At 42.0% G+C, this 72089-nt stretch overlaps 2 protein-coding genes across 3 annotated transcripts in view; both read right to left on the reverse strand.

The window, feature by feature from the left end:
* Nucleotides 1-28517: 28517 nt before the first annotated feature.
* LOC132110035 (nuclear GTPase SLIP-GC-like) lies at nt 28518-49200 on the reverse strand. Of its 2 annotated transcripts, XM_059516621.1 has the most exons (19): nt 49119-49199; nt 46479-46508; nt 46298-46378; nt 45076-45166; nt 44727-44964; nt 44385-44600; nt 44060-44248; nt 43759-43937; nt 43498-43534; nt 38338-38421; nt 38168-38249; nt 37895-38028; nt 37618-37785; nt 37324-37487; nt 36969-37092; nt 36098-36206; nt 30242-30375; nt 29890-29968; nt 28518-29210 (listed from the first exon to the last, which is right to left on the reverse strand). In XM_059516621.1, the coding sequence occupies exons 2-19, from the start codon at nt 46489-46491 to the stop codon at nt 29155-29157; spliced, it is 2178 nt and encodes a 725-aa protein (XP_059372604.1). In that variant the 5' UTR covers nt 46492-46508; nt 49119-49199; the 3' UTR covers nt 28518-29154. The 2 variants fall into 2 exon arrangements, with proteins under 2 accessions (XP_059372604.1, XP_059372605.1); XM_059516622.1 differs by lacking the exon at nt 30242-30375 and having other exon boundaries at nt 49119-49200.
* Nucleotides 49201-67899: 18699 nt separating this feature from the next.
* The window catches only part of fam199x (family with sequence similarity 199, X-linked), an 8084-nt gene continuing 3894 nt past the window's right edge, over nt 67900-72089 (reverse strand). The window contains exons 3-7 of the mRNA XM_059516835.1: nt 72045-72089; nt 71309-71461; nt 70998-71159; nt 68403-68609; nt 67900-68134 (exon numbers count right to left, since the gene is read on the reverse strand). The exon at nt 72045-72089 is cut by the window's right edge and continues 175 nt beyond it. Of these exons, the coding sequence (XP_059372818.1) occupies nt 67952-68134; nt 68403-68609; nt 70998-71159; nt 71309-71461; nt 72045-72089 (750 nt within the window). The 3' untranslated portion in view covers nt 67900-67951. The remainder of the gene's footprint in view (nt 68135-68402; nt 68610-70997; nt 71160-71308; nt 71462-72044) is intronic.

Below are 72089 nucleotides of genomic sequence, written 5' to 3' on the forward strand. Positions count from 1 at the left end.
GCTCAGTTGCACCAAGCTTTGCGGAGGTCAGGTAGCTGAGGGGGTTATTAGCTTTAAAAACCACACACTTATTACCCAACAAGTACTCGCGGAATTTCTCTGTCATGGCCCACTTGAGCGCAACAAACTCCAGCTTCATAGAGCTATAATTGGACATGTTACGCTCAGTGGGCCGTAGAGTATGACTGGCATATGCCACTGGTCTTACATCACCTTCATATTCCTGGGAGAGAACTGCCCCCAACCCTTGGAAGCTGGCATCCACCTCCAAGATGAAGGGCTTCGCAAAATCCGCATACGCAAGGACTGGAGTGGTAGTAAACTTCTCTTTCAACCCCTCAAAGCTGGCCTGACATCTTTCACTCCAAGCGTTCTCAAAGTTTCTTCCTGTCTGTTTACCCTTTAAACCGGCAAACTCCCCCACCAGCTTATGCAGAGGGGCAGCCAACTTGGCAAACCCCTCTACAAACCGCCGGTAATAGCTGGAGAAACCCAGGAACAACCGTAATTCTGTGACACTAGAGGGACGGGGCCACTAGGCCACAGCCTCTATCTTGCTGGGATCAGTTGCTACACCCCTGGACGAAATAACATGGCCCAGATATCTCACCTCCTGCTGGAGAAAAGCACACTTCTCTAGCCTAGCCCTTAAACCTTCCCGCTCCAGCCGGTTTAAAACTACCTCCAACCTCTCCAAATGCTGAGCAATGGAGGTGGAAACACTACGATATCGTCCAGATATAAAAGTAACGACTGGCACTGTTGGTCCCCGAATATCCTCTCCATAAGTCACTGGAAGGTAGAGGGGGCATTGCACAAACCAAATGGCATACGGTTCCATTCGAACAAGCCAAATGGTGTGCAAAAAGCGGTCTTAGGCTTGTCCCCCTCTGTGACCGGGACCTGGTTGTACCCACTAGCGAGATCCATGGTAGAGAACCAACAGGCCCCGGTCAACACATCCAGCGACTCCTGAATACGGGGTAAGGGAAATGCGTCTCGTCTAGTCTTGGCATTTAACTGACGGTAGTCCACGCACAGGCGAAGAGTACCGTCCTTCTTTTTAACCAACACAATTGGGGAGGCATACGGACTACAAGTCTCCCTGATTACAAGTCTCCCTGGGCCCTAACAACCTCGTACTCAGAGGGAGGTACACGGCAATGTCGCTGCCGTACAGGGACGTTGTCTAGCACTGGAATATCGTGCGAGATGAGACTGGTACAACCCAAATCACCATCATGTTCAGAAAACACCATCTGATACTTACTAAGTAAGGTCCTGACCTTGTCCTGTTCTGACTCATGCAGATAAGTTCAGTGCTGCAACCTGTTCTGGAACAGTAGAACTGGCTAATTGAGTACCTTGGGAATAGGCACTAACTGTGATGGGTCTAACTTCCGTAATACCCGTAGGTAAACTAACAACATGCACTCTAACAAGGGTAGCCAGTACACGGCGGTGGAAAAGCAGGACATCAGAAGTGCCTATATTAACCACTGGCACATAAACTGAGCCTCCAATCACTCGCACCAAAGCAGGGGAGGCTATCAACCCTTCAGGTAACCCTGACTCAGAGGGTTCAAACAGCACTGTACTACCTGCCAGCTGTTCCGCACAAGTTGCCGCAACAAACTTAATGGTACCGCCTGTGACGCGACATGCCCAAGGACCGCGCACCCTTACCCTAGTCATATCAACGGATAATTGCTCGCTACCTTGGTGGCAGTGTTGCAAGGCTTGGAAAACCGAAAGTGGCGCACAAGAAACTGGGGGGAAATTAAACAAAGCAGGGCCATGGTGCCCAAAGAGCTCCCAATAGCATCGCCCGAGCATGTTCATCCCCAACACACCAGGGACTCGAGAGCACAGGCCACCAGGAGGATCCCTGACCACCAGCACCCCACATCGGGTCACTATCCTACCACAGAGCTCGACGTCCAACTCCATATAACCAATATATGGGATGGAAAGACCATTGGCGGCTCTCAGCTGCAATCATGAACATGACCTCAATTGCTCTTGACCCCGTGACTCAAAATGCTGAACGAAACAACTTTCCGTAATGGTTCATACCATTGAACCCGTATCGATTAGACAAGGGACTAACACACCCCCAATTGAGACATCCAAATGTGGACAGGGGGACATTAAATTTGGACTAGAGTTATACTTCTTACTGTCGGAGCCAGCCTTTTCCCCAACCGAGCTGTGTCTCTTCAGCACAGCGGGAATTAGTTTTCCGACACATTATTAGCTCATGGCTGCCTACCTTCCCCAACTGGCGGATCAGCACGAGGACGCCAAGGTGATCGAGACATGACCCTTTCCCCCTCACATTCCTGTGCGAAGTGACCTGGTTTTTGACACCGCCTACAGATAACGGGCCCACCACGAAAAGGTTGAGCGCGAGAATGGGGACCCTGCAACCGGGCAAAACTCTGGGTGAGTTGATTCAACTGCTCCTGTTGTAACTTTAACATTTCTCTCATCTCTCTCATTTCAGAATTTTTAGGCGAGCTACCACCTCCCTGCACTTCGTACTGAAACCCGTGTGCCGCTGGGACGGAAAGACTTCGACCCCTTGCTCCACCCGGCATTCCCTCCCGCTCCCATCGGATTGCTTCACTCCGTACCTCTAAGAGCGTGGAATAGGGCTGGCAGCGAACTAACTGTATCAGTTCACGGCGAAGGGAAACATCACACACATATTCCACAAATTGATCCCTCAATAAAATTTCTGCATTTGACATGGCAGTAGTGGACTTCTGCTTGACTCTCTCTAGTAGACCCATCAGGGCCAGGGAAAATTCTAACAAAGTTTCCCCATCACGCTGTCTCCTAGAGAAAAATGCCTCCTGTAGGGCAACATAAGACTGGGAGCAACCGTACAGCTTTCGCCTCCTCTATCCAATCATTTATGCCGATACCAGATCTACCATCAAATGTTGGGCATTTTCGATCCCTTGGGATAAACACAAGCCGCTCAGTTAATGTGGCACTACCACTTACTGACTGATCAGCAGACTGAAGATTCCCTAGAGGGGCCAGCTATTGGACTCTAAGGAGCAGCTCGGCTCTGATCTTGACGCAATTTCTCATTATCTGCTCTCAGCTGAGCAACCAGATCCCTCAATTCCCGCATTTCCTCCTCCATTTTTATGATTTTTTATTTTTTTTTAACTTACCAGAGTAACCTAAGTAGGTGGCACAGATACGGAAAACAGCCTTCGAAATGCTCCAAATCCCCTGAAATGACGCTGCTGCTTTGCCTCCAACACTAGTCTTGAAAAGCAAAAGAGAAGAAAAAAAACCGGAAAGAAACCAGAAACACTAATGCATTTATACAATATAAACATTCACAGTTACCCAGAAAATAATAAGCATCCACGTCTTCAGCCCAATAGAGAAATTGATCCTGCCGACTACGCCAGAATGTAGCGGGGCCCTCTTTTCGTCACGAGGAGCCACTATATGCACACTACCTCTAGCTTAAATATGACTACGCCACCCTGTTGACCAGGGAAATATTATGGATCTAAGATTTTACACAAGACACACAGGAACGTGACTGTCAAAAAGGGCTAGGGACGTGGATACAAATAATACCAAAGCTTTATTTAAATACACAATCATTAAAACGATGTCAGAGCTGGGTCATCCACATTCACAATACAAAAAAAGAGACCACGAGATAAAAGGAGACCGAGGCTTGACGGCAGATGCACGAACTCAGTAAGCACAAGGCTTCTATATCACTCCCAGCACTCCGTGTACAAGCATCAGCACACTCACTGCAATAAAGTCAAGAAATTAACCACACAGCACTCTGTGACGAGCCCTCCACCACCGCTTAAGGGCCTACTAGTGGCCTGCCAGGAAGCCTCGGCTCCTGTAACGAGAGTCAAAGATAACTACAGGTTTCAATATACAATGACACTCACTCCAACCATGCACACAATATAAACATTTAAATTAGTAAACCAGAAAACAATACTACAAAAAAATGAATATAGGAAGGTCAAGGTTTTAGTGTCAACACTGGGTATTACCCTCACGGACCTTCTACCAACACCCTTGAAGCAAATCACAAATCAAAACCAATACAACACTACAAAACACTCAAATAAATCAAAATAATCAGTAGCACAACCAATGATGAATGAATATACTAAAAAATAAGAAAACAAATACCATAAAAAACAGAGCAAATACAAAACGATTTAGAAATACAGTGTGGAAGCCACCCAATGATCATGGTGACACTGGAGAACGAGCGGCGTCACAATACACCCACGTGTGTTGGGAAGAGAGTTTGTTATCAAAATAAACTTAATGTATGGAGCAGCAGCGTCAAATCAGCATTGCCCACCAGGCGTCGCAGAACATCTATTCCTCCTAAAAATACAAGCATAAACATACTTGCAATATATTTAAAAGAATGAGCGCTGTACAAAAAGTGGACGTTTCACATACCTTTAATTCATAAATCCGTAGCCCATCCACGCCACGCATACACTGGACACGGGACACAACATCCCCCGCCGCACGGGAATGCAAAAGGGGAATGCGAGGTGGAACCAGCCACCGCTCAACGCTCACACGGCGAGCTATCCCCGCAGCTATAAATCACCAGTCATTACGACAAATCGCAAACTAAGCACTAAGCAGCCAACGCACACACATGAGGTTATCCCCAGCATATGAGACACCGGACTGCAAGAGAGGCATGTAACGTGTGAGCCAGAGCTGCCAACAGTCGCGAACTATCCCGAAGCTCAAAGCGGAAACGCTACAAGAACAAGGGGCGGTCCCACGGGCAAGGACGCAACACTCAACCGGCAAGCACACGCAAGTAGTGACTACACATTATTTTTATACTGTTCACCCTGTTCGTAATTGGACCCGCGCTACCCCAAACACATTAGTTTAATTACAGGGCCACATTAACGGAGCCTCCATGCGTCCCATTACACTCGGAAAACACACAACAGTTAAATTAGGAGTGCTGAGGATTGGAGCTAACGTTGCAGTGGTGAATTATGTGAAGTCCATGATACAACAGAAATACCCCAAATTGTTCTGTGGAGTGGGCAATATTAAACACATAACAAATTAGCCTACACATAGACAGTACAGTGGCACCAGTTGCACAGCCCCTTAGACATGTTCCATTTCACCTTAGAGATGCTGTTAAGGAAAAAATAAACGAGATGCTCTACATGGACATTATTGAGAAAGTCAATGGAGTGACTCCTTGGGTAAACCCAGTTGTCACTGGACCCAAAGTGAATGGGGAAATGGACATGAGACAAGCAAACACCGCAATTATTCGTGGGCGGTTCCCGATCAGCTGGAATTGACCCTGGAATCAAGAGACATTACCACATTTGCTATTCATAATGGTATGTATAGGTTCAAAAGACTGGTATTTGGAGTGTCATCAGCAAGTGAGCATTACCAGCATAAAATAGCCACTGTTCTAGCGGGTATCGAAGGAGTAGATAGCATATCAGATGATATCATCATCCATGCACCTGAAAAAGAGATTAATGAGAAAAGAATGCATCCAGTACTAAAGAGACTGGAAAGTTGCGGCTCGACTCTGAATGTAGAGAAGTGCCAGTTTAACATGGACAAATTGGTGCTTATGGGCATGCTGCTGTCCGTGAAAGGCATACGCCCGATGGAAGAGAGGATGAGAGGAGTTGTGGAGGCAAAAGAGCCTGAAAACATTTCAGAGGTGAGAAGTTTACTTGGTTTAGCTGGCTATAGTAGCCATTTCATACCTCAGTTTACGAGCATCTCAGAACTGCTATGCAGGCTGACAAAGAAAGACACCAAATTTCATTTTGGAATGGATCAAAAGAAAGCCTTCAAAATTCTCAAACATAAGTCAGCTGAGGCAACAACTCTGGCTTATTTCGACAATGATGCACCAACAAAAGTCATCGCTGATGCTGGACCAAAAGGGCTTGAAGCCGTGCTGGTTCAGGAACAATGGGAAGGAATGGTTCCTGTCTGCTATGTGAGCAGAAGCTTGACAGAGTGCGAACAAAGGTATTCCCAAACTGAGCGCAAAGCACTTGCTCTGGTATGGGTTTGTGAATGTTTGCACCCTTATGTCTATGGACAGAAGTTTGATCTCGTCACAGCCCACAAAGCATTGAAAGCAATTTATAGCCCTCGCTCAAAGCCATGCGCTCGAATTGAAAGGTGGGTCTTGAGACAGCCTTATGACTTTCAGGTGATTAATATACCTGGAACACATAACATTGCAGATCCCCTGTCACATCTGCTGGGACCATCAGCCAAAGGCGGAATATATACACATAAAGCAGAGGAATATGTGCAGTTCATAGCAGTCTGTGCGACACCCTGCGCCCTCACTACCAAGGAAGTTGAGCAGACTTCAGCTAATGATGTGGAATTACAGAGACTGAGAACTGCTATTCAAACAGGTTGCTTCGATGAGTGCCCTGCATACAGACATACTGCGGTGAGTTATGTGTCATTGGCCAATTAATGCTCAGAGGAACAAAAATTGTTTTGCCAGAGTCGCTGAGAGGAAGAGCACTACAGTAGGCACATGAAGGTCATCTTGGGCTGGTAGGAACAATACAACACCTGAGAACAAAGGTTTGGTGGCCGGGAATGGACAAGGCTGTGGAGAGATTAGTGAGGACATGTCATGGTTGTCAGCTGGTAGCGAAACCAGATGTTGCTGAACTGCTTTCACCCACAGTGATGCCAGAAGGGCCATGGCAAAACTTAGCCACAGATTAATTTGGTCCTTTACCGGATGGACATTCGATTCTGGTTGTTGTCGACTATTATAGCAGGTATTATGAATATGCAATCCTCAAGTCAACAACGGCGGAAAAATAATAATCGATCGTTAGGAAGACAATTGAGCATCGCGTTAGTTCAGTCAGGCCACGTTAGTCACGCTTGCATCAGCTGACAGTCAGCTGTTCCTGACGTGTACCAATCCAGTTTTGACACCTATCACCTGTGGTCTATTTAAATTCCCATTCTTCAGCGTCTCTTCCATTGCATCGCTGCTTGCAATTAACTGATCGCATCGCTGCTTGCAAATCAAACTGTTGCAGTTTGTTTCAGAACATCTGAAATCTGCATCTAAGATAAGTGAATGCTTTTTAATCCATATCGCTGTGTATGTTGCCTGTGGGTTAACATCCTTTTGCATCGGTTACAGGAACGAATATTAAGCATATTTGCAGCAGCATTTATACATCTGTGTTCATATACCTGGAGCAATACGCAGCTAGAGCATGTAATCGCTTTAAGGACACACCGATAAGGCCATGAGAACAGGGTTAAATGATACCAGCATTCTCATGTAAGCGTTTCAACTGGGGTTTGCTGTATTTAGCGGCGAAATCTCAATGTCACTGGTGTTTATTTCTAAGGTTGATGTCACATTAGCTGTGTGAGTGTTTCAGATGCATGCAGCTTCAAAAGCACGCCCACCTTTTGACACGGCCATTGCTCCAGGCTGCAGTTACCCCTACTTGGTTTTTGAAGTGCCCTTCTGTGTCATCATCACCTGCCCACACGGAGGCGCCATCATCATGCAAGGAATCAACAAATGCAAAAAAAAAAAAAATAGTGTCCATCTGTTTTTCCCTTCGAAATCTTTCATTCTGAAGGGCACTCTGAAGTGGCCAGTTTTGAGCATTTCGATTTGAAACAACCCTCATTACTCTTTTTCACCTCTGTGGTATTTAACATTTAGTGTCACATTATGTTAATAAATACATCATCATGATGCATTTTTTTTGGCTACTCAGAAGGTGTAAATTGTAGGATCATGCTAAATTTCTGACAATGCCATAAAATAATCGCAGGCTGTCTTTTATCGCAAGACTGTGACAATGTCTTTATATTTCTCACTGTATGATGTTGGACCAATGTTTATGTGCCTTGACCACGATTGTTTTACGATGACCATCTTTTGTCTGGGACAGCCCAAAATTGCACAATGTGAATATTTGATTTATATTTATGTATTTATATACATACACACATCTTTTTTAAGCAAAAGTTATCAACATTAGACACACTTAAAACATAAAACAAAACCTGGGAGTCTACAGTATATGCAAGGGAAACTAAACAGGACACAGGAGTGGCTAATCAAAAACAAAGGAGAACTTAGTAACTAGAAACTAATGAGAGAGGTACTACCCTAACCCTAAGTTAAACAGGGAGCACAAGAAACTCGAACACAACACAAGGAAATGGCATATACCTGACAACAGTTTCATTTGTTAACATTAGGTAACAACATTAGTTAGTTACTAGAACTAGAAATTATTCTAGTAAACCGTTATTCTACAGCATTTATTAATCTTATTTAATGTTGTCAACATTTGCTAATACATTTTTATAATCAAAAGTTGTATCTGTTAAGATTAATGCACCTTGAAATAACTAACATGAAGGAACAATGAATAGCTGTACTTTTATAAACTAACATTATGATAACTAACATTTACATATGTATTAAGTGATGTTAATGAACATAGAAATTACTTTGATAAAACAAAATTAGTCTGATTGTCTATAAATTGTAAGTGATCTCTTACTTTCATAATAGGGAACCATTGCAGCCTTAATCTTAGTTTTGATAGATAAGGAGATTTCCTTCTTTCTTTTAATAACTTCTCTTTTGAGCTTCCTCTTTGATTTCCTTTTCAGAGAATTGAAAAATAAACGCAAAGTAACACAGCATTTAAATCGCAATTATGACGTGCACTGTGTTAAAGGTTTTTGTATTTATCAGCTAAGTAATGTTACAATGTAAACATACTTTTAAAGGGGTCATATGAAGTTGCTAAAAATAACATTATTTGATGTATTTGGTGTAATGAAATGTGTTTCAATCAGGACCACTTCCGTCAAGTATATTTATGACAAGTATAATTGCATACAGTTAGTGTTGGCGGTATGGTTATGTTCTGGGCAACACTCCACACGCCTGTCCATGCCGCCATGCTTGGACATAGCGGGGAGAGCAGCAAGACAAACCCCCCTGGGGTACAGAACAGAACCATTATAAGCATAATTACAATTCTCAATTACATGAGTTGTAAACAAAATGTGATAGACTGCTTCCAATGAAGAGACTGTAAAGAAAGAACAAAGTTAGATCGGATTACAGGTTCAGTTGGTGGAGTTGGGGTTGGAGGAGGGAGTTAATTGCAAGCAGCGATGCGATGGAAGAGACACTGAAGAATGGGAATTTAAATAGACCGCAGGTGATAGGTGTCAAGACTGGATCGGTACACGTCAGGAACAGCTGACTGTCAGCTGATGCAAGCGTGACTAACGTGGCCTGACTGAACTAACGCAATGCTTGATTTATGCGGTTTAAGAAAAAATATATAAATTTTCCACATAATGTACATTATTGTTTCTCCTTTATGCCCTGCCTTCTGAAACACGAGATTTTTTACAGAGTTCATTGCTCTGAAAAGCAAGGTGTGCTCTGATTGGCCAGCTATCCAGTGTGTTGTGATTGGCTGAATGCCTCAAGCATGTGACGGAAATGTTACGTCCCTCACCGTACTGTAATGTGTGTTCCGGCCAGATCACCGGTGAGAACAGACAACAACTAATAAAACCATTACAAACCAGCCATTTGTTGCATCTAGTGGGAAACATAATTACTGATTATAATGATTTATCCATAAAATGTGCTGCACACATCTGAATATTTGGGTTTAACTGTTCTGGAACAGTGTTGTAAATACAACTTAACCACGGATTTCTGTCAGGGTTCGGGGCTAATCACCTCCCTTTTGGGGTTGTGAGTGTGTGTTTGGATGGTTTGACAGCTCACTACGTCTACCGGTTTGATTTGAGTTTTCCCCGCCCTCCTTGTTTCTCCGTTGTTAACCTTAATTGTTCGCCACCTGTTCTCAATGCTCTTCTAATTTTTTCCCTTTATAATTCCCTGTGTTTCTCTGTTCGTTGCAAGACTGTTGTAACTCTTACCAATAGCTCGAGCTGGTCTGTGTACTCACCTTGTCTTGTCTTCAGGCTCAAGTGTCTTTTGCTGTTTTGCTCTCCCTCTTGTTCTCACGAATGCTGTATTCCAAGAAGATTCCAGCTCTCATTTCTCTGGGTCTCGGCTGTCGAACGAGTTAAACTGTGGAACGATCTGCCTTGTTTCATTTGCTTTCAATAAAGCTCAGTGTAAACCCGCAACTGAATCCAGCCCGTTTCTCCTGACAGATTTCTACTTGTGTCCTCTTTTGGAAGACCAAACAAAGTAGTTTTGCTTTCAGAATGAAACAGCGTCTCCACGACATGGCAACCGCGAGAATAATTCATCTTTGCAACCGCGAGCAAAAATCATCTTTGCATGAACATTTGGGCGGCGTTATGCAAATCTTCCCACACAGTGATGTAGACATGTGTGGGTGTATTAGAACGATCCGTTTTACATGTCACCCTGGCATCTTATGGATAAAGCCAAATTACGGAAAAAATTGATCAAACTCCTCCTTAATGTTTTTGTGCATGTGTTGGGCCAACTCCATGTTTAGATCTATTTAAACCATGCATTTTACCAATGGTAGCCACCATTTTTACACAAAGCCTTGAGGATTTTATGGAATCCTCCTTTGCCGTGAGATTAATTCTAAACATCAATTCTAATCATGCATAAAATAGCATGGCAGTTAATAGTAAAAAAAAAAAAAAATTCAATATATTCAATATCAACATTTCAATACAACAGAATCATAAATATCAATAGATGCCAATAGATATGAAATGGATATATCATACCCATTGTCAGGTTTCTGAGCGCATAAATAACTTGTACCACATTGCCTGTCTCCAACTGCACACTTTTAATCAAGGATAAAATTCCCTTTGCTTCACTGAAATAATCTCTGGCCAGGACTTTGTTGATGCTGTTGTTAAGATTCTTCACGACATCCTGAAGCTTTGGGATTTCTACAGATTGTTCAAATAAATGTGTTTTAATTAATACATTTGAGTAATCATTTATATTAATATTTCCTTTTAGCTTTACTAAACTTTTTAAATAATTAATTAAAAAAGTTAAAAAAAAAACCCAGAGGTGATACTTTACCTGTGACACTGTGTTCCAGGTAGAGCTGTAGTCAAGTCCAGCTTTGTCGAGTCCAAGTCAAGTCCAAGTCCAGGACTAGTCGAGACCGAGTCAAGACAGAGTCCAAATGAGAGAAAAATAAATGATCCTCTTCAAGACCACATAGTTAACTATTGATAATGTATGTGATACGAGAGACAGCATATCTCCTAGTCTAAGAAAATCATTTTACATTATTATTTGTAATGATCAAAAAGCATGTGCAAAGTGACAACTCAGTAGGACAGGGGTCTCCAAACTAGATCCTGGAGGGCCAATGCTGCAGAGTTTAGCTCCAGCTGGTCTTAACACTACCTGGATGTATCTAGTGTGTTTAGTAAGGTTCAAGCTTGATTAACTGATTCAAGTGTGTTTAATAAGTGTTGGCGCCAAGCCCTCTATGACCGAGTTTGGCAACACAGGTGTCACTAAAAAGATTTACAAAACATTTTAACTCCAAAATGACTGCAATGAACATGTTCCCATTTTTTTTTTACTTATTACTTACAATAAACCAAAGGAGCATTTTCATCAAAAACTAAACATAAACTAAGTAATAAATCTGAACATATTTAGCTGTGTGTGTGTGTGTGTGTGTGTGTGTGCTTGCCTTAGGCCATAGAATATATAACATATTCAGTAGTACCAGTCAAATCAAAATCCCCCAGGGGATTACCAACACAGTTTTAGTGCAGAATTGGATGCAAGTATGGGATAGCAGGAGCCTGACCTGAACTGGCTCTGCATATAATCCTCATACTGTACATTCTCAGTATTATTTTCTGTTTTACAGAAGTCCATTGTTGCACTTAAGAAATATAAGACATGAGAGCATTTTTGATCCTAGGCTTGCTCGAAGGGGCCTCATAAGAAGTCCTTCAGCACTAAACACTCTTTCAACTGGTGCTGAAGATGCAGGGACAGACAGCACTTTAAGAGCAAGAGCATGAAACAAATGTGGATATTTGTCCTTGTTGTGAGCCCAGAATATAAGGGGGTCCTCCTCTATCGGAGAGCTCTGGATGTGTTCAAAGTATTTTGTTACCTGAGTGACAATGCTTGCTTCAGTGGGAGTGCTATGTTTCATTTTATGAGTTTTATACTTTGCCAGGAGTCGTGGAATCGTGGAAATTGATGGAGAATGAGGTGGATCTGCTCTAGGTCCCTTTTGCATGGATATTTTCCAGGCCAGCCTTTTCTGCTTCAGCTATCAAGCAGCTTAGAAGAAATAAAACAAAAATGCATACCTTATTAATCAACCTGAAAATATAATGTAATGTGAATTCAAGTCTTAGGGCCAATCTCATTTCTCTGTCTTACCCCTTCCCCTTCCCCTTACCACTTTGTCTGCGTCTTCCCCTTGCTTCTCGATACCGAGTGAAGGGGGGTAGGGGTAGAGCGTTCCACTAAGAAATGAGACGCCACTCGATTGCCGTTTGCGTCATCTTCCCTTGCCACTATCTGGCTGCTACGTCAACAGAGGCGACAAGCATTGACATAAACAAACGAAGATGCCGTCGTCTCAGGTTGCGATGTCGATTTCCTGGGCTCTCTTTATCTTTGCACGCTTGTGTGCCATCAATCAAAGACACCGTAGAAGAAGATTGTGTCCACCGGTCAAATCAATCAAGGAATAACGAGTAATGTCACGAAAATTCACTTCACACTAATTTCACCTAAAAAACATAATATGAAGTGTCATGTCAAGGATACAGATAAAAATTAACGTTAGCTTAGCTCGACAAATATAGCTGCTAGCTAGCGGTTAACTAGCGATTCAAAACAAAAACATTACAATTAAAATCGCTTAAACATTGTATTAAAGTATCCTAAAACACGAGTGTCATAATTATAATGTCAATTAAACTGATAAAAATACTTACATTTGTGCGACTCCTTCACAGTACGACGCTCAGCCATAAAAAAGCTTGATGTTGGCACTTCTTGAAAAAATTATACGTTGTTACCCCTCTCTTTCAAGTGTGGTCCTCCGCAAACTTCGTTTCAAGGGCTATGTAGCCCTTCGCCTTGGCCCTAGCCCTTGATCAGAATGAGAATTGAGACGCCACTTCCCCTCACATGAATGCGCAAAACCGAGGGGGAGGGGTAAGGGTAAGGGCTAAGACAGAGAAATGAGACGCAGCCTTAGTATCAGCACTAGTAGTACCAGCATATGTGGTATTAATAGTAGTAGTTGGAGTAGCAGTTAAAGTAGCTGTATAACTATAAACACTTAAAAACAAAATTGTATAAATTCTTTTAATTTGTTTTTATGCTTTTATTCATGATTTTTTTTTTTATTGTACTCATTGTCTTATCTTTTTTAATTAATTTTTCTTAAATTGCATTTAAGTTGTGTCTGTGAAGCACTTCTTTTTGAAAAGGACACACAAACCTGTCAGCGACCTCCGCACCTCCTCCCTTAGTCTCTTTACAGCAACAGTGGTGCTCACATCCATGTCGACCCAGCTCATTCCAAACTGAGGATCCAACATTGCAGCTTGTGCATAGATTTCATGACTAAATGGTGCATCAAAGCTATGGTCCTCTGGCTCTGCTATATGAAGTCCAATGAAGATGCCTGAGAACCTTTCCTGGAGTGACTCCCGGAGTGCTCTGATCAATGGCCTGCAGAGGCTCTTTGGCGAATCCATCTGAATTAGATGAGTGTTCATGTCAAGCACTTTTGGAACAACCATGCTGATTGTTATGATCTTTTCTCCCTCTGTATAATTCAGTCGCTTCAGCAAAAGGTCCAAGAATCAAACTAAATTCTCTCAACTGGGCCCACTCTCTTGTTGTGATGACAACATTCTTAAAGTCAGGTGGTGTGATCCAGCTCCGTAATAGCCTGAATTTGCTTGAAGGTGGAATTCCATCATGTTAAAGTGGCCACTGGAATGCTTTTGCTATTGCCAAAGACTGCCTTAAACTTGTCTTTGAAAATTGTGCAGCTATGCAGTAGAGTTGCAAGCTTTGACACTTTGGACATTGCTTGAGAAAGGCACTTCACCTCCTTTAATCCATCACCCACTAGCTGAAGACCGTGAGCAAAGCAGGACAGCAGTTGCCGGGAACCTAGGGTAAAGTTCCTATGTAACTGTTCAGCAACCATGTCCTCCTCATCCTTACTATCATCAGAAAGGTCTTCTGCCATTAAAATTTAAAAGCTTTTTTCCTTTTAGCTGCGTTATCTGTGATAATAAATTCTACTTTATCATTTATATTGTATTCTTCCATTATTTCATCAAATGCAGATGCAATGTTGTCAGCACTATGAGCCCTTTAAATCTTCTGCAGTCAAGGAGGAAGGATTTCAGAGTGTATTCATTAACTGTGGAGTTACAAACATGAGCTGTTACTCCTAGGTAAGACCTAAAGGTGTGATCTGACCATATGTCAGCCATTACAGAGACACATTTTTGATCAGCCAGACTGGATTTGATACTCTTTGACTCTGGTCACTAGCTGAGGTATCTGTTTGAAGGCTATGGTTGATCTGGCAGTTGGGTTGTACCTCTCATCAATGGTGTGTAGAAAATGTCGGAAATGTTGATTCTCCAATATTGATAGGGGCAGACAGCAGCCAATGATGAGGTCATGGATCATGGCTTGGTTAATGCCAAGTTGCCTTGATGAAAAAGCACTGTACACTGGAACTTGTGATGTTTACTGCTGGAATGTATCAATGGTTGCTGTGAGGGCCCCCCCACCCCCCGTCACTGGACTGCCCGATACTGCTGCAGCCAAGAAGAAATGCAGTGTCCTCTATTAGTGCAGAAATTTAATAACAGAAGATAAGTCAACTTTCTTTTTAAATCAATATAGAAGACATACAGTATACACGGATTTGCTTCTTTTTTTGCAATGATGATTACTAATGATAAAGTGATAAATGAATAATTAACTGTGCATATTATATTATTTAATAAAAATACAGTTATTCATACATTGTTAGTTCATGTTAGTGTAATTTGAATAATGCATCAGTGAATGCTGAAATTAAAGTTAACTTATATTAATAAATGCTGTAGAAGGAATATTCATTATTAGTTCATGTTAACTAATGTAGTTAACCAATTAACCATACTGTAAAGTGAAAAGGCTTATTCTTTTGTTCAGAATGCTTTTCAGCTCAACTTACCTCTCTTTGTGGTGTCTTTGCAGATGCCTTACAAAATTAGATGTTGTCCCACAGGTTTCTGCAATAGTTTTGTTGCAAAATATGCAGTAGGCCTTGTGTTTCTTCTTCTTCTGTGCCCCGTCGAAGAATTTTTTGTGGTTTGTAAAACCATACTGTATAATGCTGCTGTTTGCTGACATCCTGTCTGTATTCAAAAATTTAAATAACTGATGCCTTCGCAAAGCACACACGCACAAAACTTGGGATATTATGCATGCGCGCGGTTAAGGCAAGAAGGGATACGTTTGGTGCCACTGGGCATGTGCACATAAATACAGAATAATTTTTGTCACACTGTACAGCAATAATTACTATTTCATTATTGTAAAGGGTAAGTTTAAAGATTGGATAGGTGTAGACATTAATAAAAGACGATCTAACAGGTACAAAATTTAATTAGAAACATCTAAACTTTTCAGAACCGTTCAGAACGCAGCAAGTGTACCGCTGGTCATGTGACAAGAATCAACCAATCAGCTTCATCCTATCCCGTAACAAAATAGAAAGCTAAGCCGAGAAGGAGAAACAGCTGATCATACCTGTACAAGGATAGCCATTTTTAAATAAATTTATTAGCAGAGTGACTGCAAAGGATTTTTAGTGCTGGAAATCCATTTATCCTTTGCTGAAACTTCCATGTTTGCTTGGAAAGTGCAGGTCATGATTGCCTAGCAACGGCAGATGCCACGGGAGCGCAAGCACAGAGGGCAGGCTACAGACTGCTTTGGAAAAAAAGAGAAAACGGAGCGCCTAGCATCCACACGTTTTGGTTTTGTTTTGAAGGAGAAAAAAAGCATATTGCTGGACTCGGTCGAGACCGTCGAGAACATTTGGCGAGTCCGATGACCAAGTCCGAGACAAGTCCGAGACAAGTCTGAGTGCAAGCGCAACGAGTCCGAGACAAGTCCGAGACGACAGAAAAATGTCTCCAGTCCGGACTCGTACTACAGCTTTAGTTCCAGGCATAATGTTTTGTTAAAAAAGCACTTGTGCTTACAGTAAAAATGTTTAGAGTCATCTTTTTTCTATAAAAATATGACATATCAACACATGTCTTTACATAGCAAAATAAGCAATGTCCAAAAGAACATATGTTGCATATATTAACATAATGTAACAAGGAGTCGGAGGCGTTCGGATCCATATGCAGCATTTATTCCACAGAATGGTAATACAGGCAGAGATCAGGAATGGCGTCAGGTGTGTCAGGGATAACCAGAATCGTAACCAAAAACAAGCAGAGATCGGGACAGGCAGCAGAGAATCAGAGTCGGAATACACAGTCCAAAGGTCAAAACACAGGAATAACAAACACAGGGAAAAACGCTCGGAAATGTCAGACTGGCTAAACAAGACTTCGCATTGAGTGAGAGTGAGTGTGCTGCTTTTAGGTGTGTGTGTAAATGAGGTGCAGGTGTGGCAAGGAAATTGGCTGATGAATGAGGTGCAGGTGTGGCAGGGTGATTGTGATGCAGTGACTCATGGGTAATGTAGTTCGGGTGTGGTGCAACAGTATGAGAGGTGCTAGTGTCCAAGTGACATCTGGTGGTTGATGGGTGGAATGGTCCTGAGTGGAGTGCCCTCTAATGAAGTTCATGGGCACTCCATCTAATAATCGTGACATAGCCCACCCCCAAAGGAGCGGCTTCCAGACGCTCAAAACAATCTAGGAGGCCGGTGGAGCGGAGGCGGAACAGGGGGAGGGATGGAGGGCCAGGTCCATGAGGAAGTGCAGTGGACTGGGGCAGAGCAGGTGGAACTGGAGCCCCTCCTGGGCCTAACTCAGGAAAACAGGAGCCCCTCCTGGGCCTGGCATAGGAAACAGGGGCCCGCCATGGACTTAACTCGGGAACGGGAGCCCGCCATGGGCCTAACTCTGGAACAAGGGTCCACCAAGGCAGAGCAGGTGGCGTGGCAGCCCACCAGAGTGGAGCAGGTGGAGCTGGAGCCCACCAGGGAGGAGTAGAGGACCACCACAGCTGAGAAGATGGGACAGAAGCCCACCAGGGCGGAGCAGAGGACCACCACAGCTGAGAAGACGGGACAGAAGCCCACCAGGGCGGTGCAGAGGACCACCACAGCCGAGCAGACGGGACAGAAGCCCACCAGGGCGGTGCAGAGGACCACCACAGCCGAGCAGACGGGACAGAAGCCCACCAGGGCGGTGCAGAGGACCACCACAGTCGAGCAGACGGGACAGAAGCCCACCAGGGCGGAGCAGAGGACCACCACAGCCAAGCAGACAGGACAGAAGCCCACCAGGGCGGAGCAGAGGACCACCACAGCCGAGCAGACGGGACAGAAGCCCACCAGGGCGGAGCAGAGGACCACCACAGCCGAGCAGACGGGACAGAAGCCCACCAGGGCGGAGCAGAGGACCACCACAGCCAGGCAGACAGGACAGAAGCCCACCAGGGCGAAGCAGAGGACCACCACAGTGGAGTCGATGGCACCGGACCGCAAGTCTGCTCAGGTGGGACTGAAACAGAGAACATTGACAGGTTAATAGCGGCCTCCGTGGCCGTGATGAGATGGTAGCTGGCCTCCTTGGCCATTACAGGGCAGGCGGTTAGTTCATGGAGGACCTCCGTGGCCATGACAGGACAGACAGAGAGTTGGTGGATGGTCTCCATAGCCCAGACCGGAATGAATGAGAGCTCATTGACGGCCTCCCTGGCCGTGACAGGATAGGACGAGAGCTCTGAGATGTGACGAGGCTCTGGGAGTTCGGCTGAGATGTGACGAGGCTCTGGTACATCTGTGGTGATTTGATTGGGTTCATGAAGATCAGCTGTGACTTGACTGTGCCCATGAAGATCGTTGGTGACTTGACTTGGTTCCTGAGGATCAACTGTGACTTGACTTAGTTCACGGAGGTTAATGGTGACTTGACTTTGCTCATGAAGATCATTGATGACTTGACTTTGCTCATGAAGATCATTGATGACTTGACTTTGCTCATGAAGATCGTTGGTGACTTGACTTTGCTCATGAAGATCGATGGTGACTTGACTTGGTTCCTGAGGATCAACTGTGACTTGACTTTGCTCATGAAGATCGCTGGTGACTTGACTTTGCTCATGAAGATCAACGGTGACTTGACTTGGTTCCTGAGGATCAACTGTGACTTGACTTGGTTCCTGAGGATCAATTGTGACTTGACTTGGTTCCTGAGGATCAATTGTGACTTGACTTTGCTCATGAAGATCGTTGGTGACTTGACTTTGCTCATGAAGATCGTTGGTGACTTGACTTTGCTCATGAAGATCGTTGGTGACTTGACTTTGCTCATGAAGATCGTTGGTGACTTGACTTTGCTCATGAAGATCGTTGGTGACTTGACTCGATCCTTGAAGATCACCGGTGACTTGACTCGGCTCTGGAAAGTCCATGGTGACTAGCCCTGATTCCGGAAGGTCAACGGTGACTAGCCCTGATTCCGGAAGGTCAACGGTGACTAGCCCTGATTCCGGAAGGTCAACGGTGACTAGCCCTGATTCCGGAAGGTCAACGGTGACTAGCCCTGATTCCGGAAGGTCAACGGTGACTAGCCCTGATTCCGGAAGGTCAACGGTGACTAGCCCTGATTCCGGAAGGTCAACGGTGACTAGCCCTGATTCCGGAAGGTCAACGGTGACTAGCCCTGATTCCGGAAGGTCAACGGTGACTAGCCCTGATTCCGGAAGGTCAACGGTGACTAGCCCTGATTCCGGAAGGTCAACGGTGACTAGCCCGGATTCCAGAAGGTCAACGGTGACTAGCCCTGATTCCAGAAGGTCAACGGTGACTAGCCCTGATTCCAGAAGGTCAACGGTGACTAGCCCTGATTCCAGAAGGTCAACGGTGACTAGCCTCGACTCTGGAGAGTTCACTGGAACCTGACTCGACTCTGGAGAGTTCACTGGAACCTGACTCGACTCTGGAGAGTTCACTGGAACCTGACTCGACTCTGGAGAGTTCACTGGAACCTGACTCGACTCTGGAGAGTTCACTGGAACCTGACTCGACTCTGGAGAGTTCACTGGAACCTGACTCGACTCTGGAGAGTTCACTGGAACCTGACTCGACTCTGGAGAGTTCACTGGAACCTGACTCGACTCTGGAGAGTTCACTGGAACCTGACTCGACTCTGGAGAGTTCACTGGAACCTGACTCGACTCTGAAAATTCAACGGTCAACTGACTCGACTCTGGAAGGCCAACAGGAACTAACACTGACTCTGGAAGGTCAGCGAAGACTTGACCTGACTCTGGATGGTCAACAGTGACCTGATTAGACTCTTGTTCTGGACGGTCAGTGGAGACTTGACCTGACTCTGGAAAGTCGACGGGGACCTGACTTGACTCTGGAAATTCAACTGAGGCGGCCATCTTGTGCAGCGGCGCTGGGCTGGCGGCCATCTTGTGCAGCGGCGCTGGGCTGGCGGCCATCTTGTGCAGCGGTTTTGGGGCTTTAAAGTCCTCTGCCTCTCCCACCGTGAAAGGAGAACCACATAACAAGAGTGCATAGTCCATTGTGTCCCTTAAGCTGCAATTAAACTCCCCTCTAGGCAACCATGATTTTACTGGTTCATTGAGTCCAAAACGGAATAAATCCTTAAACCAGACTTCATCGTCTAGAGGAACTCGATAAAACCAATTCACAGAACTGTTGAACATAGTCCTCAATAGATCGATCTCCTTGCTTAAGATCTAACAGCAGGTCAACTGGATCTGTGGTTAGGCTGGATTGGGGATATGCTGACATTGAAACAGGAACCGATACCTCAGTGACAAGGGGATACCGGGCTACTGGATCCTGGTATGGCGAAGTCTTCTGTAACAAGGAGTCGGAGGCGTTCGGATCCATATGCAGCATTTATTCCACAGAATGGTAATACAGGCAGAGATCAGGAATGGCGTCAGGTGTGTCAGGGATAACCAGAATCGTAACCAAAAACAAGCAGAGATCGGGACAGGCAGCAGAGAATCAGAGTCGGAATACACAGTCCAAATGTCAAAACACAGGAATAACAAACACAGGGAAAAACGCTCGGAAATGTCAGACTGGCTAAACAAGACTTCGCATTGAGTGAGAGTGAGTGTGCTGCTTTTATGTGTGTGTGTAAATGAGGTGCAGGCGTGGCAAGGAAATTGGCTGATGAATGAGGTGCAGGTGTGGCAGGGTGATTGTGATGCAGTGACTCATGGGTAATGTAGTTCGGGTGTGGTGCAACAGTATGAGAGGTGCTAGTGTCCAAGGGACATCTGGTGGTTGATGGGTGGAATGGTCCTGAGTGGAGTGCCCTCTAATGAAGTTCATGGGCACTCCATCTAATAATCGTGACACATAATACCTTCAATTTAGAATTTTCAAAGCTTTATCTGCAACACTTTAAAATAATGGTCCATTAGTTAATATTAGTTAATGTATTAATTAACATGAACAATGTACAATACATGTATTACTGTATTTATTAATCTTTGTTGACATTAGTTAATGAAAATACAGTTATTCATGTTAGTTCATGCTAATTCAGTGCATTAACGTACAAGGTTACCTTGGTTCCCTTTCAATAATTCACTCGTACTGCATCAAAGACGCTATGGGAAAAACTCACAAACAAACCAATGGCTTGGGAAACCCTAACCCTAACGTGCAATTCAGCTCGCAGTTACTGAACGTATATGGGTTAATAATGTAAAAAAAGTCTTGACTGTCTGACATTAATGACAACTGAGATCCCACAGTGTGACATAATCATCATGTTTATACAGTCTAGCAAGTACAATCCTAAAGGACTTATAAAAAAAATTGCACAGTGCGATCCGGGCTTTAATAATAATAATAATACATTTTATTTATAATTCGCTTTTCTAGAACCCAAAGCGCTACAAACAAATAAAATTCAAAAACTACAATAAATGCAATACAAAGTAAAAAGTATAAATCATAAAATACTCATTACAGTACAACACAGTAGAATATTACTGACAGTCCATAAAAGCAATTTTAAAAAGATGAGTTTCAACAGCTTCTTAAAACTGGCTATTGTGTGAGCCTCTCTAACAGCAATGGGAAGCGCGCTCCATAACCTAGGTGCAGCAACAGAGAAAGCTCTCTCCCCCATATTTTTTAATCTATAGGGAGGCTGTTGAAGAGTAAGGGAATGAGAAGGAATGTATCGGGTGACTAAGTCACAAATATAAGAAGGGGCAGTTCCATGTGTAGCTTTGTATGTTAATGTTAGAGTTTTAAAAACAATACATGACTGTACAGGAAGCCAATGCAAACTATAAAGCATGCCTGTGATATGCTGACGTGATGGAATATATGTGAGAATACGAGCAGCTGAATTCTGGATATACTGCAGGTGTTTGATTAATTTAGCAGGTAAGCCAATGAATAGTGCATTACTGTAGTCAATCCTGGAAGTAACAAATGCATGAATAAGCCTTTCAGCGTCAGGTGGAGTGAGGAAAGGCCTGATTCTTGCAATGTTTCTGAGGTGATGGAAAGCAGATTTTGTAATACTCTTAATGTGAGAGTCAAGTGTCAGATGAGTGTCAAAAATTACACCAAGGTTATGAGCCTGAGCAGATGGAAGTACTACACTGTCATCCATAATCAAATTAAGATTGCTACCCTTATGAATAGCTGCTGGTGTGCCAATGAGTAGAACCTCTGTTTTAGAACAATTCAGTTTTAAAAAATTATGGTGCATCCATGTTTTTATTTCCAGCACACACTCTGAAAGAACTGTTGAGGTGAGAGTAGGATCAGACTTGGAGCTGATGTAAATTTGCGTATCATCTGCATAAAAGTGATACCCCAAACCATATTTCCTAATCATTTGTCCCAAAGGAAGCATATACACACTAAACAATATAGGACCCGTTACAGATCCCCGAGGAACACCATGACAGACCTGTCCAAGTTCCCAAAATAACAAACTGGGTATGATCAGTGAGGTAAGATTTAAACCAGTTAAGTACCGTACCAGTGATACCAAGCCATCTCTCCAGCCTGTTTATCAGGATAGAATGGCACACTGTATCAAATGCAGCACTAAGATCCAACAGGACCAGGATGGTGGAGGCTCCAGAGTCAGCTGAGATAAGCAGATCATTCATAACTCGAACCAAAGCTGCTTTAGCAGACTCTGGCTTGGCAGACATGACGTGATCAGGCTTTAACATGGTGGGCATGACATGAGTAAACTTTGACTTAAATTGAATGATGTGAGCAGGCTCTGGAGTAGCAGGCGTATTGTTAGGAAGCCTTAAAACAACAGGCATGATGTGAACAGGTTGTGGCTTTGCAGACATGATGTTAGCAAGCCCTGGAGTAGTAGACATGACGAGAGCATTGGAATTCACATGTGATAAATGCAGGGAAATAGTTAGGCTGGGTGACAAACAGGGAGATCCAGTAGCAGTGTTTATTGGGTTATCTAGAATCATAAATCAGGCAGGCAAAGGTCGAAAACAAGGTAAGCAGTCCAAAAAACAAGAAACATAAACAATGGCAAGAAAACCTGAAATATAGGGTGATATTAAACAAGGAGTCCATGACAATGTGAGTGGGAACAGCTGTGTGCAATGAGCAATGATTAGTCCAGATCAAGACTAGTGTGAAATGCAGTACTGAAGTAGGGTGATGATATGGGGAAGTGAGACCTCTAGTGGACACCCAGGGACACACACACATGACACTGTGACACTACACCCCCCCCCCCCCCCCCCCCATGGAGCAGCTTCCAGATGCACCTCTGAAAAACAACAACAAAGACAAAACAAAGAGTATAGGAGGGAGGTGGAATGATGGATGATCAGGGGAATGAACAGAGGGCCAGGTCCGTATAGAAGTGGAGTGGCCGGGGACTGGGGCTGAGCCAGTAGAGCAGGAAGCCAGGGTGGAGTAGGCAGAACTGCAGCCCTTCCTGGGCCTAACATGGGAAACAGGGGCCCACCATGGGCTTAACTCGGGAACAGGAGCCCACCAGGGCAGAGCAGGTGGTGTTAGAGCCCACCAGGGCAGAGCCGAGGAACAACACCGCTGAGCCGACGAGACAGAACCCCACCAGGGTGGAGCAGAGGACCACCACAGCTCAGCAGATGAGACAGAAGCCCACCTGGGCGGAGTAGAGGACCACCACAGCCGAGCAGACGAGACAGAAGCCCACCAGGGTGGAGCAGAGGACCACCACAGCCGAGCAGATGAGACAGAAGCCCACCAGGGTGGAGCAGAGGACAACCACAGCTGTGCAGATGAGACAGAAGCCCACCAGGGTGGCGCAGAGGACCACCACAGCCGAGCCGGCGAGACAGAAGCTCACCAGGGCGGAGCAGAGGACCACCACAGCTGAGCAGACAAGACAGAAGCCCACCAGGGCGTAGCAGAGGACCAAAACAGCCGTGCAGTCTCCTTGACAGCAATAAAACAAACTGAGAGAGCATTGCTGGGTGCAACAGAAAAGATGTGACGAGGCTCTGGAAGTTCAGCTAAAACTTAACCAGGCTCTGGATGATCTGATGTGATATGACAAAGCTCTGGAAGATCTACTGAGACGTGTTGAAGTTCTGGGAGAACGGTAATGATTTGACTGGGATCATAAAGACCAACCGTGACTTAACCCTGTTCACGGAGATCAGTGGTGACCTGATCTTGTTCACGGAGATCAACGGTGACTTGACTTGACTCTTGAGGTTTAACTGTGGTTTTACTTGACTTATGGGTGTTAATGGTGACTTGACCTGACTCTGGACGGTCAATGGTGACTTGACCTGACTCTGGACGGTCAATGGTGACTTCACCTGACTCTGGACGGTCAATGGTGACTTGACCTGACTCTGGACGGTCAATGGTGATCTGACTAGACTCTGGGAAATCAACGGGGACCTGACTCGACTCTGGAGAGCCCATGGGGACCTGACTCGACTCTGGAGAGTCCACGGGGACCTCACTCGACTCTGGAGAGCCCAAGGGGACCTTACTCAACTCTGGAGAGCCCACGGGGACCTGACTCGACTCTGGAAAGCCCACAGGGACATGACTCGACTCCGGAAGGTCAACGTGGACCTGACTCGACTCTGGAAAGTCAACGTGGACCTGACTGGACTCTGGAAAGTCAACGGGGACCTGACTGGACTCTGCAAAGTCAACGTGGACCTGACTCGACTCTGGAAAGCCAGTGGGGACCTGACTCAACTCTGGAAAGTTAACCGGGACCTGACTCAACTCTCGAAGGTCGACTGTGGCTACCATCTTGTGCAGTGGGACATAGGAGACGAGGTTGAAATGCACGTACACACAATCTTCCCCTGACTGTGATTTACAAAGGGATTTTTGCGCAGGTTGTAGCTTTTGTGCCTACGTGCACTTTTAGGATGATATCTATGGAGAGGTTTATAAATGAGACCCCAGGTCAGGAAGCAGACAGACTGGTTAAACCAACTGTCTGCTAGCTGCCTTACGCCACACAAATCAGTTAATTCTCAGCACATAGAGGCTCTTTCCCCTAGATATCACACTACTGTGTTTGTTCCCCAAACTAGAAAATACAAAAATCTTCCAAACTAACTGAAGAGTAACAATTTAATTGATCTTCAACAATAAAAAATAACTGCTTTAATATGGATAAACAAATTATAAAGCTTGGTTTATTGAATATGAGATCCATTTCTACAGAAGCACTTTTTGTAAATGATATCATCACTGATCACAACCTAGGTGTGCTCTGTTTGATAGAAACCTGGCTAAAACCTGATTATCACATTATTTTAAATGAGTCTATCCCCCAGGATCACTGTTATAAACATGAGCCACATCCAAAAGGTAAAGGGTGAGGTGTTGCTATAATTTATAACAATATTTTTAACATTTCTCAGAGGGCGGGCTTCAAGTATAATTAGTTTGAAGTAATGGTGCTTCATTTAATATTATGCAGAGAAACAAGTGTTAATGATAAATCCCCTTTTATGGTTGTACTGGCTACTGTATACAGGCCACCAGGGCACCATACAGAGTTTATTAAAAAATGAGCTGATTTTACATCCAGAGTTAGTGCTGGCTGCAGATAAAGTTTAAAATGTTGGTGATTTCATATTCAGCATTAATAGACTTTTTGAACTCTTTTGGATAACATGTCTCAAGACCTACTCATTGTCGAAATTATACTCTAGATTTAATACTGTCACAAATAATTGATGTTGATGGTGTTAAAATTATGCAGTCAAGCGAACTTCATATAGCTAAGATTCTAAATTCTATTCCTTGTTTCAAGTATGGTAGAACCATCACTTCTACCATAAAAAACTGCTTTGTAAGCAGTCTTCCTGATTTAATCTCAATTCCTTAGCATATCCAAAACCTCAGAACAACTTGATCATGTAACAGAAACTATGGACTCTCTCTTTTCTAGCACTCTAAATACAGTTGCTCCTTTATGTTTAAGGAAGGTTAAGAAAAACAGTCTGACACTGTGGTATAATGAGCACACTCACACCCTAAAGAGAGCAGCAAAGAAAATGGAGCACAGCTGGAGGAAAACAAAACTAGAGGTATTTTGTATTGCTTGGTGGGAACGTACCCTATCCTACAGAAAACCTTAAAAAACTGCTAGATTACCCATTCATCTCTTTTATAATAATAATAAAAAAACATAACGCCAGGTATTTATAAAATACAGTTGCTAAATTAATGAAAAGTAAAGCAGTAAGGTGTTGACATTTCCCAACAGCACAGCAGTAATGACTTTATAAACTACTTCAAAGATTGATACTATTAGAGATAAAATTGTAACCATGAATTGCAAAATTGTAAAATTGTAGCCATCTGCTACAGTATCACATCAGACAGTGCACTATATATCCCCATGAGGAACAGTTTCACTCATTCTCTACTATAGGCGAGGAAGAATTGTATACATTTGTTAAATCATCTAAACCAACAACATGTATGTTAGACCCTTTGACAAAAAAAGAGTACAGTGCTGGTTTCAGCTGGGTGAGCCTGTTCTTGTGTTAATTCCTATTCCTGGCTCAGCTCTACAAGCTAAGTTTTCAGGGCCTTATGTAATTGAACAGAAACAGAGTGAAATTGATTATGTTGAGGGTACCCCTGATCGCAGATGCAAGAAAAGAGTATGTCATTTTGAAGTCCTATGTTGTACGTGACACAACTAAACCAACACTTCTCTCTGCGCCACAGCATAAACCTTGTGTTACAGTAGCTCCCGCCTGTGTTCCTGTTGATGGAAACAGGATTTGTTGCTGGCTGAACCTTAGACTCTTGGTATGCGTCTGAATAATTCTGCCATGTTGGGTAAAATAGATTCACATTTGTCATACTTGTCAAAGAATCAGTGTGATGATGTTGTAAAATAGTTACAAAAAATATACCACACTGTACTATCAAACAGCACCTGTACAAAGTAAATCCTGCAAAACGAGAGATTGTGAAGACTAAGGTAGACTACCTGCTTAAAAATGGACTGGCTGTACCTAGCCAAAGTCCCTAAAGCTGTCCATGCCTGCTGGTCCCACAAACCAATTCTACCTTTTGTTTCTGTACTGACTATCGACAAATAGCGTCACAAAGCCTAATTCTTTTTCCTTACCTTGTATGGAAGATTGCGTGGATAAGGTTTGTGCTTCAAAGTTTGTCACAAAGCTAGATCTATTAAAGGCTCATTGGCAGGTCCATTTAATTGCATGCGCATGTGAAATCTCTGCACTTGTCACCCCTGAAAACTTCCTCCAGTACAATTTTATGGCTCTTAGGAAGCAAAATGCCCCAACCATATTCCAGATGCTCATGCAGAAAGTTTTGTCAGGATTGTGGGACTGTGAAGCCTACTTGGATGACACTGTGGTCTATTCAGGTGATTGGAAAATCCGCATCTGTAGCTTTGAGAGATTGTTTAGCAGGTTAAATGATGCAAGGTTTACTCTGAATCTAGCAAAAAGTGAATTTGCTGAAGCGGTGGTAACTTACCCTGGGAAAAAGGTGGGTCAAGGTTGCGTAAGAACCATATCAGCTAAGGTAGCTGCTGTTGTTGAATTTCCTGCTCCAAATACCAAGCATAAGTTAAGCCGGTTTCTGGGAATGGCGGGATACCACTGTGGATTTAGCAAAAACTTTGCAACAGTGGTGTCTCCCCGTACTGACCTACTTAGCTCTGTGAAGAAATTAGTTTGGAGTCCCCACAGCGTGAGAATGCTTTTCTTGCTGCCAAAGATCTTCTCTGTTATGCTCCAGTTCTTTCAGCTCCTAATATTACTTTTCCATTTAAGCTACTAGTGGATGCAAGTGCTGTGGGAGCTGGTGCTGTCCTGCTGCAGGAGGACTGTGTAGGAGTAGAACATCCAGTCTGTTACTTCTCTAAGAAGTTCTCTATGTGTCAACAAAATTACAGTACCATGGCACTCAAACATTTTGAAGATTACGTTGATGGTAGTTGTATGCGTCTCTTTGTCTATACTGACCACAACAGTCAATTTTTTCTCTTCCGCATGTGCAACCTCAATCAGCGTTTGATACGCTGGTCACTTTGTCTGCATGAATATAACTTGACCATTCAACACAAGAAAGGTTCAGAGAACATGGTGGCAAATGCACTTTCTAGAGCCTGTGATGCTGATGGTGACTGAGATGACTGTATGCTACTGTACATGGTAAAGAGACTAAGGGCCCTATCATATACCTGGCGCAATGCAACGCAAGGTGCAGCGGAAGTGTGTTTGCTAGTTCCCGTCTAGCACCACGTCATTTAATTTGCAAATGCATTTGCGCCTATTTGTACGCCCATGGGCGAGCTGGTCTAAAAAAGTGGTGTGTTCAGGCACATTGCTGGCACATTGCTATTTTAAGGAGCAGAATATAGACTGCGCCATAGACCAACTCAAACCTGGTATAAAGTCTAAAGTCAATGGTGCAATATTTTTTTTGTTATTTAAAGAGCGCATTGCTTATTACACACAGGGATCCGCATCACACAAACACGCCAAAAATTAAAAACAAAAGAATTACAGTGTAAAAGAATATTATTATGTAGGCTACATAAATATAAAAATTATTTTGCAAAGTATATAATAGAAGATAAATGGCAGATAGCTTTTTAAATCTCCAGACCTAAATATTTAATACAGTGTTTAAACCATTATTGTAACGGTGCTGTGTTCTAAAGAGGGCACAATACAGGAGTAAACCAATAAACAGTCTTTTAATATAATCGACAAAGCAAAAACACAAAGAATCGAGGACCCAAATAATAACCAACAAGGACAAAACAGAAATGGGGAGAATTTATACAAACTCAAGGGAGATACTAATGACATAATTGAATGAACACAGGTGAACAGGATGACTTATTAAACAGACTAGGGAAAACTTGAAAAGAACCAAAAATACACAGAAAACAAGGCCCACATGCAGTAATTATAATACAAGTCAATATTGGTAGCATATACAACTCCAGAGCTATTATATACATTCAATCCCCATTCCTAAACAATGTATAAAATAATGTAATACCAAAAGAGGAAATATATTTAGGGGAATGCTCACAAGCCTAGCCCTTTTAGATTGTTAGATTATCTGTTTTGTGTTAAAAAAAATACTATGTATCCTTAAAAGTTCCTCTGAAGTTACACTCTTACCCATGCATTAAGTGTCTGTAAACACTATACTAATACAGATAGCCCTAACATTATGCAATTGATACAAAAGCAGTGCCATTTTATTTTGGAAAATATATTTTGGAAAATGTATAAGCGGTAAAACATAAACTGAAGAATGCAATGTTCCTTGTTCCATGTTGGTTGTACTGCTTGCTCTTTGCTCAGTCACACAGTTGTTGTAAAATGTTCTCAAGCTCTTTAATATCTTCAAGAACATCTAGAGAAGATACATCACAGAATAGCAACATATTCTTTTAATATAGCAGCTATACTTGATGAATTTGGTAACACTTTTTATGAAGCCTGTATTTATAATACATTATGAGGGTATTCTTAAGGCATAACTACATATCAACTAGTGGTCAGTGGAGTATTAGTATGTCTGCTACTATAAATATAAGCTAACACTTTATTCCGATGGTCAACCAACAGATAAACTGACTATACATCATTTTATTCCACCATATTAGATTCTACCATTCTTGAGGATATTAATACTCTAATGAGGGTTAGTTGGCATGTAGTTGCAAAGTTGCTTATAGTCAATTGATTAAGGGGACAATGTAAAAGACATGTAGTAAGATACTGTGCAGATCTGAAATAAACAATGTCAAGATATGATACAATCCATTATACTTTAAATGAAGTAGATTTAATATGGTGTTCATTGTGTGTTATAAATAATCATACTCTTAAATTTAAAACCACAAATACGTAAGTATTATGATGTATATAATTGTTGTTATGATTATTCATGAGATCTCTTATGAATACCCTTATAATGTATTATAAATACGGGCTTCATAGAAGGTGTTACCATGAATCTCAGCTGGATTATGTCTAAATAGTGTTAATTTAGATTTAGTTACTTTGAACAAGATAGGAGTCTCTCTTACCCAGTTTGATTTTGTCAGTTTCTGACAGCAAGAGTATTGCCCTCTGTAATCCATACTCTAGAGTATCTTTTATATGTTGCTGTTCAAAGAAGACATACACTCAATAACACATACTTTGACATGTTAAGAAACATCTGTGAGGTTTATGAGTTTGAAGAAACTGAGCAATGTTTTATATTTCAAAATACAATGTTTACTTATATTCAGAGCACTTTTATTATAATAATTAATTTCATAATCATTGTCATAGAGAAGTTTAAACTTTAAATAAATGAAAAAGCTCCAGACTAAAGGGTACTCACTTGGTGTAAATGTAAAAATCATCATATGTTAAGTATTCTGAAACAAATACCTCCAAATCTCTGAACTTCCTAAGCACTTCTGCTTTTGCCTGTTTGAACATGTCATGTTTTAAATTCTCAATTGCTTCTGTCAGAGTATTCTGCATTTTCTTCATGGATCCGGTTCCATGGAAATGTGCAGCTTCTAAAATAAGCAACATTTTATAATAATTCATTATATAACCTTTCATTCATATAACTCATATATATGATACAACATATAAAAAAATAGTTTGTTTGTTTTACAAATTATTTACTGTTTTATTTGAAAGCAGTTCCCCTTAAAGCCTGCTACAGATGATAATTTTAGTGATCTTATAAAATTAAAAGATAACATTGTCACATGGATTTACTGTACTTACTGTAATGCTCTTTTTTCCTGGATTACAAGTACGGTCCATCTCCTGTTTGCAATATACTTAAAACTCTGCTGTGAGAATTTAAACAGTCTACGCATATCACTCCTATTTTATTTAACCTCCACTGGCTTTCTGTGTCCTCTCATATCATTTATAAAATTCTTCTGCATACTTTTAAGTCACCCCATGGCCTTGCACCTACTTATCTCTCTGACCTTTCTCCATATATTCCCTCTCGTCCACTTCGATCATCTGGAAGTGTGTTCTGAGATTTCTCCTGTCATCTATATTGCTCCTAAACTTTGAAACTCATTGGCCCTGGCTCTTCGGACAACTACACTGCACAAATGTAAGTCTAAACGCAAAACCTATATGTTCAACCAATACTACCTGTTTTAATTATTATTATTGATCGTGATTACAATTCTGTATTATTACTGTGGTATGCAACTGTAATAACATGCTCTGGACTTTTGTCTTTCTATGTGTGACATGATTTTTTTTATCTGCTTTTGTAATTGTGAAGCTTTTGTCTTTGAGCTTGGGAAAGGAAATATATAAATTAAACATTATTATTATTATATAATATACTTTGGTGCGGCATGTCTGTAGACTGTATGATGATGGCACTTACTGAATAGTAGGCTACAACACAAGTTAGTAAAGGTCATTACTCTTTTCCACCTCTGTGGTATTTAACTTTTAGTGACATGTCACGTTGATCAATACATCATCATGATGCATTTTGGTTTGCTACTCAGAAGGTAAGACAATGCCAGAAAATAATAGCAGCCTGTCTTTGATCACAAGACTGTGAAAATGTCTTTATATTTCTCACTGTATGATGTTGGACCACTGTTTATGTGCCATGACCACGATTGTTTCATGATGGCCATCTTTTGTCTGGCACAGCCCAAAATTGCACAGTGAGAAGATTTATTTATACATATATATCCATGCTGTGGCCAAGGCTTACAGAGCTGCGGGTCAGGCCGCTTCTGCCTTGCACTCCATGAACCCTGCCCTCCATGAACTAGTCACTTCCACTACCCTTCAAGTCTACTAGGCCAAGCTGCTCAAAGAGCTGCACAGGGGCAGTGCTGACCCAGGGGTTTTGCAGGAGGCGCGCACTGCTACCGACCTCGCTCTCCGGGTGACGAAGGTTACTGCGTGCTCCTTGGGTCAGGTGATGTCCACTTTGGTAGTCCAGGAGTGCCACCTATGGCTGACCCTGGCAGACATGAGGGAGTCTGATCGGACTCAACTCCCCGGTCTCCCAGGCTGGCCTCTTCGGCACCGTGGAAGAGAATTTTGCCCAGCAGTTCTCTGCCGCCCAGAAGCAGTCTGAGGCCATCCTGACCCGGCGGCCTGCTGCTCCCCTCAGCCTTCTCATCACCGAGGGCGCCCCCCTGCAGACTCCGCCACTCCAGCTTGGCCACAGCCTTCACTCCGGCCACAGGGAGGAGATGGCTGCCGAAGGGCAGCGCAGCCCATCTCTGTCCCTAAACCTGCCAAACATCAGGCCAAGCGGCGTTCCTGAGACGGGTGACCAGGAGTTGGGGACTTCAGCTCATCAGGAGATGGTAGCTGGACCACTCCTTCCCCTGGAGGAGGGCTGGGGGAGAACCCTTTGTTCATTAAGAGCTGTTTCCTCTACCTCCGGGTCCCAAGAGGCCACGAACGACAGTTGGCGACGTGCTTCCTCACTGCTCTCGTTCTCCTCTCCCCTTGCCAGTTTCCATGCAAAGCCGGCTCGAGAACACAATGCCTTCTCATGCCCTCTTTGCTACTCCTCCAATGCCGGGGCTGTCTGCTCCACTTCGCTGCCCCACTGTGGGTACGCCTGTAGTTCCCTTGACCCCGCTGGATCAGTTTCTGGAAGCCTGGCTAGAGCTCCCCAGGCCATCCACTGGCTCTTTCAAATTCAGTTCGCCCGGCGTCCCCCCAGGTTTCAAGGTGTTTGCGCGATGATGGTGGGCAAAGATGCTCCTGTCATGCGCTTGGAGGTCGCGACCCTGCTGGCAAGGGCACGATAGAGCCGGTCCCTCCAGCCGACACGAAGTCTGGCTTTTTTAGCCCCTACTTCATAGTACCCAAGAGAACAGGTGGGTTACGGCCTGGACTTGCGTGCCTTGAACCGAGCTCTTCACAGACTTCCATTCAAGATGCTAATGGCCAAGGGCATTTTCGAATGCATTTGTCCGTTGGATTGGTTTGCAACAATCTACCTGAAGGACACGTACTTTAATTTCTCCTTTCTTCCTCTACACAGAGTATTTCTTCGGTTTGCTTTCGAGGGGCATGCATTTCAGTACAAGGTTCTCCATTTCGGGTTGGCCCTGTCTCCCCATGTCTTTACGAAAGTCGCTGAGGGAGCCCTGGCTCCTCTCAGGGAACGAGGTGTCCGTATCCTCAACTACCGCCATGACTGGCTGATTCTAGCTCACTCTCGAGTGTTAATGAACATAAATTAATATAGATATTACTTTGATAAGACAAAATTAGTCTGGTAGTCCATAAATTGTAAGTGATTGCTTACTTGCATAATAGGGAACCATTGCATCCTTAATCATGTTCAATAACTTCTCTTTTGAGCTTCCTCTTGAGTTTGATTTCCTTATTAGACAATTAAAGTAGTAAACACAAAGTAACAACATGATTTAAATAGAAATTATAACATGTATAGTGTTAAAGGTTTTGTATTTAGCAGCTACTTAAAGGCACAATATGTTTTTTTTTTTGTTAAAATTGCTTATTTCTCTGGATTTAAACATTCTTCGGAACATTTGGGATAATGTAAGTACACATGTCAGCAAATTATATAACACTGTTCTAGAAGTTTTTGGATATTTTATTTAAAAATAAAATTCTTACATACTGTGCCTTTAATGTCGCTTTGTAAACAGATCATTTTAAATTGTGCAGCATTGTATATTTAAGAATAGTTGTGGGGCCAAGCACACCACTGACAAATATGTTAAAAGGAGATTACCTACAGCAATTACCAATGACCTTACAGAGTGTGGCTCAAACTGTAGGGATTAGTGATGGGTCTTGCTATATTGTGCTATGGTACATATTGAGAAATGAATTGTTGGATAACAATAAAAGCATAAATTAATATGTAGACGGGCATAAGCATTAACAGTCTCATATGTGAAATGGTCTAGGAACGAGGTGTCCGTATCCTCAACTACCTCCATGACTGGCTGATTCTAGCTCACTCTCGAGCGGTTGTGCGAGAACAGGGATCTGCTGCTCTGACACCTCACCCGGCTGGGTCTTCAGGTCAACTGGGAAAAGAGCAAACTCTTCCCTGTGCAGAGGATCTCTGTTCTCGGTAGGGAAATAGACTCGGTCCACACGTTTGTGCGGCTTACGAACGAGCGCGTGCAGTCACTACTGAATTGCCTGAGACAATTCGAGGGCAAGAGAGTGGTTCCACTGAAACTGTTTCAGAGGCTCCTGGGGCATCTCCGGCGTCAGTCATACAGCTGATTTGGGAATGCTTCAGAGATGCTCAGGTAGACCTGTTTGCCTCTCCAGAAAATTCCAACTGCCAGTTGTTTTACTCCCTGACCGAGGGCACCCTTGGCACAGACACTCTGGCACACAGCTGCTCAAGTATGAGTTTTCCCCAGTAAGCCTTCTTGCACAGACGTTGTGCAAGATCAGGGAGGACGAGGAGCAGGTCCTCATGGTTGCACATTTTTGGCTCAGCCGGACCTGGTTCCCCGATCTGGTACTCCTCTTGACAGCCCCTCCCTGGCCAATTCCACTGAGGAAGACCTTCTTTCTCAGAGACGGGGCACCCTCTGGCACCCACGTCCCGATCTTTGGAACCTACATGTGTGGGTTCTGGACAGGTCGTGGAAGGTTAAGGTACCTTGCCACCTCAGGTGGTAGCTACCATCACTTCAGCTAGAGCCGTGTCCACCAGACACGCCTATGCTTTGAAGTGGAACCTCTTCGTCACTTGGTGTTCTTCACGTCGTGAGGACCCCTGGAAATGCCTGATCGGGTCAGTGCTTTCCTTTCTGCAGGAAAGGTTGGCAAAAAAGGCTGTCTCCTTCCACCCTGAAGGTCTATGTGGCCACCTTTTCGGCTCACCATGACCCTGTTGAAGGTAAGTCTCTTGGGAAGCATGATCTGATCATCAGGTTCCTGAGAGGGGACAGGAGGCTCAATCCACCTCGCCCTCAGCAAGTCCCCTCTTGGGACCTCGCAGTGGTTCTATCGGCACTGCAGAGGGCTCCCTTCGAACCCTTGATCTCAGTAGAGTTAAAGTTTCTATCATTGAAAACTGCACTTCTGACGGCTTTGGCTTCGGTGAAGAGGGTCGGGAACGTGCAGGCATTTCCAGTTGACGAAGCGTGCCTGGAATTCGGGCCGGCCAACTCTCACGTTATCTTGAGACCCCGGCCTGTGTACATGCCCAAAGTTCCCACGACTTCCTTTAGAGATTAGGTGGTGAAAATGCTAGCGCTGCCCCTGGAGGAGGCAGACCCAGCCCTGGCGCTGCTTTGTCCAGTATGTGTGCTCCGCACTTACGTGGACAGAACTCAGTGCCTTAGGACCACAGACCAGCTCTTTGTTTGTTACGGAGGCCTGCAGAAGGTAAAGGCTTTCTCCAAGCAGAGGTTATACCACTGGATAGTGGATGCTATTGTCCTGGCTTATCAGGCTCAAGACCTGCCATGCCCCCTAGGGGTGAGAGCTCCTCAGGAGTGTAGCTTCCTCCTAGTTACGTCCCCTTGCCACATCGCTGTTCCGCTGAACGGCCGGGTCACTGGCAGGTGCTCACGATGCTTCTTATATACCCAGACTGCGGGGCGGAGCTCGCAATGCAAACTCCGCAGACCAAGGTACCCTGTGTACCATTGGCTCGTTTTGTAACCACTTAAAGGTGATTGGGCTCTCAGGCGAGATCCCATTCATCACTCTCTTTCTGACGTAACGTCTATGTTCCCTCCTTCAGGGAACGAAGGTTACATATGTAACCGAGATGAAACTAATAAGGGACTTACCAAACTGAAGTTAAACTGGGAAAAAGAGTTACTAAAACAGAACACAAGGAAAAGGCAAAAACAGGTAGGCTACTTCACAAACACATTTCTGTGTAGCTGTGCATTAAATGATTTGAATATACTTTGCGGAGCATACTCCATTGTGTGTCGGGTGGATCTTTGCCTACACATCGTGCATTCAAATCGTTTAATGCACAGCTAGTTGATTATCCCGTAATCTTTGTTAATGCCAACATTTGCTAATACATTTTTATTATCAAATGTTCTATCTGTTAACATTAGGTAATGCTCAATGAACTAACTAACATAAAGGAACAGTGAACAGCTGTATTTTAATTGACTTACATTAACAAAATTTTTTCATTGTTAATTCATTTTAACAAATGTATAAGCTGATGTTAATGAACATAAATTAATATAGATATTACTTTGATAAGACAAAATTAGTCTGGTAGTCCATAAATTGTAAGTGATTGCTTACTTGCATAATAGGGAACCATTGCATCCTTAATCATGTTTGTGATAGATAAGGAGATTTCATTCTTTCTTTCAATAACTTCTCTTTTGAGCTTCCTCTTGAGTTTGATTTCCTTATCAGACAATTAAAGTAGTAAACACAAAGTAACAACATGATTTAAATAGAAATTATAACATGCATAGTGTTACAAGTTTTGTATTTAGCAGCTACTTAAAGGCACAATATTTATTTATTTTTTTGGTTAAAATTGCTTATTTCTCTGGATTTAAACATTCTTCGGAACATTTGGGATAATGTAAGTACACATGTCAGCAAATTATATAACACTGTTCTAGAAGTTTTTGGATATTTTATTTAAAAATAAAATTCTTACATACTGTGCCTTTAATGTCACTTTGTAAACAGATCATTTTAAATTGTGCAGCATTGTATATTTAAGAATAGTTGTGGGGCCAAGCACACCACTGACAAATATGTTAAAAGGAGATTACCTAGAGCAATTAACAATGACCTTACAGAGTGTGGCTCAAACTGTAGGGATTAGTGATGGGTCTTGCTATATTGTGCTATGGTACATATTGAGAAGTGAATTGTTGGATAACAATAAAAGCATAAATTAATATGTAGACGGGCATAAGCATTAACAGTCTCATATGTGAAATGGTCTAGTTTTTATTAATACAATTTTTTTCAGCCTCTTGTTTGCTATAGAGAAATTTGAAAAAAAAAATGTTTTACCAAATTTAACAATCTGTAAAGTGAGATAATCTGTATGTGACATTTTCATGCATGCAGATGTTTTATAAATTGTTTATATGAAATTTTTGATAACCCCAGGTTTCTTGTTTTCCTAAGATCTGGTAATACTGCTCACCTCTCTTTTGATGAAGTTGTCAATGTGATAAAACATTGAAGCTCTGGGGTGCTCAGTGTCACTTTGGATGATACTGAATTTTTCAATCTGTTCTTGCACTGATTTCCCTGTTTTGCAATGGACTCTAAAACAACAGAAAGATTGCAATGCATATAGAACTGTTTTTCACTTTTTTTAACTTAAATATTTGTAGTTTTACCCATACAACTATTTAGCAAAACCATGTAAAATTTCAAGTTGTGTTTTTAATACATCTTTCACCTTCTGACAGACATGTCCTAATGAATAAATTGTTGACATGTATATTACTTTCATTACATCATTTAACAAAATCAGGCAATAAAACAGAACTTACGGAAAAATTGAATCAAACTCCTCCTCAATGTTTTTGTGCATGTGTTGTGCCAAAGCCATGTTTAGATCCAAGTCTATACCCCATGCATTTGACCAATGGTAGCCATCATTTTTACACAAAGCCTTGAGGATTTTATGGAATCCTCCTTTGCCGTGAGGTAAATTCTAAACAATCATGCATAAAATAGCACTGCAGTTAATAATAATAATAAGAAGAAGAATTAAGAACAAAAAAACAAGCAAACTGAAAATCACATTTTTGCACTACATTTCAAAACAACAGAATTACACTTACAGGTGATATAATGGAACATGCACTGGTAAGACATAATCTCTCTGACTCTTCCACTCCATCAGAGAGACACTTTTCCAGAACACAACAAAGCATGTCAAACTGCCAACCTAACTTCTCCAGTGCCTTACATAGGTTCTGTTCCAATTTATTGTGGACCCCTGTCTGAACCTAAAGAACACTCAAACAACAGATTCATGTATATTAATAGATGCCAATAGATATTAAATGGATATATCGTAACCATTGTCAGGTTTCTGAGCACATAAATAACTTGTACCACATTGCCTGTCTCCGACTGCACACTTTTAATTAAGGATAAAATTCCCTTTGCTTCATTGACATAATCTCTGGCCAGGTCTTTGTTGATGCTGTTGTTAAGATTCTTCAGGACATCCTGCAGCTTTGGGATTTCTACAGATTGTTCAAATTAATTTGTTCTAATTAATAAATATTTTAAATAATGAATATGAATATTTCATTTTAGATTTGTTAACTTTTTAAATAGTTGGTTAAAAAGTAAAAGGTTATTTTCCCAGAGGTGATACTTTACCTGTGTCACTGTGTTCCAGACATAATGTTTTGTCAAAAAATGCCCTTGTGCTTACAGTAAAAATGTTTAGAATCATCTTTTTCTGTAATAATAAGAACAACACACAAGTCTGTACATAGCAAAAGAAGCAATATCCAAATTAATATATGTTGCATATATTAACATAATACCTTTAATTTAGAATTTTCAAAGCTTTCTGTCACTGTCTCTTTGGAACAGATGTTCCTCTTGCGTATACATGCTGTTTTCAGATCCTGGAAAATTATTACCAATACAATTACTGTAAGGTTTCATTTGTTAACATAAATGGTAAATGGTAAATGGACTGCATTTATATAGCGCTTTCAACAGACCACATGGCCATCCAAAGCGCTTTACAATTTTTGCCTCACATTCACCCATTCACACACACATTCACACACCGACTGCGGTGTCTGCCATTCAAGGCGCCATCCAGCTCGTCGGGAGCAGCTGGGGTTAGGTGTCTTGCTCAAGGACACCTCGACACTCGGTCAGGTGGAGCCAGGGATTGAACCACCAACCTTCCAGTTTGTAGACAACCTACATGAACCACTGAGCCACTGCCGCCCCCACATAATGTTATAACCTTAAAATAAACTAACATTGAACAACACCTGTACAGCATATATTATACTTAATGGTAATTTCAACATTTACTAATAAAATGTCTCTAGGTTACATATGAAACTCTAGTTCCCAGAGGGAACAAGATGCTTCATCGAGACTATTCTATATAACGCCTTCAGTGTGACCATTCTCTGAATAACGTGTGTAATCAGTCCAATGGATGGGCGAGATGTCATGAGAGGGGTGATGTAGAGAAGAGGAAGTATATAAGCATGTGCGGTGAAGACGGCGGCAGCTTTTGGATTGAGAAATACAGTAAGCACTCGCAGGGATGCCGGAAGTATGGCAGGAGATGCATCATCTCGTTCCTTCTGGGAACTAGGGTTACATATGTAACCTAGAGACATTCCCTTCAGGAACTCGAGCTGCATCAGGAATGAAATGCCCTCACTGCCAACACACATGGAGCAGTGGGCAGCCATTTATGCTGCAGAGCACAGGGAGCAGTTGATGGTTTGGTTCCTTGCTCAAGGACTCCTCAGTCATGGTATTGCCGACCCGAGACTCAAACTCTCAACCCTAGGGTTAGGAGTCAAACTCTCTAACCACTAGGCCACGACTACCCCAAAAATCTATAGTAAGAGCTGAAAGATTTATGCGACAATGAGGAGAAACTCGAGCTCACCAGTATTACAGATATCCTGCAAACCCACAACAGAAAGGAAGGCCTTAGAACGGACCATAGCACACAAATAACTGGTCAGACTTCCTCCACATGGCAGCTTTGTGGATGTATGTGTCTGGATCCTGAAAGTGAAGAGGTCAGAAGGCCTTTAGTACCACAGGCTGTGGCCCAGAAGAGGGTACTTAAGGGACGGCCTGGGGTACAGATAAGCTTTGGCCAAACCAGGTGCAAAGTCTAGGAAGGAGGGGGCCACTGACAGGGCATGCAAGTCTCAGACTTTCTTCAGTGATGAGATGGCTAATAGGAAGATAGACTTAAATCTCAGGACTCGATCTGAAACCTCCTCAAGTAGTTCGAACTGAGCTTTGCAGAGACCCTCCAAGTCTACAGTCGTGGCCAAAAGTTTTGAGAATTACATAAATATTGGAAATTGGAAAAGTTGCTGCTTAAGTTTTTATAATAGCAATTTGCATATACTCCATAAAGTTATGAAGAGTGATCAGATGAATTGCATAGTCCTTCTTTGCCATGAAAATTAACTTAATCCCAAAAAAACCTTTCCATTGCATGCCATTGCTGTCATTAAAGGACCTGCTGAGATCATTTCAGTTATCGTCTTGTTAACTCAGGTGAGAATGTTGACGAGCACAAGGCTAGAGATCATTATGTCAGGCTGATTGGGTTAGAATGGCAGACTTGACATGTTAAAAGGAGGGTGATGCTTGAAATCATTGTTCTTCCATTGTTAACCATGGTGACCTGCAAAGAAACGCGTGCAGCCATCATTCCGTTGCATAAAAATTGCTTCACAGGCAAGGATATTGTGTCTACTAAGATTGCACCTAAATCAACAATTTATAGGATCATCAAGAACTTCAAGGAAAGAGGTTCAATTCTTGTAAAGAAGGCTTCAGGGCGTCCAAGAAAGTCCAGCAAGCGCCAGGATGGTCTCCTAAAGAGGAATCAGCTGCGGGATCGGAGTGCCACCAGTGCAGAGCTTGCTCAGGAATGGCAGCAGGCAGGTGTGAGCGCATCTGCACGCACAGTGAGGACAAGACTTCTGGAAGATGGCCTGGTGTCAAGAAGGGCAGCAAAGAAGCCACTTCTCTCCAAAAAAAACATCAGGGACAGATTGATCTTCTGCAGAAAGTATAGTGAATGGACTGCTGAGGACTGGGGCAAAGTCATATTCTCTGATGAAGCCCCTTTCCGATTGTTTGGGGCATCTGGAAAAAGGCTTGTCCGGAGAAGAAAAGGTGAGCGCTACCATCAGTCCTGTGTCATGCCAACAGTAATGCATCCTGACACCATTCATGTGTGGGGTTGCTTATCATCCAAGGGAGTGGGCTCACTCACAATTCTGCCCAAAAACACAGCCATGAATAAAGACTGGTACCAAAACACCCTCCAAAAGCAACTTCTTCTAACAATCCAACAACAGTTTTCCAGCACGATGGAGCACCGTGCCATAAGGCAAAAGTGATAACTAAGTGGCTCGGGGACCAGAATGTTGAAATTTTGGGTCCATGGCCTGGAAACTCCCCAGATCTAAATCCCATTGAGAACTTGTGGTCAATCCTCAAGAGGCGGGTGGACAAACAAAACCCACTAATTCTGACAAACTCCAAGAAGTGCTTATGAAAGAATGGGTTGCTATCAGTCAGGATTTGGCCCAGAAGTTGATTGAGAGCATGCCCAGTCAAATTGCAGAGGTCCTGAAAAAGAAGGGCCAACACTGCAAATACTGACTCTTTGCATAAATGTCGTAATTGTCGATAAAAGCCTTTGAAACGTTTGAAGTGCTTGTAATTATATTTCAGTACATCCGGAAACAACCGAAACAAAGATCTAAAAGCAGTTTAGCAGGAAACTTTTTGAAAACTAATATTTATGTAATTCTCAAAACTTTTGGCCACGACTGTACTGCCAGGTCCCACAGGGGGACACAAGGGTGTACCAAGGGCCTCAGCCTTAGCGCACCATGAAGCAAACATGTAACCAGGGAGTGTCTTCCCACAGACTGACCACCAAGAGGGGCGTGGTAAGCAGCTATGGCTGCCACGTACACATTCAAGGTAGACAGGGTCAACCCTGTGGAGAATCAAGTCTGCAGAAACTCAAGCACTGAACCAACAAGGCGCTTAACTGGGTAGAGCTGGCGATCCCCACACAGAAAAGTTTCCCCTTCAGGGAATAAAGTGTTCTCATTGAGGGATCTCTACATTGGAGGATGGTCTAAACAACCTCAGTTGAGAGACTGGAAGCTATGAGGCGTGCCCAGCTTCCACAACTTCTGGTGGGGTGATAGATGCCCGCCTGTGAGAGAAGATAACTCCTGATGGCAATCTCCAACAGAGAGTCAGATAACCATATTCGGCCCAGCCAGAACAAGGCTACTAGCAGCAGACGGACTGGCCGTTGAGGAATGCCTCTGTTGTTAGCTTTATGCAATGATGAGGAGCTACCAGCACCAGGCCCTGTGGGTTTCCTCCACATGTCTAAGGCACAAAAGCAATGCTTTGTGACCTTGATCATGGAAAGCAGATTTCCCTTCGAGGAAAACCCCTTGGTCTTGAGCCACCACTGCAGGGGTCTCATGTATAGCAGGCCAAAGGGTATCCCATTTGACGCAGCTGCCATCAGACCCAGCAGAAACTTCTTGACAGTCAGATTAGTGTAGCCTGTATTGCTGGTGGTGGCCGGGTTAACAGCTCAGCCTAGTGAGGGCACTGAGGAGATACAGGAACCATGTAATGAGGTGGACTACGCTCTTCCCCTTATAGGCCTGTTGAAACCTGTAGATGACAGAGTTGATGGCTTCACCAAACAGGCCAGAGGGCGCAAGCGGGGCATCGAAGAGGAAGACCTTGTCCTTTTCCTTGATATCAGACAGGGTCAACCAAAAATTCCTCTCCATGGCCACTAAGGTCGCCATAGACCGCCCTATCGCCAAAGCTCTTTGATATCTTTGTCTTTCTCTTCCTCTCCCTCATTCAGCTCCTTTAGTAGGTCTGCTTGGTAAGCTTTCAGTACTGCCATAGTGTGTAGGCAAGCACCAGCCTGACCTGAAGCCATGTACCCTTTGCCCACCAGGGCCAATGTAATATGAAGTGGTTTGGTGGGCAGTGCCAAGGCTTTCAGCGACGATGCCACACCAGGAGATAGATGGCTCGCAAGTGTCTGCTCAACCCAGGGCATTGCCCTATATCAGTGCTCATTTAGTCGCACTGCATTAGAATTATAGATGAACAAGGGACTAAAGAGGCAGGCTGAGAATGGTCTTGCCCACGATGTGGACATGTTGGTGTGGAGATTGGGGAAGAAAGGCAAACCCCTGCATGGAGGGAGCACTCGTATAACTTACTTTTTGTCTGTTCAGCCTGCTTCTTGGCGGGCCAATCTATATTTAGTTTGGCCACTGTGCGAGTTATCACCTCCACAAGCTCCTCATAATGTGCGGACTGAGGGGATTCATCGACACCCCGACATCCTGAGCATTGAACACTCTCCCCGGGGGGAAGAAAAGGACTCACCCAGCTCCCAACTCGAAGAGAGTCCTCCAAGAACGAAGTGTCCGCAGCAAGAGGCACTCGCAATGTGGGCAGTCAGCTCCCTCAAGAGATGACTCAGGGTGCTTCACTCCCAGACAAACAATGGAAGGCTAAACTGTTGCTTGCTTTCATCACCCCTCTTATGCATAACAGATTTGTCTTTACACTTTGGCATTTGTGATTTCTTTGGACAATGCGACAGACAATGGTAAATAAGACATACAGACACAGACTGCTTCGCTGAATGACAGAAGCTGCTGCTGTATCCACCCAACATGCTTTTATACTTCCTGGTATCTATGTCGCCCTGTCCGTGATGTCTCACCCATCTTGCCTTTATACATGTGATTCAGAGCGTGGTCACGCTGAAGGCGTTCCCAAATGGTCTCAATGCCCTTTCATGTTCCTGAAAGTTTTTTATTTGGAGAAAAATTCCCAGACCTAAGCCACACGTAATTGGAAATTGGTAAATACATTTTTAGATAATTCTTTGTAATTTTTCAAACCTTGTTTGGTTTTTCCTCTTCACTGGGCCATTCATTTCTGAAAATAAAAAACAAATAAATAAATAAAATGCAGTTGTGAAAAAGTTTCAAAATGAAAGTTTAATGTAACAACGCTAGAGTTTTACTTTTACTTATTTATTATTATTATTATTATTATTATTATGTTTTTTAACTAAATTTGTTATTATTGTTTTTGTATATTTAAATGTGCTTTAATTGTCGTACAAGATACAGGTTTAATAAAGAGCTTTTACTTCTAACCTAATGTATTCTTCTGGATCTATATCGTCAGTCTTGGTAAAGATGAAGTTGATGCTTTTGCACTCTCCTGCTTGTGTCATGTAGTAAACGCAGTGTTTTAATATTTCCCAGGGGTCTTCATCAGTAGTGCCTCGGTTGATGGCACTAACGATCCACACTACAGAGCACTCTCCTAGTTTCTGTGGAATTGATAAATATTAGCACAGTGTAGGCCCTTTAAAATCTGTTTTGCATGATTCATTCCACTGATAATAAAAAATGTGCTATTAATGAAAAGTAAATAAAAACATCTTGTGTTTACAGATTTCCATAGGCTGTCTCTAGTCTTGTTGCAGTCTCCAGTCCCAGGAATATCAACAAAGACAATGTGCTCTAGGAGAGGGTTTGGAATCTTGATGGCTACACTCTTCACAATGGGCCAATACCAGTTACCAGGATTTGATCTACTGTGCTGTATGAATTTTGAAATCTCCTTGGCAAAGTTGACGCTCTGTTAAATAATCAAATGATGCTGAATAAAGGAAACAGACACTGAACTATATAAATTTAAAATGTCAAATTAAGTCATTTCATTTGAAAAGTTTGAAATAATTTATATAAAATTAATTTTGCTTTCTAAAACTTACATTAGAATGTGAAATTGGCATTTTTTCCATAAGCAAAAGTTCATCGATTTTAGCAGATTTTGCATCTTTTTTGAGCTCCTCCAGAGTTTTCTTAAATGCATTAGCACCATACAGTGCAGTAATCTTTTCTATTGCAATTTTAGTCATGTCGTCATTCTTGTCCTCAGTTTTATCAGACAAATCTGATAAAAGATCTCTGAGTTGACTGTCCCACTCCTGCAGAGATACATGATACATACAGACATACAGTATATTCCACAACGGCGAAGTATTACCTTCACCTCACCAATTATTTTTGTCTTACTAAAACAATCACAAAAAGTTGAATATTGAAAGTGAAACCTCTTTAGAAATGAATTCAATCTCTGCTGTGTAGTTGGAGTCGCTCAGATTTCCTTCCACTTGTGTAGTAATGGCTGTACATGCACCGGAAGAACCAGGCGGAAGTAGATATCTTTCTCCAAGGACTGCATTTAGAAGGGAGCTCTTACCTTCTCCAGATCTTCCAAAAATTCCTATCGTTACCTTCTTCCTGTTTGTATTGGATTTGTTCATCATATCCATATTTGAAATCTGGTCACTGTATATAATAATATAAAAGAGGTATCTGAACGCTGTTTCGCAAAAATATTTTCAAATTAACACTTTGATTAACACATACAAACAATGTTTAAAACTGAGCAACACTTACATAATATAGGCCTTTAAGTCAGTTGAGTCTTGGACTGCAATTTTTTGTTTAATATTTTTTATTACATCCTTTGTCTGCTTCATGATCAAATCTGTGTTGGGAAGTGAAGAGAATTCACAATGAGAATGTTTTGAGGACTCAAAGAAATTCCATGATATAGCAGTGCATTTTGGAACATTGTTAGTATTATAGTTATTTGAATTGCGGGAGTATTGCTACCTTATATTGCATAAATTTTTATATGTTTAAAGTTAAATTAAAGGGTAAGTTCACCCAAAAATATGTCATTAATGACTCAGCCTCATGTCATACCAAACCATTTTAGTCCGAGAGCTCTCAGTCCCTCCATTGAAGCTGTGTGTACGGTCTACTGTCCATGTCCAGAAAGGTAAGAAAAACATCATCAAAGTAGTCCATGTGACATCAGAGGGTCCGTTAGAATATTCTGAAGCATCAAAAATACATTTTGGTCCAAAAATAGCAAGAACTATGACTTTATTCAGCATTGTCTTCTCTTCCGTGTCTGTTGTGAATGCATTCACGATGCTGAATAAAGTTGTAATTTTTGTTATTTTTGGACCAAAATGTATTTTCGATGCTTCAAAATATTCTAACGGACCCTCTGATGTCACATGGACTACTTTGATGATGTTTTTCTTACCTTTCTGGACATGGACAGTAGACCGTTCACACAGCTCAATGGAGGGACTGAGAGCTCTCGGACTAAATCTAAAATATCTTAAACTGTGTTCAGAAGATGAACGGAGGTCTCACGGGTTTGGAACGACATGAGGGTGAGTTATTAATGACATAATTTAGATTTTTGGGTGAACTAACCCTTTAAGTATCAATGCATGCTTAGTAAATTATTACAATGCTGCCTTTTTTCTTTTTACTCAAAGATAATTTGACCACTGAGAAATGAATACCTAATAATTCTTAGGGCTAAATTAAAACATTGCTTCAGGCATTGATGCATATATAGTGACGTATATAACAAGTGTGAAATATTGTAGTTCAAACGTGATATGCATGAATGTGTAAATACAATATGGCTTTCTTGATCATCAGGAACATCAATAAAATTTTGCCATATATGAAACTTTCTAAAAGAGAAGATGTTGTTCACACTAACATCAATTACTATGCTGTTTTGTTGTTGTTACTGCATTTTATACTTTTTAATATAAAATTAACTTACTTACTAACTTAACATACTTACCTGTTGTAAGTTCCTGTGAACTGTTGTCAGGTCGCTTTGCACCTGAGCCAGATGCTTCATTACTACGCTTTCTTTTAGTACCTATCAGAGAATTTATAACAATATTTTGATTGATTGATTGATTGATTGATTGATTATGGAATCAGGCAGTAAAGCAGTAACAAGAGAACTTGTTTCATACCATGGCTAGTCATTGTGGAGTGAACAATGCCTAGAAAAAAAAGACAATAAATCATTATCATACATACATTTCTTTACCAAAAAGTAGTATACTTCAAGTTTATTTTATTAAGTATACTTAAGTAAAGTTTAATATATATTTTATATAACTATACTTTATGTAGCAAGTATACAAATATCAGTGTTCTAGTAGTATACTTGTAAGTGTACTGTTTCAATACTGCTTGGGACTAAATTGGCCCACTTTCTAGTATATAAATGTATACTTTTAAGTATACTTTAAGTATAACAGTAGCAAACTTTGAGTTCACTACTAGTTTACCTCTATGCTTGTAGTTCGTACTGCAATTATACTAAAAGTGAACGTATAGTATACTGATCGTTTACTAATTAAATACTTTGAAGTAGAGCGCTGCGTGGGACTGTTTTCTCCCACTGAATGTATGCTCAGGCCCGCCAGCGCCCGCACCCTGTGTGTTCAACTCCCGCCCGCTCCCGCGGACTTTATCTCTGAGCTTGTGAAAAATGTACACAAATAGGTACTCAGACTAAATATTCGTTCAAGTTATCATCCAGAATAACAGATTTTAAACATGGTTGTATTAAAATAATATGAAGTAACCGATTCTAAACCAAAGCACCACACATGATAAAAACATTGGGTATTTTTTTTTTTTTATTAGCATTATAAATTATTAACTGTTAAAATAAAACCGCAACTAGTGGCATCTCAGGAAATGACCTTACCATTAAATAAATAAACACAAAGAATATATACTAGAATATACTAGTATAATATATAATATATAAAAATATACTAGATATTATTTTAACAAAATAAATCCAAAACGAAATAAATTAAATTTTTTTTTTTTTTTTTTTTTTTTTAAATAACAGATTTCACATTCACAATATCTTTTTCAATATCAATTTTTTGTGAGCTTTACATCATACTTTAAGTATATACTATGTCCCTATTTAGGTTTTATTGTGTATATATTTTGTTTTATGAATGTCTGAACATACAAAACATCAAAAGAAAGAACAGGGTATCTGCTTGTAAACAAAAACATTTTATTCTAGCTTCATGCATTATTTTTTTTTTTAAAACACTTTGTGTTTCATAAAAAAATAAAGAATTGGCATTTTGAACAAAAGCTGAAAAAAGACTGAACTGGTTTCAGAATGATGATCAACAGGTAAAAGAGTCGATCAGCACCACAAACACTCCGGTCGTCATTTTATTCCACAAAGTTACAGTTTTGATGCTGGTTCATGTCAGATGATCATGTTACATGTTAGTATCTGGTGTTTCTTTTTTCTTATGTGTTTTTTTGGAAATCCTGTGCAGAAGATGTGTACTAGCACCCTCTACTGAATAATAATAATAATGAAAACACAGATTCTAGAAGTATAGCTCAAGAATGTCATTTTAAGTATATTTCTGAGGAGTACATAAAACCAGTTTCTGAGAAGTAAATAAAAAGTAAACTAAAAGCATACTTTACTATTTTTAGTTTAAAAGAAGTATACTAATAACACACTTGAATAAACTTATTTTTCGTAAAGGTTAATATGAGTCTGTGCGCTGTATGTCAGAGTGGGGCACAGTTTATATTTAATTATGGATATGAACTAAAGTCTTAGTGAATCTGGATTGCTTTGATAATTAATAATTGATCAAATGTTCAGTTGCACAATTGTAGAAACAAGCATATCGTAATTGTAATAAATCTGAAAACAGTTACGTTTGTGTCTCCCTTATGAAACAAAAATATATTGCAGTATATTGGAAAATATCATGTAATATATTAGGCATATATTCTTATATATATTTATTTTTTCCAACATATTGCAATATATTGAAAGCGGCAATCATTTGTATATTTTGCAATATAGTATGTAATATATGTATGTATTAAATGTATTCAAATATATAATATATTAGAAAATAAAAAGGGAAAATAATATATTACAATATATCACAATATATTTTAAGAAATATATTGGTAAATATAGCCCTTTCGTAAGGGCTGTTTGTATTAGTGCCATATCTTTAAATATGAAATGTATTAGTCTTGTTTATTATCATGTGATTCCTTGAGTCATGTTCTTTTCGAATGTACCCCACCCTGACTGGTTCAGACTGGATCAGACAGGTTTAGACTGCTCTTTTGAAGGACACTGCAGGAAGTGGACGCCACACGAAACTAAATTACAGAAAACTAGAAAAAGACGTTGTTTTTCATTGCTCTTTTTGGCAAGTGTATTTAAACCTCCGGAGTTTGTTTGTTATTGTATAAAGTTTGTATGCCGTGCTTGTTTCACACTTCAACATTCATGTGTATTTTTAAATCACAATTTTATCTGATGGATTACATCTTGAACATTAGGTCTTAAACACACAATCTGCACTTAGATATTTCTTCCTATCTGATCTGTCATATTTGATGGTAACACCTTACAGTTTCACTCAAATTTGAGTAGCAAAAATCAGAAGCAAAAAGAAAATGTATTGTTATATTACCAAAAAAAAAAGACATAAAAATGAAAAATGGTGTGTCATTCAAGGCAATGAAAACATATAACAAATACAAGTTAACTATGCAACACTTAAACAAACAATAAGTACAGTACTTACTCTGAAATGAAATCACAGCTTTTCACGCTCAGGGTCTGTATGAATTATGCTAGCGAGATTTTTATATCAAACACATGAGGGTGGAGTTTGAGGAGTGGCTTTGGACTCTGTGTTGTTGGTGTTTCTAGGTCGAAAGAATAAACAAACCTTATACTATCAACATATGTTTTTTGTTTAGTTTTTTTATTGAATGGATTGTGAAAAATGGAAGTTGCATACCAGAATGGAGCCAGGCTTATTAAGTATTGAGACACCAACAATGCAATTCTCCAGAATCTCTTTACATGCTATAGCTATCTAGAGGAGATTAGTGCTCCCAGAAAAGGCTAAAGTAGTCAAATATGTTCATGTGTAGGGTTTGTCCTAATACTTCTGTCCATATAGTGTATGAATGTGTGTGTATACACCGCATGCATAATTATTAGGCAAGTTGATTTTCTGATAATATATTTTTTCAAGCTCATTTTACTAATTCCAAACCCCATCAATCTTAATAACTACTAATATTTTTGTATTTAATCATTTATAAGTGATGTATAATGGTCCATGAAGACTGGAAGTAACAAACTACTTATATTCAGGTGTGCAGAATCATTAGGCATGTTTACTTTTACTGATGAAACGAGCCAAAAAGAGGTTTTAAAAAGTCAAAATGATTAACCCTCTGGAGTCTAAGGGTATTTTTGGGGCCTGGAGAAGTTTTGTCATGCCCTGACATTTGTGCTTTTTTCAGTTTCTTATAAATATCTAAATTGCTAAAGTCTAATCTCACTGTAATCAGCACAAACTGGGCTATAATAATATGTGAAATGAATGTATGTACATGATTGTGTTTTTGAGAAAAAAAATGTTATGCGTGGTTAGTGAAAAACGAAAAATGTAAAATCACTTGAATAATACCATAAAACACATAAAGAACAATGGTTCCCGGGATTTTTGAGAACTGGAGCTTGTAGCCTAGAATTTTTCTTTCTAAATTATGTGAAAATCCTCTTGTTTACTCACTCACAGAAAACAATATATTGATTTAAATTTTCTAAGACACTTTTTGTTGGTAAAAGTCATTTGTGAGTAGGCGTCAACTATCATGATTATCATTGTGATTTACACCTGAGAAGACAAAGGTGTCAGGGTTCTGAACCAGCCAAGTGAGGACCCAGCAGAATGAGTCTCAAGATCCTACCCCCTGCAAATGCTCAGGAGAGACTGGCCCGCCAGCAAGGCCTGGGTGCTCTTCGGCAGCAGGGGCAAGAGGTGAGGGCCTTTGCCCAATTCTTTTGGACTATGTCCAGGGGCCTTGAGTACCAGGATGCAGCCCTTAAGGATGTCTTCAACCTCTGTTTAGACGATCCACTGCCTCAGTGGGAGATGGAGCAATTGAGGATCTTTGACTTTTGGAACTTTTCCAATTATTTGCACCACCGTAAGGATTGGCAGATACTTACACCACTAGAGTCCACCTACAGTGATCACCCCACTCTCCCTCATCCATCAAGTCAAGTCCCTGATCATCTTCTGGCTCCCACTGAGAAAAGGAGAGCGAGAAGAATGAGGGTGGCCATAGCTGCTGCATCTGCCATTGAGGCCTCTGTGCTGGTTCCAGCCTCAAACTCTGCTGAATCCTTCACAGTCACATCTGAGTCTACCAAGTGCTCTGAAGCAGTCAAGCTCAAGGAAGCTGTGAGGGAGGTTCCCCTGTTCCTGTGTCAGTCAAGCCTGTTCTAGTTCATTCAAAGCCAGTCCAGCCCAGTCCTGAAAATTCTGTGTCAATGTCTGTTCAAGAAAGTCAAGATGTAGGCGATGTGACCGCTTACAGGACCGGGAGGCGAAGGGGTAGGAGGGTCCGCGCCAGGAGGGCTAGAGACCTTAATCTGGAGATCCCTCCTGCAGTTTCCCTGGAAGATATCAAGTGGTCAGCTGCTTCAGTCATGACCCTGGAGTCCAGTGGCGAGCAGCCAGCCCCAGAGCTCACTCCAGTGTCGGCTCCAGCCCCTGTGTCTAGCCCAGAGAGGACTCCAATCTCTGTGGCCCCAGTGGGCAATTCCACAGCCCTCGAGGGTGGTCAAGATGTAACCCTCACCCCGGTGGGCAATTCCACAGCCCCCGAAGGCGGACAAGATGTAACTCTCACCCCGGTGGGCAATTCCACAGCCCCCAAGGGCAGTCAAGAATCCACTCCCGAGTCTGTTTCAGTAGCCCTGGAGGGCAGCTCCACAGCCCCTGAGGGCGTTCAAGAATCCACTTCCGAGTCTGTTCCAGTAGCCCGGGAGGGCAGCTCAGCAACCCTGAGGGCGGTCAAGAATCCACTCACGAGTCTGTTTCAGTAACCCCGGAGGGCAGTCCAAAACCTATTCCGGAGTCCATTCCAGAGGTCCTGGAGGGCAGTTCTGCAGCTCCTGTGGAAGGTCAAGGGTCTGCCCCTGAACCCGCTCCATTGTTGGCTCCAGCTCCCGAGTCTGCTTCATTCCAGAGTCTGTCAAAGTCTGCTACAGATTCAATCCAAGAGCCCTCAGAGCCAGTCCCAGCACTCATTCCTGATCCAGTCCAACTTCAGGAAGGGGTACCTTACCATACTCCAACCTCCAAATCTCCAGAACTCCCCACTTCACCTACCACTTTCAAGCCATCACTTGTCAAGCCGGTCAGTACTTCTACTTATGCCACCACCCGTATCCCTATGGCCCGTCTTCTCTGCGGCGAGGCTTTAACCATACTCAAACCATGCCTACTGCCTTCAGTTCTACCCTGTCAGTCTACTCCCCTGGACTTACTCCCACCCCCTCTCATGTGCTGCCTGGTTGCTTTGGTCCTGCGACATCTGCACCCCCCTGGACTTGTTTGCCTGGTTTGGACGCCAGGAGGCGTCCTTTGGGAGAGGGGTACTGTCAGGGTTCTGCCCTGGCAGCTGTGTCTATTTTGTCTTTGTTTTGTGTTTCTCTGTTTTCCCTGTGTATGACCACATGGCTTTGTCTCTGTTTATGTTGGCCATGTGCTCCTTTCGTCCTGCCACCTTGTTTCCCATTACCACGCCCCCTTGTTTAGTCCTTGTTTGGTGCTCATTAATTGATTGTTCTCACCTTGTGTTTGTGTGCTTTCCTTCCTATTTATTGTGATCATTTCCCTCATGTGGTTGCTGGTTCGTTTTGTACGTGAGTTAGTGTTTGCTTAGCTTGCTAGCTGATCTATACTATAGAGTTTTTCCTTGTCTGTTAAAGTCTGGTATTTATTAGTTTAAGTTTATCTTGTCATTGTATATTCTAGTCTAGTTTAAGTGTTTCTTTTTGTTTGGATCTCATTTTTATTTTCTCGTGAGTTTGACTTGTTCTTTAAAGTATTTATTCTCCCCTTTGAGTTATTTTCTTGGTTAGTTTTTCCAGTTATTTCTAGAACTTTTATTTTGTATTTGTTTCTTTACCTTTTTAGTTAACTTTAGTTAGTTAGCTTTGGTTATTTCTCTAGTTCCCCTTTTATCTTGTTTCTAGGTCATAGCATTCTTGTCTGACTTTTTGCCCTTGTTTATTATTATTAGTGGTGCTTGCCGGAGGCAAAGCATCACTATTATTATCTCACATACTTATTATTCTTATTCTTATTCTTCTTCCGCCAAAATTTCGGCGCGTAACTTGTCCCGCAGTTTTCGACACAGACCAACGAAACAGGCGTCAAATCGTGCGTCCTAATCGGGAATGGTGTGCTATGACTTTTATAAGCGATCGGGCGTACGATGTTCGTACACCGGGCGAAATAACGGCCGAAAAATCGCATAGACAACGCATTACGGCCAACTTTGACGGATCGTAGCTCCGAGAGAGAATTTCGCAGAAACATGTGAATCACCACATTTGGAGAGGCTATCAGGCTGTGCGAGAGCATACCTCGCAGAGGGGTACAAGTTGTACCCCTGGGGCGCTAGAGACCCCCAAAGTTGCCCCATAGACATACTATGGTGAGGGATCGCCCATGAAACAGTGTGTTTTTCCTACTATGGGAAATTACATAGGGATTTTGTATTGAACATAACTCAGGGTCACAGTGTCATAGAGACAAGGGGGTGGGCTCATTTGAATCAGGCAACCAATCAGTCTCTCAGGATCACTGTGAATCTATCAAGCCACGCCCAAGCAACCATATAGAGCGCCATAGCAACAAGCTCCATAGACTTCCATTGAAAAAGATCAAATGAATAACTTTGGATAGAAGTGTCATAGAAACATGAGGGTGGGCTCATTTGAGTCGGGGCAGCAAACGGCCAATCACGAATCACCTTCAACACTTCATAGCCACGCCCTAGCAACCATTTGGAGCACCCTAGCGACCCAAAGCATAGAGAGATATCTTCAAATCTGAATATCATAAAGGCATGGGGGTTGGTTTATATCATTCATATAGGCTAGCAGACTTTGGAGTATCATCATTGGCAGCTGTCAGGCCACTCCCTAGCAACCAACCAGAGTACCCTAGCAACCATTTCTCAAGACCTATATCTCTGCATCAGAACATTGTACAGACATGGGGGTTGGTTTATATTGGCAAGCACCCTTTGAAGTATCATCATTGGCAGCTGTCAGGCCTCTCCCTAGCAACCAACCAGAGTACCCTAGCAACCATTTCTCAAGACCTATATCTCTGCATCAGAACATTGTACAGACATGGGGGTTGGTTTATATTGGCAAGCAGCCTTTGGAGTATCATCATTGGGAGCTGCCAAGCCACTCCCTAGCAACCAAACGGATTACCCTAGCAACCGTTTTGCATGACCTATATCTCTAAATCAGAACATCGTACAGACATGGCGGTTGGATTTGTTGACTCATGGTACCAAACTGGACTTCCAACATGCTAGTCATGCTAGCAGTGATTAGCTACATGCTAATAGTGATTAGCTAAGTGCTCAAATGGGCTAAGGACTCTATAAAAACTACATAGTGACCATCTGTGACAACTACCAACAACGTAGTAACATCATAGCAACCACCCAGGATACCATAGCAACTGCCTAGCAACCAGCCAAAACGCCCTAGCAACTGCCTAGCAACACCTTAGCAACCAACCCAAGTACCTTAGCAACTGCCTAGCAACCACCGAGGTTACCATAGCAACCACCCGAGTTACCATAACAACCGCCCTAGCAACCATCATTTGGACCCTAGCAACCACCCGGGGTACCCTAGCAACCACATAGCAACACCTAAGCAACCGCCCCAATTACCCTAGCAACCACCCTGGGTACCTTAGCAACGGCCCTAGCAACCATCATGGGGACCCTAGCAACCGCCCTAGCAACCACCCCGGGTACCCTAGCAACCATATAGCAACACCCTAGCAACCACCCCGATTACCATAGCAACCACCCAGGGTACCCTAGCAACGTCCCTAGCAATCATGATGGGGACCCTAGCAACCGCCCTAGCAACCACCCCGGGTACCCTAGCAACCACATAGCAACACCCTAGCAACCGCCCAGATTACCCTAGCAACCACCCTGGGTACCCTAGCAACGGCCCTAGCAACCATCATGGGGACCCTAGCAACCGCCCTAGCAACCACCCCGAGTACCCTAGCAACCACATAGCAACACCCTAGCAACCGCCTCAATTACCCTAGCAACCACCCTGGGTACCCTAGCAACGGCCCTAGCAACCATCATGGGGACCATAGCAACTGCCCTAGCAACCACCCCGGGTACCCTAGCAACCACATAGCAACACCCTAGCAACCAACCTGGGTAACCTAGCAACGGCCCTAGCAACCATCATGGGGACCCTAGCAACCGCCCTAGCAACCACCCAGGGTACCCTAGCAACCACATAGCAACACCCTAGCAACCACCCCGATTACCCTAGCAACCACCTTGGGTACCCTAGCAACGGCCCTAGCAACCATCATTGGGACTCTAGCAACCGCCCTAGCAACCACCCGGGGTACCCTAGCAACCACATAGCAACACCCTAGCAACCGCCCCGATTACCCTAGCAACCACCCTGGGTACCCTAGCAACGGCCCTAGCAACCATCATGGGGACCCTAGCAACCGCCCTAGCAGCACCCTAGCAACCACCCCAATTACTGTAGCAACCACACTGGGTAACCCAGCAACGACCTTAGCAACCACCCAGAGTACCTTAGCAACCACACTGGGTACCCTAGCAATGGCCCTAGCAACCACACTAGGTACCCTAGCAACCAGCCTAGGTACCCTAGTAATGGCCCCAGCAACCACACCTTAGCAACAGAGGGGCGAGTTTTGCCACTGCAAGCACCACTCACATTTTCTTCAGGAAATGTACATTCTAGTTATTATTATTGTTCTCTTGTTATCTTAAGTCTTGTCTAGTGTTTTGTGAGTTCTGTCTGTTCCTGTCTTGCCTGCTGCTTTCTCCCTGGCCACTGGGTCTCCCCGCCTGGAGGTCTGACGTGTGTGGCTTCACCTCCATAGCCAAGTGCCCTTGGTTCCTGGTGCTGTGGTCTGGTCCCTTGCACAGCCTCCTCTACAGTCCTGCACTCGGTTGTCACCCAGGGCCCCCATCGGCGGTCATTCCCCCATCTGCCTGCTCCATTGTTGTATGCCCTATCCTACTGTCTGGACTGTTCAAGCCACTCCCCCCTATCATGCTTTGTCTAAATTGTCAATAAACGTCCCTTGTTCATTCTGCATCTGGGTCCTCTCCCTCAGTAACCTTGACAAAAGGCCTGCATAATGAGCTGCATAATGAGCTGCATAATGAGCCCTCAGTCATCTGTGCCACTGAGAGGAAGGAGTTACAAGAAAGAATGTGAGGACAAAATAAATCTATATAATATTATGTTTGTAGTTTATTTAGAATATATTTAATTATCCCACAACATAATTTAATATCCACTTGGGGGAGCAGTTAAACAGTTTATCAGGAACAATCAAAGCTGACTTTCAAACTAATTTTTTTGGCATCATTACTCCAGTCACACAATCCTTCAGAAATCCTTTTAACAATCTTATTTTCTACAAAAAAACATTTATTGTTATTATTATTATTATTATTATCATTATTATTATTATTTATGTTGAAAAGAGCTGAGACTATTTTTCAGTTTTTTTAGGGGGAATAAATTGAAAAGAAAAGCATTGTTTTTACATTTGTTACAGTTACATTTATATTATTTACATCAAGCTTTTGAATGGTATAGTATTGTATATTGTTATTGAAACTTCATAATGTTTCACTTGATTATATATTTAGTCAGGAATTATAGTTTGGAAAAAGTCTAACTAGTAAAATGTTTACACGTTATGTGAAAACTAGTACAAGTATATAAATAAATAAAAAGAGACTTACTCATGTTTATGATCTCTGCTGAATAAAGTGCTTCATTCTTTTTTTCTGAGGAAATCCATTTCTCAAATCCTCAACCATCTTTTTGGGGTGAATTATGTCTTATTCCTCTCATCGCGAAGCAAACAGTAAAATAAAAACTTGAAGAACAGTCTGGCTGCTTTTTCTTCTGTTATGGGCGTATTCAAGCCGCGCGCTTCAGTTTGAATCTGAATAGCGCGTTCAGCGCGGGGGCATGGTCACATTAGATATAATGAAGGGAGACTTGAAAAACAGACATCGCGTTGTTTTCATATGGATTACTTTATCACAGAATATCGGCGGCACTTGTTTAGTTTAAAAGTAGACATGTCAAGCTTTCTATATGTAATGAGACATGGCTGGGGCACTACAAGTCCCATCAGCCCTAGTGCTATATAAGGAAGTAGCGAGGTTCATTCGCTCTCTCGCTTCCTGTCTTTGACTGACTGGTGGATGAATGGATGTCACGGCACATCTAAAACTTCAATTGATGATTGATCACTTCAGAAGAAGAGTAGCAGGCGAGCAGTTATGTTAAATGCTGGCACAGCGTTATTACGAGCTGAATATATGATACACACCGTTAAGGAGGTAGTAGTTTTATAATTTTATAAAATTGTTTTTAGGATTATGTTTTAATGATTTTATTTTCTTTTGTTTTTAGTGTTTTGGCCGGATTATTGCCTGACTGATTGTTGCCTGAGTGTCCATCAAAATAACGGATGTTAAAGGTATTGCTTAATTAGAAGGGAACTTTTGAATGTGCAGCAATTATTTTGAATGTTTTATTTTATTGATGTGTTTATGTTGTAAACAATTCTTTGTTGCAATTAACTGTGTTTCCCCTTACAGGGATGCACGGTTACCGTTTACTTTAGATTTAATTTTCTTTGGTTTATTTATTGTTTTTTTTTGTTGAATGTTGGATCTACCGCCTTGCGCTTGATTACTTACCCCATGTGGGTCAATATGTTACATATAGATATCTCTCTCATGTCTCTTCGTTGAGTATTCATGGAGTTAGTTCATTTTAATGACGTGTTTGTAAAAGAAGATCAGCGCAGACAAAGGCTGCAGAAAGCACACCTTGTTTGTTATCTTTATTTTATAAGTGCACAAAGTTTTGTTATTATGTCTGTATCCATATCCATGTTAATCGACTCCAGAGGGTTAAATCCCCATGAGAAATATTAAAAACTAATTTAATACAGTAATTGCAAAGTTAAGACATGACCATTGATAGCAAAATGCTCTGGGTCAAAAAAATAAAAATAAATAAATAGAAAACAGGTGGAGAGGATAAGACAACCATTAACTGCAAAAGAATAAAGAATTAGTGTGAAATCATCAGGAAGCATTTAGTCTTCAGATCCACTATTTTCCAGAACTACAACTTTCCTGGAGTCTCCAGAATGACAAGGTGTCAGAAAAGATTTGTTGAATAAATGCTGTTCTTTTTAACTTTTTATTGATCGAAGAATCCTGAAAAAAAAGTATCAGTTTCCAAAATAATCTCAAGTATGAGTTGAACATCTTGTGTAGTTTCTCTGTGTGTCTCACTGTTGTAGGATCCAGAGCAGGTTCTCCTGCTGGTCCCAACACTCTCCCTCTCCAGGAAGACCTGTCATGTCCTCTTTATATCCTCTGTTAGTCCCCCCAATTTCTCCACATTCAGGGACATGCTTCTAATCCTAATACTGACACTTGTTTTTAAAATCTACTGTATTGTTCCTCTTCAGGAACATGAGCAGCGTCGAAACACTACGGAGAAAGCATCTAGCGTGAGCGACTCTGAATATCATGTGTAATCAGTCCAATGGAAGAGCGTATTTCATAGTTCCAAAGAAGGATGGGGGGTTGCGTCCGATCATAGATCTGCAGGTCTTATATCGCTCAGTTATGAAATTGAAGTTCAAAATCCTCACGATCATGCATGTTGTAGCTCAAATCAGATCCGGGGAATGACTTGTCACAATAGATCTCAAATATGCATACTTCCACATATCCATCCTTCCACAACACGGGAAGTTTCTGAGGTTTGCTTTCGGAGGCGAAAGCTTACCAATATAAAGTACTTCCCTTCAGCCTTGCACTCTCATCCCACCCGTTCACGAAATGTGTTTATGCGGCCCTGGTTCCTTTGCGCATACAGGACATCTGCATTCTCAATTATAACGACAATTGGTTGATTTTAGCTCAATCAGAGCAGGTTGCGGTTCTACATCAAGATGTCGTTCTCACACATATGGGTGAGCTGGGTTTGAGACTGAACGTCAAGAAGAGTGTACTTTCTCCAGTCCAGAGAACAACCTATTTCGGCGTAGTATTGGATTTGACCACGATGCAGGCATGTCTGTCCCCTGCTCGTATTGAGTCGATCCTAATCTCAGTCAAGAGAGTCAAAAAAGGCCAGTCAATCACTGTCAAACAATTTCAAAGATTTTTGGGTCTGATGGCAGCTGCGTCCAATGTGATACCTCTTGGCCTGCTGTACATGAGACTCCTTCAGTGGTGGCTCAAGACCAAGGGATTTTCCCCGAGGGGCAATCCACTTCGAACTATCAAGGTCATGCGGCGATGCCTCCATGTGGAAGAAACCTTGGTTCTTGAATCAGGGCCCGGTGCTGGGAGCTCCTAGTTGCCGTTTAATACTAGCGACGGATGCTTCCCTCACTTGCTGGGGTGCAGTCATGAGTGGCCACCCTGCCCGTGGTCTATGGAGTGGTCACCATCCGACATGGCATATCAATTGTCTAGAGATGATTGCATTTTATCGTGCAATAAAGCACTTCCTCCCAGACCTGAGAGGACACCATGTGCTGGTGCGCACCGACAACACATCGGTGGTCAAGTCAAGTCACCTTTATTTATATAGCGCTTTAAACAAAATACATTGCGTATTTTGTTTAACTGAACAACATTCATTAGGAAAACAGTGTGTCAATAATGCAAAATGAAAGTTAAAAGCAGTTTATCATTGAATTCAGTGATGTAATCTCTGTTCAGTTTAAATAGTGTCTGTGCATTTATTTGCAAATCAAGTCAATGATATCGCTGTAGATGAAGTGACCCCAATTAAGCAAGCCAGAGTCGACAGCGGCAAGGAACCAAAACTCCATCGGTGACAGAATGGAGAAAAAAACCTTGGGAGAAACCAGGCTCAGTTGGGGGGCCAGTTCTCCTCTGACCAGACGAAACCAGTAGTTCAATTCCAGGCTGCAGCAAAGTCAGATTGTGCAGAAGAATCATCTGTTTCCTGTGGTCTTGTCCTGGTGCTCCTCTGAGACAAGGTCTTTACAGGGGATCTGTATCTGGGGCTCTAGTTGTCCTGGTCTCCGCTGTCTTTAAGGGATGTAGAGGTCCTTTCTAGGTGCTGATCCAGCATCTGGTCTGGATACGTACTGGATCCGGGTGACTGCAGTGACCCTCTGATCTGGATACAGACTGGATGCAAAAGAATGTTGTGGTCAGTTGTGTCAAACGCAGCACTAAAATCCAATAGAACTAATAGAGAGATACAACCACAATCAGATGATAAGAGCAGGTCATTTATAACTCTAAGGAGAGCGGTCTCAGTACTATGATACAGTCTAAATCCTGACTGGAAATCCTCACATATACCATTTTTCTCTAAGAAGGAATATAATTGTGGGGATACCACCTTTTCTAGTATCTTGGACAGAAAAGGGAGATTTGAGATTGGTCTATAATTACCTAGTTCTTTGGGGTCAAGTTGTGGTTTTTTGATGAGAGGCTTAATAACAGCCCGTTTGAAGGTTTTGGTTACATATCCTAATGACAATGAGGAATTAATAATAGCCAGAAGAGGATCTATGACGTCTGGAAGCACCTCTTTTAGGAGCTTAGATGGTATAGGGTCTATCATACATTTTGTTGGTTTAGATGATTTAACAAGTTTATACAATTCTTCCTCTCCTATGGTAGAGAATGAGTGGAACTGTTCTTCAGGGGGTCTATAGTGTACTGTCTGATGCGATACTGTAGCTGGCGGCTGAATGGTTACAATTTTATCTCTAATAGTATCGATTTTAGAAGTAAAGTAGTTCATAAAGTCATTACTGCTGTGGTGTTGGGAAATGTCAACACTTGTTGAGGCTTTAATTTTCATTAATTTAGCCACTGTATTGAATATATAACTGGGGTTATGTTTGTTTTCTTCTAAAAGAGAAGAAAAGTAATCGGATCTAGCAGTTTTTAATGCATTTCTGTAGGATAGGTTACTTTCCCGCCAAGCAATACGAAATACCTCTAGTTTTGTTTTCCTCCAGCTGCGCTCCATTTTTCGGGCTGCTATCTTTAGGGTGCGAGTGTGCTCATTATACCATGATGTCATACTGGTTTCCCTGACCTTCCTTAAGCGTAAAGGAGCAACTGTATTTAAAATGCTAGAAAAGAGAAAGTCCATAGTTTCTGTTACATCATCAAGTTGTTCTGAGGTTTTGGATATGCTAAGGAATTCGGATACATCAGGAAGATAACTTAAAAAGCAGTCTTTTGTGGTAGAAGTGATGGTTCTTCCATACTTGTAACAAGAAGTAGAATTTACAATTTTGTCTATATGAAGTTTGCACAAAACTAAATACTAAGTTTTCTCTTATATCAACCACCAGGGAGGTCTGTGTTCGCGCCCCTTGTACAAGCTGGCGCACAAGATCCTTGTGTGGTCACAGGGCAAACTCCTCACTCAGAGCAGTGTACATTCCTGGCAAATTTAATATGGGAGCAGACATGCTGTCGAGGCAGGAGCCGAGGCCCGGGGAATGGAAATTTCACCCCCTGACTGCGGGTGTCGCTGTTGGACAGTGTTTACTCTACTTCCTGTTGGCCTTCTGTAGCTAATCGTTGCTCTGTGTAGCTGTTTTTATTTATTTATTTATTTTTCTCTAGAATCTTTCTTACTATCACTCTCTGTTTTTTAAAGTGGTAAAATATAACTTAATTCACACCATATTTCTGATATTATCGATCAATTTTATCAGATTAATTTTGATCGTTCACTTTTATTTTATATCAGTGAGTGCAGTACACCTGCAAAGCGTTAGCACTCGTTAGCTTGTCATTAGCCTTTTCATTTGAACCTATCGCTGTTTTCTTTTCTCCTCTCCTCTCTCTCGCTCCTGTTTTCCACAAGTTCATCAAACAACCGCAGTAAGAATATTTCATCAAGCACGGTGAGTAATGGCTTCTCCTGCGATTTGTTATTTGCACCTCTTGCCACATGTACAGTTTATCTATCTCTGTCGCAGATGAGGGATTCACATGTGATAAATGCAGGGAAATAGTAAGGCTGACAGAGAACATTTCAGAATTAGAGACACGCATCCAAACTTTAATTGAGGACAGTAAGAATGTTAGGGCTCTAGATATTGCTTCGGATGCGTCTAGCTCAGGGATTCCTGTACATTGTTTGGTTCCGGCAACAGAGCCCCTGCAGCAGGGCAACTGGGTGACAGTGAGGCAGCGGAGTCGTGGGTCAAAACATCGCTCTTCTGTTCCGATCAAAACATTAAACAGGTTCTCCCCACTCAGTGATGCACCCACTGAGAAACCTGATGAAAGTGCTCTAGTTATTGGTGATTCTATTGTACGGAACGTGAATATAGAGACACCAGCCACCATAGTCAAATGTTTACCGGGAGCCAGAGCGCCTGACATCTTGGCAAATTTAAAAGTGCTGGCTAATGCTAAACGTAAATACAGTAAGATTGTTATTAATGCCGGCGCTAATGATGTTCGACTTCGCCAGTCGGAGATCACTAAAAAATAACATTAAAGAGGTGTGTGAACTTGCAAGCATGATGTCAGACACTGTAATATGCTCTGGTCCCCTCCCTGCTTACCGTGGTGACGAGATGCAATGCAGATTGTCATCACTGAATGGCTGGATGTCTAAGTGGTGCTCACAGAATTACATAGGTTTCATAGACAATTGGACGAGCTTTTGGGGCAGACCTGACCTGTTTAAAAGAGATGGTCTTCATCCCTCCTGGGGTGGCGCCACTCTTCTCTCTAGAAATATGGCAAATAGTCTTAGAGTTTATACTTGACTAACTGGGGCCCAGGTCAGGAAGCAGACAGACTGGCTAAACCGACCGTCTGCTAGCTGCCTCCCGTCACAGAGGTCAGTTAATTCTCAGCACAAAGAGACTTTTTCACCTAGATATCACACTATAGAGACTGTGTCTGTTCCCCGAAATAGAAAATACAAAAAACGTCCAAACCAAGTTAAGATTAACAATTTAATTGAGGTTCAACAAATAAAAAACGGATGCAATATGGATAAACAAATGATAAAGCTTGGCTTATTGAATATCAGATCCCTTTCTACGAAAACACTTTTTGTAAATGATATGATCACTGATCATAATATAGATGTGCTCTGTTTGAAAGAAACCTGGCTAAAACCTGATGATTACATTATTTTAAATGAGTCCACCCCCCAAGATTACTGTTATAAACATGAGCCGCATCTAAAAGGCAAAGGGGGAGGTGTTGCTTCAATTTATAACAACGTTTTCAGGATTTCTCAGAGGGCAGACTTCAAGTATAACTCGTTTGAAGTAATGGTGCTTCATATAACATTATCCAGAGAAACAAATGTTAATGATAAATCCCCTTTTATGTTTGTACTGGCTACTGTATACAGGCCACCAGGGCACCATACAGACTTTATTAAAGAGTTTGGTGATTTTTACATCCGAGTTAGTTCTGGCTGCAGATAAAGTTTTCATAGTTGGTGATTTTAATATCCATGTTGATAATGAAAAAGATGCATTGGGATCAGCATTTATAGACATTCTGAACTCTATTGCTGTTAGACAACACGTTTCACGACCTACTCATTGTCGAAATCATACTCTAGATTTAATACTGTCACATGGAATTGATGTTGATGGTGTTGAAATTATTCAGCCAAGTGATGATATCTCAGATCATTATTTAGTTCTGTGCAAAATTCATATAGCCAAAATTGTAAATTCTACTTCTTGTTACAAGTATGGAAGAACCATCACTTCTACCACAAAAGACTGCTTTTTAAGTTATCTTCCTGATGTAACCAAATTCCTTAGCATATCCAAAACCTCAGAACAACTTGATGATGTAACAGAAACTATGGACTCTCTCTTTTCTAGCACTTTAAATACAGTTGCTCCTTTAGGCTTAAGGAAGGCTAAGGAAAACAGTTTGACACCATGGTATAATGAGCATAATCGCACCCTAAAGAGAGCAGCCCGAAAAATGGAGCGCAGCTGGAGGAAAACAAAACTAGAGGTATTTCGTATTGCTTGACGGGAAAGTAACATATCCTACAGAAAAGCATTAAAAACTGCTAGATCCGATTAATTTTCTTCTCTTTTAGAAGAAAACAAACATAACCCCAGGTATTTATTCAATACAGTGGCTAAATTAACGAAAAATAAAGCCTCAACAAGTGTTGACATTTCCCAACACCACAGCAGTAATGACTTTATGAACTATTTGAGATAAAATTGCAACCATTCAGCCGTCAGCTACAGTATCACATCAGACAGTGCACTATAGACCCCCTGAGGAACAGTTCCACTCATTCTCTACCATAGGAGAGGAAGAATTGTATAAACTTGTTAAATCATCTAAACCAACAACATGTATGTTAGACCCTATACCATCTAAGCTCCTAAAAGCGGTGCTTCCAGAAGTCATAGATCCTCTTCTGACTATTATTAATTCCTCATTGTCATTAGGATATGTCCCCAAAACCTTCAAACTGGCTGTTATTAAGCCTCTCATCAAAAAAAAAACCTCACAATTATATTCCTTCTTAGAGAAAAATGGTATATGTGAGGATTTCCAGTCAGGATTTAGACCGTATCATAGTACTGAGACTGCTCTCCTTAGAGTTACAGGTTTCCCCCGCGATTCGCTGAGGCTGAGACCTCCAGTCCGGTCCCGTATTTCCCCGTGGGACTTGGTTGTGGTGTTAGAGGCTCTTTGCAAAGCTCCATTCGAGCCAATATAAGATATATCAGACAGACATCTGACCCGTAAAACTACCTTACTGTTGTCTATTACCTCTCTGAGGATAGTTGGAGACCTTCAGGCCCTCTCAGTGACCCCTGCTTATCTTTACTTTGCACCTGGCATGACCAAATTGTTCATATACCCTCGAGCGGGATATATTCCTAAGGTTCCCTCTATCACACCACAACCTGTAGTGCTGTAGGCCTTCTGTCCTCCTCCCTTTCGGGAGCCCGACAAAGAGAAGCTAAATTGTATGTGTCCAGTTCAAGCGCTGGATGCATACGTCCACAGAGCTGCCCTGTGGTGAAAATCGGACCAATTGCTAGTATGCTACGGTCTATTACTGCAATGCTGCGGGGTTGCTCATGCTAGACGCGTTCCCTGTAGCGTTTCGACGCAGCGTCTCGTTCCCTCGAGGAACTATGGTTACATGCGTAACCTAGAGATGTTTCCCCTTATCATTGGCATAACCTTTATTACAATAACATTGTTCAGAATTTAATTACTGTGCACTGGCAAAGAATTATAAAAGGCCAAATTACATGCAACAGTAGAAACAAATTCCTAAAAGCTTTATTGACTCTGTTGGTGTTGCACACTTGAAGAATGTTGCGATTCATATTTTTGAACCAGATGTGAATTTTAGTGTTACAAGGGGAATATATCGAAATTACATCTGAGTTTTATTTTGTTATATTGTGTTGAATGACTTTGCTGCCGAGAGGTCAGAGGTAAAACAGAAGAGTGATATCATCAGCGAACGAGAGAGAAGAGCGAACGTGAACTTCTGATTGTGTGTGTGTACAGAGAAATTTGTGCGTGAAAATATTAACTCCAACTTTGCACTGGGAAGAATAAAGTTGTCAAAAAGAAAAAGGAAGATGAAGTTTTGTCTGTCCAGGAGTGCAACATAAACATTCAAGATTTTTATTCGTCACATACACAATTATATAGAGCATATATAACCAGCAGTGAAATGTGAGTCAGGTCTGCTCCATGGACAGGGCAATTATTAAAGAATACAACACAGATGAAAATATACATAAATATAGCTATGAAAGAATGAAGTAAACAATAAAAATATAAGAATAAAATGTAAAAAAGTGTAAACTGTAGAATTAAACATAGAATGGAAAATAATGTGCATGAAAGTACACTATTCTTAAATATTAAGATACACAGGGATGTACAAGAGGAAATGTGCATATGTGAATTATACTGTAGTCTTAAATATTGAGATACACAGGAATGTACAAGAGGCAATTGTGCCAACAGGTTGACAATGTCATTATGTCAATGTGAGGTAGAGATTGATGAATATCTTACTGATAAAGTGAATAATAATTAGAGACATGAGGATGTTAAGGGGCTGGTTAAGAGTTTAGGAACCTGATGGCCTGGGGGAAGAAATTCCTCTTAAGTCATTCGGTTTTTGCCATCAGGTATTGAATACTTACCACTTACCAGATGGCAGCAAAGTGAAAAGATGGTTACTGGGGTGGATGGAGGCCTTGATGATTTTAGTAGCTCTACTTCTGCAGCGTTTGAGGTAGATGTCCTGTAGAGAGGGGAGAGCAGACCCTGAGATGCGCTCAGCTAAGCGCACAACTCTCTCCAGGGCTTTGCAGTCTTGACTGGAGCTGTTCCCATACCACACTGAGATACACTGAGTCAATACACTTTCTATGGCACCTGAATAGAAAGTTTTCAGGATTGCTGGTGAGACCCTGATTTTCCTCAGCTCTCGCAAATGGTACAGTCTTTGCCTGGCTTTATTAACCTGAGTTTGAATGTGTGTAGTTCAAGTCAGGTCCTCTGAGATGTTTACACCAAGGTACTTGAAGCTGCTCACCCTCTGCACAGGGGTCCCGCTTATCATAAGAGGTGTATAGGGCTGCTGCTGTTTCTTCCTGAAGTCCACAATCAGTTCTTTAGTTTTGCTCACATTCAGAGAGAGACAGTTGTCCTGGCACCATGATGTGAGTTTCTCTACGTCCTCCAAGTATGTGGTCTCATTATTGTTGTGAATGAGGCCCAGAACCACAGTATCATCAGCAAACTTTATTATAGATGTGGAGCTGTGCGAAGACACGCAGTCAGGTGTGTATTTTCCACATTAACCAATAGTTAATAATAGATCACCCAAAAGAAACTGAAATAATTGTTTAAAATGCCTCAAAATATTTAATGAAGACAGTATATTAAGACACAAAAGCATTTTGATGTTCAACATATTTCACATCTCATCCACGTCATACTTTGATTTTATTCATTTAGAATTAAGAATATGCAGGCATTTCACTAAAGCAGTTAAGTCATACTAACTTACATTTATGTCTGACTCAAAAAATATCTGTTGTCTTACAAATGGTGAAACCAATAGAAATGTTATTGAGACATTTTGCAACATTTTTGGAAAAATCATTGTTCAAATAGTACATCTGCAATAAAACAAAGCTTGCATTTATAAAGAAAGCTTAAATAACACATAAGCGAGGTTAACAAAAACAAATGTTGTAAGCAAACACATTCTGGCCGAAACAAGTGTAGTTTTTACACTAAAACATAGTCCCGTCACTTCCACTCTACAACACAGATTATATAAATATAATCACAAAGTTATGAAATATTACTTTCTCTGATTTTGATGTGAAATTGTAATGTCAAAAGCATGATTTGATGCCATTTCAAACAGAAGCAGAGAGCGAGCGAGGCGATGACTTGAGCTGTCAGTGTTCCCTCTATGCCTGAGTTCAACACAAACAATCATTACACAAGAACTCATGTACAGGTTATGAACAGATGCTCAGTGGAGACCATGATGAAACACAAACACCTCTCTGTTCTTTCACTGCTACTGAAGAACGTGTCAGAGCTCTCCTCGTTTGAGATGTTAGTTAGATGCACACATTTAGCTGCGCGGTCACAGCACGGTGTCTTCTGGGTAAGAGCAGAACACAATTCTACCGAATCGTTAGTACCAAGCGTGTTTTAAACTTGCTATCACATACAATTAGGGTTATGTACTTAATCATTTATTTCTGACATATACAGTTAAACCAAACTTATTCAGACACCAGATATAATTATTATAATTTTTTTTTTACACTGTTCATTAATGTAAGTGAGGCTAGTAAAATAAACTGTGACATATACCCAAACATTCTTCGTACAGAGGATTACCAGTAAAGATTTTAATCCCAAAAATATGTTCTAACACTTTGACCTGAGCATGTTTTGTTACATAGTTTTATATCAAAGTTATCTGATATTATCATGATCTTCTCAAATTTTATTAGCATTTTAGTGACTCAAGCGTGATATAAAGTGAGACATGATGAAGGTGTCTGAACAGTTTCTGGTTTGACTGTATTTCTGAAGCGAGTGTGAGGCCGCAGCAGACAGATGTTAGTGTTGACACTTGATGATGATGATGAGGAGGAGGCGGCGGCGTAGAAGGAACACTGAAGGGTCACTGGGGTCACATCAGCACGTCCAGGTCATCGCAGTGGTCCTCCTCCTCCTCCTCTTCTGGGACTCTGAGAGACAGCACCTCCTCGTTCAGGAACAGACCGCTCAGTCTCTCCTTACGAGCCTGTCTCTGCTCCTTCAGCTGACGCTTGCGCAAGGCCTTCTGCTGCAGCTTCCTCTGCTTGGAGCGCTTCTGGAAGACACCAGCACAACATGCACTCTTAACAATGATCAATACAAGTTTTTTCTTGTTTCTGAACTTCAGCAGTCATTTAAGCACTGGTCTTGAGGAATATCGAGTATGGTCTCGATCTGAACTATTAATGCAGTCCTAGTGAAGCACTCACTGAAGCTACACACCAGATAAACATTCAGACATTCAGTTCTTGATGTGAAGCTGTGTGTCAGTATCAGCTCTGAACGAGAAGCGTGCTGCGCTGTGTGTGTGTGTGCTGGAGCACCTTGGAGTCCCGTATCCTCTCTGCGGCGGAGGCCAGGTTCCCGTCGCTGTGAGCTCGGCTGATGCTGGAGGCGGTGGAGGTGCTGCTGCTGCTGATGCTGCTGGTGATGCTGGCGTTACTGCTGCTGTGAGCGCTCACACTGCTTGCCAGGCTCCTCTTCACGCTGCGCTGCTGCCGCGGACCGTGCTCTCGGATGTAGCTCCGCACCTGCAGCAGACACACACACCGATCTGAGCACACCGCTTCACAGAGTCAGCCCAGACCACTCAACACTAGATCACAGACTACAACCCATGATCCTCAGTGTTCAGAGCGATCTGAAAGACTCCGTGTGTGAACACAGCTCTTTTAGAATAGGTTTAGATTTTAAAAAGTTGTGTAAGATTACAAACAGAGTGCTGTTAATCAGGGCCCGTATTCACAAAACATCTTCAGGCTGTAAGTAGCTCATAACTCGCCGATTTAGGAGAAAATCTTAAAAATAAAGGACATGTCAGTCCTAAACTTAGGACTCCTTAATGTTTGCTCTAAGAGCATTTCAGAAAGTGTTTTAACACTGAATCTAGCTGCTGAATCTGTGAAAGGTTAGGAGCAGTAAAGAGGAGTCCTGAGTCACTATGACCAAACCACAAACGATCCTAAAATGGCCCAACTCCAAATGTTTGATTATATCCTTAATACATAGCTGTTCTCACTTCCAGTTTGGTTTTCTTTTATGTTTGCATGTCTTACTATCTGCCATGATTATTCTGCTGTTTAAAATAATAATTATATGCATATTACCAAAATTTTATTAGGTGCTTAAGCCGAGATCAGAGTGCATGATTGTCCAAGTAGTTTGGTCACTGTTCTTTTCACACTGCAAGACTACGTTGAGCAGCATTCAGTCTCTGCTGTGTTCACACTGCACGATGGATCGGAGACAGAAGGTTTCACACTGCAGGACTTTACTATAGGAAGAATCACCGACAGCTCTGTCTGGCACGCAAACTATGTTTCACTACCAAACACACACGAGATGTGACGAGAAAACGCCGCGATATCACGGGTGCAAGAGTTCTCACGTGAGACTGGGATTATTATTAAAAATGGTAGCCTGCAAGAAGCTTGCAATACGAATTCCCTGTGCGCTGATTTGCAGCAAAAACAAGAAAAAAAGAAGCCATGTTTGCTGATATTATGGTCTATAACTCCTCCCCGAACTCCCGCTGCTCTGTATCTTGCTCTCTCATTGGCTGTCGGTCATCGCCGATGTAGTTTTCAGTCTGAACACTTTTCAGCATGATTTTGAATCGCTGACAGGTCCAGATATTCAGCATGCCAAATATCTCACGGCGTCTGTGACTCGTCTGTGATTCTCTCAGATCGCGTCTTTGCTCTTTCACACTGCGTGATTGTCACTCGCTTGAACAAGCACTGATTTGCCTGTGATTTGGGGCATTTGTTGAGCCTACTGGGCTAAAATCGTGCAGTCTGAACGCAGCCTAACATTCATCCACCTCAAATATGGCTCATCATCTGAGAGATGTATGTAGTACATGGCAGCTCAATCTAATGTTAGCGTAGACACAACTGCTCATGTTTGTGCGGAGTGTGAAGCTGAACAGTGGTGCGCTCAGGCTACTGCAAACAGATGGAGCACCGCTGAGATCATTTACTCTCAAAATACTTTGGCATTTTTGGTCAGATAAGAGTAATGCATCTTTTCTATCTGTAACGACTATGTTCATTCATGTGCAGTCAGAATAGCCACAAAATGTTGCGCTTTTATAAAATAAAGCAAACATGATGCACTTTCTGCTGTCTTGGACTCTTTGAACTTGATTGCACTTTGAAACTCCCTGGATGCTTGAGAAATACATCTATAGAGAGTGAAACTTTTAAATGAACCAATTCAAACAGAAAACAAATATTCTCACACCATGTAATCCGTGTGAAACACGCACACAGGTGCTGAAGAGAGTCAGTGTCACAGACTTCATCTCTTAAACAGAGAGCACTAGTGTAACCTGAGCGCTTATTAGGTTATGTAGGCAATTAAAGGCTCATTATTATGATTTATATGGTTTCTTAATAAAAGTACGACTAATAGTCGACTAATGCTTAAAATGAACGACTTCTAGCTGACCAGAGAAATCTTCAGTCGAGGGCAACCCTAATGCAATTGTTATGAGAAGCATACATATAAGAGGCTGACAATTAGCTGAATATATAACCCACTGGTTTAATCAGTCACACTAAGCCTGCATTATACATCTTTATTTGAATGTGGCAATTAACATTTTTATTAAAAAAAATCGAATATGGCAACATAATATTGCACTCTACAATATTTCTATGAATAAATCTCTGACAGAGACTATCAGCCAATCACTGTGTGTTTAGTTAATGAGAATGCTGACATCATCCATAGCAACGAGCTCGGCCCCGCCCCCTTACTCTGAGCTGAAGACTTCTCTCTATTCCTTAGTAAAAGTTTTAAGAGAAACTCTTAGCTAAAACATTTCCTGCTATTTAGGAGAACTCTTAGTGGTGTGATAATGTTGTGAAAGCGGTTCCTGAAGATTTCAGGAGGTGTTGTGTGTAATCAATCACCTGCTTGAGCTTCTCATCGGTGAGGCAGTTCAGCTCGATGATGAACTCGCTGTCTGTCGGCAGAATCTGAGCGCTCGGGTCGATTATTTTAATGATGTCAAGCTGCTCCCGAAGTCCCATCTCTGTGCTCACTTTTCGACTCAAATACTCAATATATTCCACCTGAAAAACACAAATCAAGGTGAGCTGACACAGACGAGACAGCTGACTGCAAAGAAACAGTGAGACAGTGACAGCGTCTAATTAACCACAGCTGCTCATAGATCTCAGTGTGAAGCGGTGCTAGTGTCACAGGACTGAGTGTCTGAGACCTGCTCGTCGTTGCTCATGGCGCTCCAGGGAAGCTCGTCCAGGTTCCGGTGCGGTTTGTTTCTCCGTTTGGACGCGAGGCAGGGGGAGCTGGGCACGCTGGGAATGATGTCGGAGAGCACATCGCTGCCGCTGGCTAGATCACTGCCGGGTAACTGCAACAGACACGTGACCGTACTCAATCAACATCAGTCTGATCAATGTATCGTGAAAGAGTGCTGGAGGTGCTCAACACATACAGACACCTTGCGTGTTTCACCAGGTTTTATATTTAAACTCAACAAACAACGAGTAAAATGACTTTCTGTTTGCATAAACACACAAATCCGGTCTGTTTTCGGTCCAGACAGAAACAGATGTGAATGTGGCTCTGTAAGTCCTCTCTCTGACAGCAGGGGGCGCTGGTGGAACAGCAGAACTACAGCCGTTTCCCGTAACCTCCACACCGTGATTAAAACACTGCTTTATTCAGTATTATATGGAGTGAAGAGTGTGCTCTAATGAAGTTTTGAATGGTTATAATGTCAAATCGCACATTGTTAAAACAACAATTATGATATTATATCAGATGATCTATATTACCCTCTTCTGTAAAACTCTGCTTTATGTTGGACATCATTTATTTATGTTCGGTTGTCTGAATCCTTTTTTAGTGATAACTGAAATATGAAAGGGTAATTCTAGCCGAGGGGAATTGAATCATCTCCAGTCCATCACACAGCTGCAGTGCCGACTCACCTGCCACTCAAACTCTGAGTCTGACCAGTCCCAGTAAGTGCTGAT

Source organism: Carassius carassius, chromosome 29 (genome assembly GCF_963082965.1).
Source record: "Carassius carassius chromosome 29, fCarCar2.1, whole genome shotgun sequence".
NCBI classification, from domain to species: Eukaryota; Metazoa; Chordata; class Actinopteri; order Cypriniformes; family Cyprinidae; genus Carassius; species Carassius carassius.

What these genes read in the sequence shown, in the direction of transcription:
- LOC132110035 (XM_059516621.1), bottom strand. An exon ending in GAGACAGCCTATGGAAATCT is followed by an intron (nt 43,938 to 44,059) that starts GTAAACACAAGA and finishes TCAATTCCACAG; the next exon opens with AAACTAGGAGAGTGCTCTGT. An exon ending in GAGTTTGATTCAATTTTTCC is followed by an intron (nt 37,093 to 37,323) that starts GTAAGTTCTGTT and finishes CTGTTGTTTTAG; the next exon opens with AGTCCATTGCAAAACAGGGA.